Raw genomic sequence first — 72,089 nt, 5'->3', positions numbered from 1 at the left:
GTTAGTGATTTGAGCTGCAGACTGTTTCTCATCTGGGATTCAGAGGAACGCACAGAGAACCAGTTTAGAACATTAGAAATGACTTTTTTAGAGAACGACTTTATTTAGGTCCACGTACTTTTATACTTTGACTTGAGTAAAGGATTTGAAATGATACTTCAACTTCTACCAGAGTATATTTTTATAAGTCTATGTCCAGCTTGCCATTCTTTCCCCTAAATGGCCACTGGCTGTGGCTGTTTATAGTGCGCTTGATTTGCCTTCCTCATTACTGATACACCAATGAAATCTCCTGGACAGTCAAACCATGGTGGATCAAACAATATAAATCCATGGTAGCTTTTCCCACGCTGTGACCCAGGGAGGAAGTTACATGACCACTGAGAGCTCATGTGAGATCAGCTTTCCTTACCCCTTGTTTCTAACCTTTGGGCATCGCCACACTGACCACAAGTCAGCATTTAGGAACATATCAAAAAATTGTGTTGTGCTTGTTCTTTGTTGTTAGAATGTCCCGTTATAATCTATATTCATGTGTTTTGTTCTTTGTTTAGACTGAATGCAACACATAGACTAAACCAGTTTTCTTGGAGGTTTAATTGGAGGGTGATATAATCAGATCCAAATTCTGCCAGTGGTTAAAATGAGCATCCTGGGTTAGTTGGAGATGCAGCTGTGTTCAAGGGCAATTGTCCTAAGATACATCATTTGGTAAAGATTTGTACTCAAATTTCAGCTTTTGTGGTTGTGCACGAGTTTCATGTTGCTATGATTTCAGTTACAAAGATTTAATACTAATAACTTCACTTTGTAAGCTTGCAACTTTGCTTTGTACTCAAAGTTCAGGTTGCGTGTACGTGTTGTACACACTTGCAATGGGAAGATCTCAAGCTGTAATTCCAGTTTGCATATTTGTGAATGTTTAAGTTCAAGCATGCAAACTACATTTATGAATATACAAACTGGAATGATCCTCATACTTTTTACTCTTACAACCGTGCAAAACTTACAGTATGCCCATAAGTGACCTTAAATGATGACTACAAAACCGTTTCCGCAAGTTTGCAGAACTTTTGTCATGAGTATGCAAACTGGAATTCCATCTACAGATCTTCACATTGCAAATGCACAAAACTTGAGAACAACCAGGGAACCTGAAATTAGAGTACAAAGCAAAGCTGCAGGTTAATTAAATGAAACAAGCAAATAGTAAACATGTTGTCCCCCACCAGTGATGTAGTTCCACCCTTGGGTCAGTCAGTGATTGCTGAGTGTACTTGAAATATGAGTGAAATTGTATAAGCATTTTCATATGGGACAATGAAAGGACAGATTGACCATATATTTCTGTTGCCTACTCTCCTCAGAATTAGGCTTACAAGTTATATCTTGACACACTACTCACAGTAGGTAAGTGGTAATATGATATAAGTAGTCATCACTGACGGCACAGTGGTAGTGCAGTGATGATGCAATAACAATACAACAGTCCAACAACTGTACAATAACTACAGTGTCTTGTGGTTAGAGGTTTGCCCAAAAATTCTCCATTGACTCTCACTTCAACACATCAACCCAGTCTGATGTCTCCAAGTGTGTAGCGTGTGTATACTATTATGTTACCTATGATAACTTTAACTGTATTGCTTTACCACTGAGTCCCCATTCATTGTCAATGCCGCCCCCTAGTGGCACAAAGTCAACGTTACAGTGTGACTAACTAACGAACGAATGAACTAACGGACGGAGACCGATCCATAGTCCCCCCTTTGGTGGTGGACAATGAAGATGTCTGATGTATGATGTCTTGTGTCTTTAATTAGCTCCATTTACGTGGCTCTATAATGTTCATTAAGATTGTGTGCCATGCTTTGGTTATGTTGTTAAATTCTGGTGTTTGGATGGCAACAGTTAAACTGGTCCCAGTGCTGATACTAGGGCTGCTGAATGGAACTGTAGGCAAGGAAACGTGATTTTTTTTTTTACCATAATTAAAATGTAGCCCTTGGGTCTAGGCCAGGGGGAACAGAGTGGGGTCTTAAAGTAATAATCAGCAACATTTTCATGTAAATGTATTTTTTTACTACTCTCTACCACTGATTGCTATAACACAATAGTGATTCAACCTATATCTATTTCATTAAAGCTTTTCCATTTGCATACTTCGTGTCTGGTAGGTCTTTCCAGATGAGGACACCGTGCATCCTATCAGTCTGGATGGATCTCCCCACTTCCCTCTTTGTCACATTTCTGTGTCCTGGTCATGTGATGCACTGTTCGAGTATACTGCAATCTGAACAGTCTGCTGGTAATAGTATACTGAATCATCACTTGAGTGTACATTATGTGGTACATAATTATTATGTAGTATGTGGTAGGTTGGTATCTGGTTCCGAACACAGGGACGGGGTAGTTAGCATGAGCAGCGATAGCCACCATGGCTGAAAAGAAAAAGAAAAAAGTGCAATATGTCACATACGCCAGTGATTCTCAACCTTTTTCATCCCAAGGACCACAATATTTTTGTTGTTAGATATGCTTTCGTCCAGAATTCCATGACTATCTGTATTGTAGGTAGAGAGATAACACTGAAACTATGATCAAAACAGCCATTCTTCTACATTCTATAACTGTGTTAACTTCCTGTAAATTAAATAATGGTGAAGTTTAACAGTTCATCCATTTTCTGGGGATCCCCTGGAACCTCCTCAAGGACCCCTGGTGGTCCCCGGACCCCATGTTGAGAACCACTGACATACGCAATGACGTCACAATACTGGCTACATTGTTTGATTGACCTGGTATAATACTGACTGGTATACTGGTATAATAATAGAAAAAAGGGACCCATACAGTACACCTTTAAAATATTTTTCTCAAATTAAGTACAATGGATCTGTATCGGAATCAGGTGAAATTATCTCACCTGATTGTTCTTAATAACAAGACTGAATCTGAGTCTTAGCAGCCCACATTGAATTTTGTGGAAGCGTCCCGGCTGGGAATTGAACACGGGTCTCCCGATTGGCAGTCTGCAACATAACTGCTATGGCAGTCCTGAGGCACACTTTCACCCACATGACCAAAAGTGGTGAACAGAGTGACTGACCGACATTGTGATCCATAGAGACTTCAACCCTTGATATAAGTTGACATTACTATTTTTGATGGAAACTTTTTCCAGTGTGAAAGAGAGAGGTACCACACACGTACACACACACACTACAAACCCCATATATACAGTATACCTTATCAGCTATGGCTACACATAGCTCACAACTTCTGGTGTTCATCTTCAGTCTATCCCTCTGTCTCTCTATCTCTTTCGCCCACTCTCTCTGTCTGTTTGTTTGTGTCTCTCTATCATTCTCTCTCTCTCCATAGAAGGTTAGTATGCATACTGTCGCTGACACACACCAGACCTGCTCAGATAGGGAACAGTTACTGTGTGTGTGTGTGTGTGTGTGTGTGTCAGACATCATAACTTTCACTAACGCATTATTCCAGTTAATGATAGCCACAGTAGATAATTCGCCTACCTTACATTCCCGTCTGTGTGTGTGTGTGTGTGTGCTTTGTATGTGCCAGACATAACTGTCATTAAGACATTATTCCAGTTTCCAACAAGCCTTACATGGCTGTGTGTGTGTGTGTGTGTGTGTGTGTGTGTGTGTGTGCTATCATTATAAGCCACCGATGGTGCAGTTGCCTTTTAGGAGAAATAAGATATAAAAAGGTAGCTGGAGATCAAGGTATGGATATGGAGGGATGAGATGGAGGGATGGAGGGATGGAGATGGAGGGATGGTGATTGAGAGAAGGATTCAGATGGAGGGAAAACATGCAGTGTGTATGTGGCCTTCAAGGCGGCACTGGGATCCTGCAGCAGAGAAGTGTTTAATAATTAATAATTAATAGGCGCCTTCTTCCTCCTTAAATAATGACTGCTAGTCTCAACAGCTCCGCAGTCCATCCACTGTCTCTCTATCGCTCTCTCTCTCTCTCTTTCTCTCTCTCTCTCTCCATCTATCTGCCGCTTCTGCCCTTGTTTTTGACTGTGATGGTTTACTGTTGACTAGTTTATGGCACAGAGCTCAGCCAAAGTTTTTTGGAGAAGCACGCTTGTTTTTCCCCTCCTGTCTGTTTCTGTCTGTATGTAACTCCTCTCAATAAGGGGATAGAGATGTGTGTGTGTGTGTGTGTGTGTGTGTGTGTGTGTGTGCGTGTGTGTGTGTGTGTGTGTGTGTGTGTGTGTGTTAACTGTCGCCAAGGCAGAATCTCTTCTTTGTCTTCCAAGGAATCAGCATCTGGTGCTTCCAGTGAAACACAAACACGTGTGTGCGTGTGTGTTCGTGTGTGTGTGCGTGTGTGTGTGTGTGTGTGTGTGTGTGTGTGTGTGTGTGTGTGTGTGTGTGTGCGCGTGTGTGTGTGTGCGCGTGTGTGTGTGTGTGTGTGTATGTATGTGTGTGTATTGCAAGAAGCTGTGTTTGTTTGTTAATGGGCTGTGGATGATTCAGCAGGCATCACACAAGCATCTCTCTCTTTCTCACCTTTTTCATTCTCTCTCTCTCTCTCTCTATCTCTCTCTCTCTCTCTCTCTCTCTCTCTCTCTCTCTCTCTCTTTCCTCTGACCCCTCTTGCTTACGTCTGTGTCTATCCGCTGAACTTTCTCTCCCTCTGCCTCTCCATGTCCTTCTCATTATTCACCCCCCCCCCCCCCCTCTCAGGAAACCCAACACTCTACACTGCCGCACTCTTCCATCATCATAAATTGTGATATTTTATTCAGAGGAACTTTGATTATGGCATTATGACAAAAAACCCAGGGAGGACAGGGAATACCACACTCCTCTTCCCTCTCTTCCACTTCTCTCTTTTCCATTTCATTGGTCTCTACATCTCTTGACTGCATCGTTCTTGCTGTCCTGTCTTTTACAACCGAGCAATTTGAACACATCGGATTCTATAGGATTGTCCAGAAATTTGAGTATGGACACAAATTTGTAGTAATATTATATATCATTCAACTTTTACAGCTGATTGCCCTGTATCCCCACAATCTTCTTTCACCAAAATACACCATGGAGGGCGCGTAGGGAGCAGTGTCACCCATAGGCGCACTGGCCATCTGGACCCTAGAGGGGTTACATCCATGTATGTCTACCTAAAAATCCTTCACATCTGTCAGCCTCTCTCTCCTGCCTGGCCAACTGCTTTGGTCTAGTCCAGTCCATCAGGACCTGTGGCCCCGCCCCCTCCCTTCACCTCCTACAGCATCAAGCATCAACAGAACTTTCAAATATCTTCTAAGCGGTCATGGATGTGGTTTATGGCAGTGGTTCTCAACGTAGGGTCCGTGGACCACCAGGGGTCCTTGAGGGGGTTCCAGGGGGTCCCCGGTCAAATTGATTGAATGGTTAAACTTCAGCATTATTTCATTTACAAGAAGTGAACATAAGAGAGAATGTTGGAGAATGTAGAAGAATGACTGTTTTGATCATAGTTTCAGTGTTATCTCTACCTACAATACAGATAGTCATGGGATTCTGGACAAAATCATATCTGACATTAAAAATATTCACAGATTTGGGTGCAAAAGACAAAATCTCATCAAATAGGGGTCTGTGGCCCCGATGTGGACTAAATTATGGGGTCCTTGATGTGAAAAAGGTTGAGAATCACTGGTTTATGGATAGTCATGGTCTTTCAGTCATGGATACACAACCAAACAGGAAAAAAATGATGACAGTTTTAACGTGTATGAGGCCGGACTTTGTGCTTGGACCCCTAATAAAACAAGCAGACTAGAATAAAGCAGAGTAAAAACAATAAATAGAATACATCAAATAGAAAATCAAATTTAAGGAGAAAAGACATCCGACTCAGTATTAATTCTCAAAAATGACTGATGATGTAATGATAATATTGACTAATAATGTAATAAGTAAATTATTACCCATTATTCTTACAAGTCAATTACATTATCAATTAAAAATATGTTACACCCCTTTAACTAATAAATACTGGTTAATGTAATAATGTAATGTTATTACTTCATCCAGCAATTTATTAAAAATACTTTTTTATTACATTTTGTTATTACACTATCCAGCAGTTATTACATTGTTAGTTGCTACAAGGGTTCTTTACAATCTCTAGTCCTTTACTTGATTTAGTATTAGGCCTAGAACTGTCTACACTGTATGGGGAGATAACAGTGGTGAGAGTGAAGCCTAGGATTACAATTGTCATTCTTATATATTCTCTAATTGGGAAAATTTCTAGTGAATGAAATCTTGCTGGGGACCCAAGTTAAGAAGAACCACAGGCCTAGAGAAACCATTTGTCAACCTGAAGGTTACAGGTTGGATCCCCACAACAGGTGATGTGTCCATCAGCAGCCATGCGCAGTATTTCCCATATAATGTTAATATTTGGGCAGCCCACCCTGGTAAATCAACAGCTGCCTAAGTTAAATTTTCTTTTCTTTTTTTCTGTGATGCACTCAGCTGGCATTCAAACCTGAGAGGTGACTGTATCATCTCATGTAAAAGAGGTTTCAATCTCAATGTGACTTCCTAGTTAAATAAAGGTTATAATAATAATAATTCCATTCAGAAAAAAAGCTCTTTTGGTCAGTCAGCTTTCTCAGAGAGCTGCACATCTTAGAATGTCCTGCCACTACAAATACTCAATAGTAAAACCTACAACATATTTAAACGTAGTCTAAATAAATGGTTAATTTCTAATCAAGTTTGTCAACATGAATCCTTTATCTTTATATGTAATTTTACCTATAGTTTCTGGCTAATAACATCTGACCACAGGGAATTGAGGGAGTTGAACATTAGCTAATGACTGACTAGCACTGGCACATTTACCCTACAAATAAATGAAATGAAAATGGTGGAAAATGGTGGAAAATAGTGCTAATCAGATGGGAGCATAATAGCTATCTAATGTCGCAGGATCAAGTTAGCCAATGCTAACTCCGGTACCCTTGGGCAAGACACTGAACCCCTACCAGCCCACTCACTGCAAGTCGCTAAATGACTGCAATGTAAAAGTGGAATGTTCAGGTGAACCCCAGGCCTGCTAGCAGCTGCTGGAGGGCAATGGAGCATTCACAACCACCCATCAGCTCCCTCATTAGGCTGTTGGAGAACACACATACACACACACTCACATGCACATTATGCACAAAGACACACAGACTGACTCAAACCTCTATTTTACATCGGGTTCTTTGCTATATTTCAGCCATCCCTCTTCCCCCCTTTCTCTTTCTCTGTCTCTCTATCAATCTTTCATTCTCCATCTCTGTCTATCTTTCTCTCTGTTCTGAGGCGTATTTCACAAGCGAGCGGCCTTGCTCGCCCACTCACTGCAGTGCCGTCATGCCATGAAAAAAATAAGTGGTGTGTGTGTGTGTATCTGTGTTTGTGTGTGTGTTTGAGAGAAATAGCAATAGCAACCTGTGTGTTTTTGCTGTGCGTGCATGCAATGTGTTCATGTGTTGACTTTTCATAGTGAAATTTCTGGTCTGGTTTGTATTCATGCTCAGATAAATAGATAAATAGAGAAAAAAAGAAAGCTAAATTTTCCTAAACGTTTCAGAGGGTTATACTAGATGCTGCTAATATCAGCAGCATGTAATATAGCCTTTTGCTTTATGTGCTTATTTGCGCTCATAAGCTTTATTAAAAGCACCTTTTGCTTTCAAGGTGCCTCCTACTGTTTCTTTTTTCTTTCTTTTTTTACATATTGTAATGAAATAGTGCAGGCTAACCTCTAGTAGAATGAAGACTATTTTCTATATCCATTATATATAAACTTTGCAATGTTGCAAAACATATCGAGGCCTATTTAATATTCATCAATTCATTCATTTTAGCTTAATAATGCTGTTTAGACAAAAGCGCAAACTAAGAGATATGGTCATACAGCAGGTGGAGCCTGCAGGAAAAGTCAGCCCATATCGTCTTATATGGACATAAAAAGGGGGAAACTGCTGCAAAAGCCAGCCCATATTACCTTATATGGTCATAAAGCAGGTGGATGCTGTAGGAAAAGCCAGTCCATATTGCCTTGTATGGGCATAAAACAGGTGGAAACTGTTGGACTGTGGAAAAGCCTGGATAAGAGTTGATCTCTATTGGAATCATTAGTAAACAATCAACTTAAGACATACATATCTCTCTGTTAATTCAATGTTGAGCTCTTCCCAGTCTGGTTTCAGGTCTGTGAGCACAGCACCATCTCTACAATTACCTTGGTATGGAACAATATTGTTTCTGCGGTCGACAGAAGTAATCATTGTGCTGCACAGAGTCTATGTAATATTGGGTTTGATCTAGACGCCCTCGCTTGGTTTCAAAACTAGCTTTCAAATAGGCACCAATCTGTAACTGTCGGAAATATCCATTCTGAGTTTTTACCAGTGACTAAAGGTGTTCCTCAGGGTTCAGTTTCAGGTCCAGTTTTGTTTACAATTTATATAAATAGTATGATTTCGTCTCTTACAACCTGCCATGTCCATCCTTATGCAGACGATACAGTTCTATATTGTTTTGCTGACTCTGTTCAGTTAGCCATTGAAAACTTACTGCACTCTTTCAATATTCTACAAGGCGCACTTATTAACCTCAAATTGGTTCTCAATGCACATAAAACAAAGTTCATGCTGTTTTCCAAAGCCAAAGACATTCATTATAATATTGTACGTATATCCATTCTGAACGGATCTCCCATTGAACGAGTCTCGGAATATAAATATCTTGGTATCTGGTTAGATGAGAAATTCACTTTTAAGCATCACATTAACAACCTTGTTAGCAAATTATGGCAATAAATAGGCTTAGGAAAGGATTATTGAAGCATTCTTCATGTCTGTCTTAAATTAAAGTGATATTATTTATAGACACGCCTCCAATTCCACCCTTAAACAACTAGACTCTGTATGTCATTCCGCACTGGGGTTCATCACTGGTGATAATTACAATACCCATCAGTGCATTCTGTATAAGAAGGTCCGGTGGCCATCTCTGTGGGGGAGGCGTGACAAACATTGGTATCTGTACATTTATAAAGCAATCATCGTAAAGTTACCATCTTACATCACGTGTACAACATGTTTGTAAGGTTGGCCGATTGGTTGAGGCACAAAAGAGATGGTTCTGTTCTTTCAGTCCAGGTGTTTTATTTACAGCAGTGCGTTCCCATGCAGCTTATTTACAGTGCAAACAAATTTGGCCAAAATGCAGAAAAAAGGAAAAAATACAACTTGCAAAAATAAAGAAGAGAAAATATACAAGGCAAAAAATAGATATACTTATGAACAAAATCTGCACTATAAGGCAATGCCCCTTTAGATAGGGCCCTCCGCAGGTGACAGTGTCCTGACCTGCCTCAGCAAGGTCTGCTATGCTCTCCTCCAAGGAGCTCCAGCCTCCACCTTTATATAGTAGCTGGCTCCTACTAAGAGACATTCAATTATTAACCGATAATCAATTATCTCCTAGCCATATTCCCCTGGTTCAAATTATCACACCATATTATAAACAATAATAATAAAGGTCATTAGACATTTCCAATCACAATTGAACAACTCCAAAAGCATTAAAATAACATTTCAAGAAACACCATTAAACACCCCTGCCACTTTACCACACTTGGTCCGATCCCCCGGAAACCCCCCTCTAGAAAAGGAAGTGGAACGCTCCGTCTCGGGTTTTCCGGGTCTAAAAGAGAGGATCGTCCAGTGCAGCACAGAAACAGGTGACAAACAATTCATTTGTGAAAAGTACATAAATAAATACTCATTTAATTACAAAGACTATATGTCTCTTGTCTTTTCATTTTTACATTGCAATGTTTTATGTAAATGAGTTACACTACAACTGGGTCGCTATGTATTAACGCTATATTGGTGACCTCCGACATCACAAACAGAGAGAGGGAGAGCGAGAGAGAGAGCGCAAACGCAACGATTTCACAGCAACACAGACACCTCTATGCCGGCAAGATGTAGTTAGAAGTGGCTATGCAGCGTTGTGTGTGTGTTTGCACCTTACTTTCTATAGGGCACGGGATATCCCCGTGACAATGTTGAATTGGCCCTCTACATCCCGCCACACACGCTCCAATGACCGGCTTTTATTTAAAATTCCATGTGTAAATACTGAACTTGGGAAAACTGCCTTTTGCTTTAATGCCCCATGTACTTGGAAGAAGCTACAGAACATTTTAAAGATTGACACTTATTATTTACTACCTAGTTACTTATTAGTTATTACAGTAACGTTATCATTATCAGGTGCTACAACCTTTGATTGAAAATCCTCTCAGGCCAATAGGGAAAGCATGTTGGCACAGTGAAAGCTCCACTAGAATAGTTTTCTGGGGTTTGACGCCATATTTAAAGGATATAGCGATTTTGGACATATATTTCATTTGTCTCTTACATATCAATAGTACTTGGATCCGCAGAGAATATTGACTCCCGAGTCAGCTGTTGGTTTAAATGGCGAGCTCCCGCTGCTTCTTGCTGCTAACAAACGGGGTATGCCAAAATAGCTGAAAAAGTGTTACGAAATTTTTGCCAAATAATACAAAAAGAAAGTTGCCTACCCCAGCTTCAAGGACACACAAATAGCACTGTATTGTTCACTCTTATAGACTCTGCCAGTGCACTGTTCTGAAATGTAACACTCAAATTGTGTCAAATTGTGTGTGATTAAACATTTTCATCAGAGAGATCTGGTGGTACTGTATGTAAAAGTGGTAATCCTCACGATCCTTTTTTTTTTTTGTCTCCATCTTTGGTGCTAAGCAGTCGTTGCAGTGATTTAAAAAAAAATGTGTTTCCATCTTTGGTGCTAAGGACTCACCGCTATGGTGGTTTTGCACTGCACTTCCCAGAGATCACCTGTCAGTCAAACTTTTTTTTCTTTTTCCTTGGATTTTCTGTTGATGCAGTTTGAGTGTCTGTAGGTGGTGCTCTTTTTCCCATGGCGCAGCTGAGGGCATCACACAGCAAATTCAGGTCAGTCAGTCAGTCAGTCAGTCAGGTAACGCTTAGTGAGATGTCACTTAGTGAGATGGCCTCTAGAGGGCGTCTTTGACTAAAAGATGGCCTCTCGCCTATGGGGTATTGCTCTTGTCAGCAGCATCGGGCTACTGGGGCTTTAGCTGGGAATGTTTTTTTGACTAGCCTCGAGTCTCTTGGCTGAGGAAACAAATCTAGACTATATTCAGGGCGTCATTGGACCGGGGGTCACTGGGCCGGAACGCCATTCCGGGAATTAATTTGACAACACAACGCGCGAAAATAAATACAGAGCAGTACCGATGGTTGTACCTGTTTTAGGAGCTTAAACTACTGGCTTGGTTCGTTTTATGACCAAAGTTTTCATTCTGTACTTGTTTTCTGTTCAGCCATGGTGGCTATTGCGGCTCATGCTAACTACCCAATTCTTCCTCTTATTTATTCCAAACAATTCGGAAACATAAAACACTTCCCTTTCTGTATGGTAGAGGTTTTTACCCAGGAAAGACCTACCAGACACCAGGTGTTGAGAACTGCAGGTAAAAGCTATAGTTTGAATCACTATGTGTTATATCAATCCACCATAGATAGTAGCAAAATGGACATTTATGTAAATTGAAATGTTGTGGATTATTACTTTAAATGAAATTAATGGAAACAGCCAATCAGAACTGAGTAGTGGCTACGGTAACAGTGTGATAACACACACACTTAGCTTCTCCGGGGATTTTACTGCACATGCTTATGGATAGACAGACAGACAGGCAGAGAGGTGTATGGTGTTCAGAGCCACAGGATTAGCTGCTATGATATGTGAGCAGACAGACAGATTGTTAATTAGCTGTAATACTGTGGTGCAGGACATATAGCACTGATACTGTCGACTGACCACTAAGGAGCTTAGCATGGCTACACATGATAGCTTAGGGCACCCTGTGTGTCAGTGTGAGCGTGTGTGTGTGAGAGAGAGAGAGAGTGAGTTAGAGAGAGAGCAAGAGAGAGAAAGAGCATGCGTTGCTACTTTTTGTTGTAAGACCTCTGTGTGCTTGTCTCCTTCAATCTAAATCCTGATTAAAAGACATTGGAGCGTCGGAGTGAATGGGAAATGATATCTGTGTCATCTAGACTGAACACACTTGGTCGCTATATCACTCATATATAACAACTGGATGGTAATGACATGGCAAGGAAAAAGAAAGCTAAAGCCAAAAGTGTATGCAAACGCTGATTTGCATACATCCCATTTTGTCATTCAATAGAGGTGCAACACGACAGCAAGAAAATTGCTGTAGAAAATTACTATAGAAAATTGCTGTAGAAAAAAGTTTATATTTTAATATAATGTGAATTAATTTCAAATTTCCCTCATGTTTGGAATTGAGGTTCTTATTATGATATTGTATCAAAAGAACACTGCTGCATTAAAGTACAGAGATTTGATTTGATAATATATTGTGTTATAAAACTCAGCTATACAGCAGCAGGTGCTGCTGTATAGCAGGTATGCTTCATCAGTGTAGAGTTGAAAAGCACTGAGTCATACATGTATGAGCTGGCCAAGCTCTGGTTCATGACCAGGACAGCAGGCTCCTTCTGATGAGATTACACTGCTATCCATTACTACACCACACACACACACACACACACACACACACACATGGTTGTGCCCAACTGTTGAATGGGGATCAAGGTGATGATATAATATATAAAATAGATATTTATCCTTGATGCATGTATACAGATATACAGTATGTACACAAAGACATACAAATGTACATATCTTTGTCCATGTACATAACTGCATGGACAATACAGGTACAATACACACTCATGTACACATGCACGGCATATGCGATGGTATGTTCGGTATACGTGCACATACTCACACTCTGTTGCTTTCTCTCATGCAAAACAAGGTTACAGGATTTAATAGGATTAGGTGTCATAGTAACTCACTACTGTCACTCTTTGTCAGAGAGATTATCACACACACACACACACACACACACACACACACACACACACACACAAACAAGTTCTTTGCTGTGTGCTACAACAACCCAATTTCCCCACAGGGATCAACAAAGTTTCACTGGATCTAAACGTACATGTGAAAAAAGGCAAAGTTGCTTTCTTTTGATTTCTCTCATGTTGGATACTAGTATTAAGGAAAAACCACAGATGGCCTGTGTGAGGCTGGTATCAGCTCCAATCCAATAGTATGGTTCAAGCTCCATGAAGAAGCTCCACAGATGGCTGTTATTTACATACTGTATATGTGGCTCTTTTTTCTTAAAATATAGAATCTGGTCCAGTCAGTTTGCTCCACCTCTGATATGAGGGATATGATGCAGTTTGATTGATTACATATTAATAGTAGAATTGATCAATACTACACTGGTTGTCTATGGGAAGCCCTTAACGTGAACTGATTCTAATGAGATCAAATTCCAAACGATAATGCATGTTTATTATTATTAGCAGCAATAGGAGTAGTAGTCGGTTTCATTACTGTTGACAAAATGCACTTATTGTGAGTCGCTTAGGACAAAAGCATCTGCTAAATGATGTAATGTAATGTAGTTGTAGTAGTAGTAGTAGTAGTAGTAGTAATAGTAGTAGTAAAAGCAGCAGAGTAGTAGTAGTATCCTGGGTTTCAGTACTCATACTCTCAGGGACATACACCTGCTGCTTGTATTGTGTATTTGCTTTTCTTTACATATTTCATCCATTTGCTGCTGTTTGTACTATGTGTTTTTTTTACACTATGTTTTTGCACTATGTCTTTTCTTGTTTTGCACTGTGTAGTCTTGTATGTTTTTTTTGTACCAACATTTTGCATGTGACATTAAAGTTGACCTTAACTCTATTTGTCTTATCTAAAACTTAAAACTCAACAACTACTGTAGAAGACTGCGGTTGTACTGGGCAGCTCCCAGTGTTAATGTGTGGAACTGTATGAAATGTATGTATAAGGGTGTTGCTGGAGAAGAAAACAGAGGTCAGTTGACTCTCCCTGGATGTATAAAGATTAAAATGAATGAAATAACCCATACCTTTTAATCCTAACCTAATCCAAACTCCTAATCCTAAACCCTAAACATGAGCCTCATCCCACAGTTGACCACCTCTATAGGGATTTTTAGACCACACATGGTGATAAAACATAATACACAAACACACACACACACACACACACACACACACACATATCATGGCATATGATATTTCAAAAGCAAATAAGATCATCATCCCATCTACAGTGTATTTCCACTGTGTGTGTCTGTGAAGTCTGTGCGCTGGAGAAAAGGTCCATGAGCACCTTCCAAATCCGTGTCAAATTACAGATGTGTCCTGTCAAAGTGTCCTTGAGTGAGCAGGACCACTGGAGCTAGAGGGAAAATATCCTTTATTGGAAAATTAACTGGCTGACTCGTGATGTTGTGCTTGACATCCAGGAGAGAAGGTCACACTGACCAGCAGCTCTGAGTCACCAAACCTCTTGTTCCTACCTCACTGCAACAAAATTTGTTTTTTAATAGTCTGTCTGTCTGTCTGTCTCTGTCTCTTTCTCTCTCACACACACACACACACACTTCAATCACTCTCCTGTTCATATCATTATTCTCTTCCATGTATAAAATTGTCGCAGATACTCTTTCATTTGTCCCTCTCTCTCTTCATGGAAAATGTTCAGTTTTCACTTTCTTCTTCAAAAGTGCGTAGCTCCTTACTTTCCCCATGGAAAGTATTTAGATCTAGAAGACTCACTTTCTCATTGGGAACTAATTGGTACATTTTCCATGTTTTTATTTGGTTCCATGTTTTTTGAAATTGAGTTGCAAAACAACTAAACAACTGGTTAAGGTCAGGCAACTAAAACAATTTGGTTCAGGTTAGGGGGAGGTTAGGCAACTACAATAATTTGATGAAGGTTAGGGTAAAGTTTTGGTCAAATAAGAAAAACCTTGCAATAAAGTTTGTTGCCTTTACTCCAGTATACTTTGGACCATATCTCTGAAGTCCCTCCTGATACAAGAAAAACCTTCACTGAAAATGAAAACTCACACTAGAAAACCTCTCGGCATGAGTTAGGAATTGAACCCAGGTTGCCGGAGCTGAAGGTAAATGTATACTCCCATCCAGAGGTGGTAGAAGTACTCAAATTCCCTACTCAAGTAAAAGTACAAATACTCATCTAAAAATATACTCTGGTAGAAGTTGAAGTACCATTTCAAATCCTTTACTCAAGTCAAAGTATAAAAGTACGTGGTCTTAAATTTACTTCAAGTATAAAAGTAAAAGTCGTTCTCTAAAAAAGTCATTTCTAATGTTCTAAACTGGTTTTCTGTTGAGCGTTCCTCTGAATCCCAGATGAGAAAGAGTCTGCAGCTCAAATCACAAACGTTAATTAATAATTAACGTTAATAATTCTAGCAGCTGAATTCACTAACGTTAATTCTCTCTCTTGTTGCTTCTCTCTTCTTCATGTTGCTTCTCTCTCTCTCCCTTTCCTTCCTTTTTGGTGCCGCTTTGCTGAACAAGCAGCCAATCACATCTGGCTCTTGATCAGCTGCTTCGGGGATGGAAGCCGTCTGATGCTGAAAATATTTTTTTTTTTTAGAAAATCAGTTGATGATTTCCCAAGAGTAACGAGTCTGTTTTGAAAGTGTAGTGAGTAGAAAGTACAGATTTTTCTTTTGAAATGTAGTGAGTAGAAGTAAAAAGTCTTCAGTGAAAGAAAAACTTGAGTAAAGTACAGATACTTGAAAATCTTACTTAAGTACAGTAATGAAGTACTTTGTTACATCCCACCTCTGCCCCCCATCCACCCCCTGACCTCCACGCCCTTACTTTCCACCATGCCAGTTCAAGGTCAGACCACTACCTGTTTCTAGTCTAGTCCTTGTAGAAAAACCTATTTCTGTTTTGCGCATTTCGGTCAATTTCAGGCGACCAGGCTCCCTTTCTGTGAGGCATGTAGTTACTTCCCAGCCTTGCTTTTCCGCTCACACCGCTGTTTACGACCTCATGTAAATGTATCGTCAATCCAGCCTGTTAATCCGCTGCATCTTAAACTTTTATCTCCAGCCTTATGGCAGATTATAACAGCCTCCTTAACCATGACTGATCTGCTCTCTCACTGAATACTGATGTTAGAAGCTGGAAGGAATCGAATCATTACAGTTCTAAAAAAATTCAGTTTCCATTGTCCTGAATGGCTTTCACCGATAACTAGGGTTGTCTGCTCTTCTTACTGACATTCATATGAGAAAACATTATACATTTGTGGCAGACGCTTTCTGGGCTTTCATGGTTTGTGTATGGTTTTGTGTGTACTCTGCATTTATAGGCCTGTGTGCTGTAGTAGCTAAGCAGAACTCAACCTTGTTTTACTCTTATGACTTCTCTTTTATATCTGTCTATAGACCCAGCCATTATGATCAGTGGTTTTGGTTGACATTTCTTCTTCTTTCTATCTGATTTTAATCCTTTAGTGCCAGGCTTGGCAGCAACACTACCAATGTCTTCTTTGGGAAATCTAGCTTTTATTAACTTTTTGGTCAGATGGCATTCATTGGTCAGTGTTCTTGGTCACAAATACCCAGTGGACATTTTTTTGCCATTGTAAATACTAGGCGGGAGGAGAAATTTATGGCCACCTGGACAGAGTTTTGCTTGAAGCTGATTGGCTTTCGCTTATACTGTGTTAGGACAATTCCTTTCTCGTGCTGAAAGGGCAGAATTTGGTCCATCTTGTTCAGTTTGCCTCCGTCTATTCGTACCAACTCAACACTGTTTTAGCATTGTGTCTGAACGGCTGGCGAAGGATGACATATTTGAGTATCTGTAATCCAAAAACACGTGTTGTGTGTGTGTGTGTGTGTGTGTGTGTGTGTTCAAAACAATATTTTTTACATTTTTACATATGTGTCTGTGTGTTAATAAGTCTCTGTGGAGTCATTCCTATGTTCCCAGGGTCCTATGTTCCCAGGGTTCTATGTTCTCAGGGTCCTATGTTACCAGGGTCCTATGTTCCCCAGCTCTATATAGCACATAATCGGAACCTGAAAAAGATGTTCCCCAGCTCTGTATTCGTTTAATATGGTTAGTTAGGGTTAGGGTTAGGGTTAGGGTTAGGGTTTTAGGGTTAGGGTTAGGGTTAAACATAGGACCCTGGGAACATAGGACCCTGGGAGAGCACATATGTAGAACTGGGGAACATAGGACCCTGGGAACATAGGACCCTTTGTCATGTTCCCATTATGTGCCATATAAATCTGGGGAACATAGATACGCTCCCGTGTCTGTATGTGTCTAGGAAAATGAGGTTGCTCTCCAGTGTTCGGCCACAACCCATAATGAGCAACAGAAACTCAGGTTAATGGGTGTGTTGGGTCCTAATAGTATACATTTCCGTGTGTGTGTGTCTTTTAGGACGATGAGGTGGTCCTACAGTGTACGGCCACGGTCCATAAGGAGCAACAGAAACTCTGTCTGGCGGCCGAAGGCTTTGGAAACAGGCTCTGCTTCCTGGAATCCACCTCCAACTCCAAGGTACTGACACAACCTTTCACAATGCTCCTTCACACCTTACCAACAACAGAAGTAGTTCTGCACACATCCTCTCTCAGCGGCTGAAATGCAGTGAAATGGACGACACCTGAAGCATGTCATTTTCAGTTGTAATAGGCCTATTGTTGTGACAAACAAGATGACGTGGTAGAGCCGTAGATTTCCCCAATGCTGTCTGGATAATCGAAAATAAGTACTTCTGTCATGTAAACTGGATTATTATGTGGAGGTGTCTGATTATGCCATCTTGTAAAAACAGGGTTCTTCCAGCAAAATCCGGCTGAATCAGGTGCTTCTCTGCTCGAGGACAGCAAGCTCCCAGAAAACAAAAGGGACTGGAGCACACCGATTGATTCACAGCCTTTAATTGTGCAAACAGACTAACGCTTCGACACTACTGTGCCTTCATCAGAGTCAAAGTGGGCAAAGACATGAGGCAAACAACATATATAGTCAACCTAGACCAGGTGTACAACTGTCATTGGATAATTGGTTGAACAGGGTTTCAAATCTATTGGATAATGAATCCAAGGGTGGGAGTTGCCATAGTCAGTGTCCAAGTGCCACACCCCTAACAACATGTCAGAAACAAAAGAACATAGACCTCTCTTAAAGTCACAAAGATAAAAGTACAAAAAGTACAAGTACAAATATCCGTCAAATATGACAAATTAGAGGAAACATGACACATTCAGGTCTTCATTTATGCCAAAAGGCTAACACCATGTCAGAAACAAAAGAACACAAACCTCTTTTGAAGTTACAAAGATTAAAGTACAAAAAGTACAAGAATAGAAACAATTTCACCCTCTCCTAGAGGTGGTGACATCATCAACTCACTGCTCTGCAGAGAGGCATATTGGATTCACACTCTGAATACAGTGGAGCCCTTTGGCATAAATGAAGAACTGAATATGTCATCGAACTACATTTTTCACACGTGGCCCTAATCCTCTTGCGTACGACTCTGCGCCACCCAGACAAGGACATTATTTTTTCTACACAACAGTATACTGTTGTGTGGGGGTGACACACCGTGAAGCCTTTCGAATCTCTAATCGGGGGTGTCTCCAATCCTTGAAAAAAAGAGTTTGAATCTCTGAAATGTGTTTCAAACCACTTATCTCACTGGTGTATCCATGCTCCATATCAGGTTTGAAAACTCTGTGACCTGAGTGGTTCAAAGCAACATTTTCTGATCTCAAAACAGTCACCAGAGGGTGTTTGGTAACATTAAATGTTGTCTTGAAACGCCAGTGTAAACAGGGTTTTAACTCCACTATAATGGTGGCAGCAGAGTTGCCACCACTTTTTGGGTTTCAAAACACTTTCTTCTAACAGTGTAGAACAGTGATTCTCAACCTTTTTCATATCAAGGACCCTAATTTAGTCCACATTAGGGCCACGGACCCCCATTTATCAAATCTGAGAATATTTTTATTGTTAGATATGATTTTGTCCAGAATTCCAAGACTGTATGTATTGTAGGTAGAGAGATAACAGATAATAATAAACTAATACACTCTCTAATTGCCTTAACTTCTTGTAAATGGAATAATGGTGAAGTTTAACAATTCATCAGTTTGCTGGGGACCCCCTGGAACCCCCTCAAGGTCCTTGAGGGGGTTCCCGGACCCCACATTGAGAAACACTGGTGTAGAAGACTGGTTTACTGGGCAGCTCCCAGTGTGAATGTGTCTTAATATATGAATATGGAACAGGGTGTTGATGGAAAAGAGCAGTCAACTTTCCTACATAAATAAACATTAAAATAAACAATTAATCAAAATGAACCAATAAATGATCTGAGGAGTGTCCATGTCGTTTCAGAATGTGCCTCCAGATCTGTCCATCTGCACTTTTGTGTTGGAGCAGTCTCTGTCGGTGCGAGCCCTGCAGGAGATGCTGGCCAACACCGAGGAGAAGGCCGAGGGGGTGAGCACGCGCACACACACACACACACACACACACACACACACACACACACACACACACACACTCATCCTTGTTGTATTCCCCTTCTGATCCTTGCTCCTTGTTCTTTCCACTTAAGCGATTTCTAGATTTTCTATCCTTGCAGGGATATTTGACCCCACCTGATCTCAAAAAACATAGATCACACACACCCAGCAATACACAAACAAAGCATACAAATTCAAGCTAGTCTTTGAGCTTGTATTGACATACTGTATAGCCATATTTTCTACCATACAAAAGCCCTTTATAATAACATCCTATGCCCATCTGAGAAGACAATTTCGAAAAGCGGTCATGATTACAGTCATTACGCACACTGAATATAATATGTAGAGTTATATAATTATGCACAATTATATGTCTGACACGCCTTTGATTTTGAGAAACCAAGTATACCACAATTCTTTTTTTTTTTTTTTGTCATATGGTTTTTATGTCATATGGTATGGTACAATTCAATTAAATAAGTCTGAATAATTCAAGTGAGTAGTTTCAGTCCTGTGTAATGGTTTTACACACACTTTTATTAATTTTAACACGGAGCCACACTGCAGATGTGCCGGTGCTGGATTAGGACTTAATAGAGATGTGAGCCGTGTCATATTTCATCATGACTTGCAGTTTTTCTAATCGCTCTTTTTTTTTCTTTTTTTTTTAAAGAAATAAGTGGAGGGTGATTAATTTCTCCTCTCTCACTGCCAGCAGGCCAGTCAAGCCCAGACCCATGAGACCCAGAGACACACACACACGCACACGCACACACACACACACACACACACATCCGGGCACACATATGCACACACCCACGCAGACACAAACCCTTGCATGCTCTTGCATAGAAAAGCACATAAACACACACAAAAACACACATTAGCCACACAAATGAATGCACACATTGAGACACTGAAGCACACACACACACACACACACACACACACACACACACACAAACAGATGTGCTTTCAAGGACAGTGACTACAGTGTGTTATTTAACTGCAGTCATGGTTAGGGAATGATGGGAAAGATAAGACCTGATGATTAGAGCACACATGAATATGCGTGTGTGTGTGTGTGTGTGTGTGTGTCTATTATAATAGAGCGGGCTAGTCTTTGTAGTCTTGCTGAGTAAAGGGCTAACAGAGTGCTGAAGCCTGGGGGCGAGTCTGTTAGTACTGCATCAGTGTGTGTGTGTGTGTGTGTGTGAGAGAGAGAGAGAGAGAGAGAGAGAGAAAGATGAGATAGACCGACAGTGTGGAAGAAATGCAATCAGAGAGAAGCGAGAGAAAAATAACGAGAACAAGAGACAGACTGAGACGGTTCTAAGGTTCCGGTGCATGTGTGTTTGAGAGAAATGTGTGTGTGTGTGTGTGTGTGTGTGTGTGTTGCTCATTGGTAAGTCAGGCACATTGCAGACAAGCTGAAGTGTGAGGCAAGGCTCCAGCAGCTATTTCACATCACTAGTGACTGTATAGACTATACAGCAGTTAACCAGGCAGCTGTACACACAATTATTATTATTTTTGTTTTTTCCACTGCGATGCAAATTGCTGTGAGATGATACATGCTAGAGACATGCTGGTGCAATGACAGATATTGGTGTACAAATGCTTCACAGTGAATTCATAGTGCTATAATGATCAAAAAAAAAAAATATTGAAAGACCATAACTCTGTGCACTCTACAAATTTAAAAAAGCTATCATAGACATTCCCCAAAAAGACATTTTTACTGTGTTATGTACTGGAAACAGTCAATTGGACCATCAAAGTCTGTTGATAATTTGCATAATTTGAAAAGCATTTTTTTCCCTAAGGCTTTTTCAATTTTTGACCAATCAACACCAAATTTGGCACGCAGACTAATCGGATCAACCTACACAAATATTGCATAAACCGGCCATATCCGATGAAAAACTGGCAGCCCTGTGAACCAATTAACTTGTATGGGGGCGTGGCCTAACACTGACCATAAGTCAGGAACGCTTTGTCCAATCATCATAAAGCTTTGTGGATATGGTCAATACAGGTCATAGAGCATGTGGGCAAAAGCAGGTCAAGATAAATCAATATGGGACCAAATATTTATATCTCTAATCTGGGTTGACCAATTGTGATGAAATTTGGTACATATGGTCTAGGGCCGGGTAGTAGACAAAAAAATCATGTTTGGTTGAGTTTCGTGCATGAGAGTGTGGCCTGTTACATGATGGCTTATAGCTCAAAGACAATTTGAGCTAAGGATTATGTGTGAACCTCCATGTGGAACTTGCATATCAATTTCATGCAAATCCAATGAAATTTGGCCATACAGCAACATTTTTATTGTTTAGCCAATTAAAAAAAAGGCCATTACTTAATGATGGTTTGCTCGATTGCTATGAAACTTGGTAAAGATGTTACAACTTTCTAAATAAGTAGTTCCATTTACAATTAGTATAACTTTTTTTACTATTAATGCCAATTGCTCAAGTTGGTCCTTAATGCCATTAGTGCTTGAACCACAGAATCGCCGCTTGTGGCAATATTTTAAATACATTTTGCAGTATATTGGTGGTAGCTCATTTACAGCCTAATGTGGACAGTGTTTTTAATAGTTGTACTTTTTTTTGTCATTTTGAGGTGCAGTTAACTACTGCAACTACCAACTATTACTGACGGTAAAAGAAAAAAATTGCATTATTTTAAAATGATTTACTCCTTTAATTGTGAAGGAGTATGCAGTATGATGGACATTCCATCCAGCAGAAAGTTAACCTTCTTTCCACATTTTTTTCTGTGATGAATCCAGAGAGTGCTTGGGTTTTGTGTAAATGTACAAGTGATGGACACTACATCCAACAGCAAGTTCACATTGTGATGAAGGCATTTGGTTATTATTAGTATTTGGTTTGGACTCAGAAACACAGTCAATATTCCTTCACTTTATTTCAAATAAAATACAGTTTTTGCAAACATCCTAATCAATGGTATATTTTGCATTATAGGACATTGCAGATGTAGATATGATCATCTTTACAAAGTAGTTTGAACTACTTTTGGTAAGGTGTATTTGTCTTAGGGTAGCTGGTAACACTTTACAATAAGGGTACATTAATTAAGGGTTAGTTAATGCTTAATAAGCATTAACTAACCCTTAATTAACAGTTAACTAATGTGTCTGGTAATCATTTACTAATGGTGTTCATGTTAACTAAGGTATTAATTTATACATTATTAAATAGTCATCTTTATAAACTATTAAATAATGTATAAATTAATACCTTAGTTAACATGAACACCATTAGTAAATTACACATTAGTTAACTGGTTAGTTAATGCTTATTATTAAGCATTAACTAACCCTTAACTTAGTGTACTCTTATTGTAAAGTGTTACCAACAAAACTTTAACGTTAACTTCACCAACATTAATGGAGGAACAGATGACTGCTGCATAGGTGGTCAAATGACATTTAATAGAAAGACAATGGAGGGGAGTATGACAAGAGAAAGATCCACACAGGGCTTCAAGTGAGGATGGATGAGAGGTTGAAAAAGAGAAAGAGGGAGTGAGTGAGTGAGTATTGGAGGTAAATTTGGCTGACCGGGTGACTTTGGTTTTAAAGTGGTCATCCTTGAGTTCCTTACACAACAGCGCATGCTACCAGGTAAAAGGCAAACCTAAAATACTATTGGTCAGGTGTGATCAAAATAGGACACACTTATCATACAACACAGTCATCTGAACTCACCCTCACTCACACTCAAATATCACCCACACATTCATGGATGCGCACACACACACACACACACACACACACACACACACACACAGCCATTTTGCAGCATCTATTTTTGCCTCTTTCAATCTAACTCCTTTGGGGATATGAAATGGCACTAGTGAAAACAAATCTATAATAGATCTCTTAAACACTTCAACTCCACCAGTACCCGCACAGGTAGGCCTATATTTATTATTACAGTTTATTACTTGCATTAGAATTCATTGTCATTCTGCGAAAAAAGCGATATGTGGTAATCATGGTGTAATAATAAGGCAAGCACTGCAATGGCAGATGAATACAAGTGAAAATAGAAAATTAATGGGTACACTGGGAAAAAAAAAGCCTTGATTTTCTGAATTAAACATTATGTTAGAAACATGTTAGTCTGAGCCTCAGGCAGTTTTGTGTTGGAGGCTGGTAAAAAATTTACACAAATATGAAACAAAAACACCCTTTTCTCATTGGCCCGGCCATTTTCCTCAGTGGCTCAAAGAGTGGAGCAGGTCAGAAGACACAGAAGACAAATTCCATATGGGTGCAGAATGAGTGTCTCTAACTACGTCCAGTGTTAATGTTGCTTTACAGAGTTCCTCTAATATACATTTCTCTATTGACCATGGTGGATTCTGTCAGCGTAGGTTGACCGTATTGCAGAAATAAGAAATTAGATGGCTCAAATTTCCTCCATATTATGCTAATGATGAAAGGTTGCATGACTTAGTTATGGATAGAGATTCATTTCTGGACATCCAAGCAGACTTAGACTCTAAGATCACCTTCCTAAATTGACTAAAAGCAAAATATAGCTATTGCCTGGTTTCGGCCTAATTATTACATAATTTATGCAAATTATGCTAATGAAGAAAGGTTGCATGACTGCACCATGGTAATAGATGCATTTCTGGACATCACAACATAGACTTAGACTAAGATAATCTTTCTAAGTTGACTAAAAGCGAAAAATATAGCCATTTCCTGATTTTGACCTAATTTTTACATAATTTATGCAAATTATGCTAATGAGGAAAGGTTGCATGACTGCACCATGGTAATAGATGAATTTCTGGACATCACAAACATGGACTTAGACTCTTAGATCACCTTTCTAAGTTAACTAGAGGCAAAATTATAGCCATTTCCAGTTTTTGGCAATTAATTAGCTCATTATGCTAATTACTCAAATTGCCCAACATGCAACTCTGCAACCAAGCTTAATCTGATCTGCTAAGCCTCTAATTACATTTTTTTTTTATTGTTTTACTCTGGCCACTGTTTTTATTGTTTTATCTTTTTGTAAAGCACTTTGTAAACTCCACTTTCAAAGTGCTATACAATAAACTTTTATCATTATCATTTTTATTATTATTACTCAAAATCTAACATGTATTGCAGCTGCAATGCATTATGGACTATTGAGGCTACTATCAGTGGAGAAATGTATATCTCTAAACAAATATCTTTAAATAAATAAATATCTTTAGCATGGAGCACCCATGATACAGCCAACGAGAGAGAACCTAATGTTAGAATATAGTGAATATAGTTTCAGAATCCAAAAACACCTCTTCTAATACTTCCATCTTAGGAAGTATGGCCATTTCCTAATGACAAGTTCAGAACAACATAATTATAATGATGATTCTAATATAATTGTTTGAAAATATAATAGCAATCAAATATATAATCCATCAAGCGAGCTGCACCACAATTATGTTGATGGCTTCCATAGCTGTATGATTTGATGGCTACACCTAACTGATGGCTATAAGTGAATATGTTGATCACTAAATCCATAATCATATTACAGTGGAGTGTTCTGTCATTATAGATTGCTCTCCATTTTATTTACAACTGTCAGAACCATAAATGTATGCCAAGCCTGCTGCACTAGAGCCATAGATATAAAGAGTGAGACCATCCTGCTCTAGAACAGTGGTTCTCAACGTGGGGTCCGGGGACCACCAGGGGTACTTGAGAGTGTTCCAGGGGGTCTCCAGCAAATTGATGAATTGTTAAACTTCATCATTATTTCAGTTACTAGAAGTAGAGAATGTAGAAGAATGACTGTTTTGATCATAGTTTCACTGTTATTTCTCTACCTACAATACAGATAGTCATGGAATTCTGGACAAAATCATATCTAACAATAAAAATATTCTCAGATTTGGGTCAGAGAGACAAAATCTCATCAAATGTGGGTCCGTGGCTCTAATGTGTAGTAAATTAGGAGTCCTTGATATGAAAAAGGTTGAGAATGACTGCTCTAGAAGGAAGACATTCTTGTGGTAAATAGATAACGATCCTCTCATAACATTGCCATGGTGAAATAATGACATTCTAAAAATCAGTTAGCAGAAAATGTCAAACTGATGAGGGGAAGTTGGATATTGTCAATAAGGTATTGTCAGTTACACATGACCCTGAAAGCATGTAAATAGACATGCAGTTGTGGTCTAACAAAGCCAGTGTAGCCAGTTAACTAAATATCATTCACTATTACTGTAAATACTCACTACCGGTTTCAAGATGGGTGTCCCGAGTCCCGACAAATATCTGTAAAACACTAAAATGTCCCGGTTTTCAACATTCACTACCAGTGGTGGAAAGTAACTCAGTACATTTACTCAAGTACTGTACTTAAGTACAATTTTGAGGTACTTGTACTTTACTTGAGTATTTCCATTTTATGCTACTTTGTACTTATACTCCACTACATTTTAGAGGGAAATATTGTACTTTTTACTCAATTACATTTATTTCACAGCGATAGTTACTAGTTACTTTTCAGATCAATATTTTATATTTAAAACATTTGATCATCTTTATAAAATAACTATAAAATAGCATTGTTATAGATTAGACTACCCAAAAGTATAGCTAAATTGTTAAGATTAGCTTCACGTTGACAACTTTAAAATGCTGCTTACATGTACATGTATGTCAATAAATCAGTATTAATATTCCAATAATTTATGAAAAATATAACTCTCTAAATGGGGACAGTTTGCATAGTGAGTATTACTTTGATACTCTAAGTACATTTTGCTGCCAATACTTATGTACTTTTACTTAAGTAAGATTTTTCATGCAGGACTTTTACTTGTAATGGAGTATCTTTACATTGTTGTATTGCTACTTTTACTGAAGTAAAAGATCTCAGTACTTCTTCCACCACTGTTCACTACCAAATTGTCCCGGTTTTCACCACAATTAAAATAATAATAATAGTATTATACTTGTTTTCAGCACTTACATAGACGTTTATCATGTTCTGTCCCGCTCATTATTACCTAACCCAACCAAAAAACATAATCAGTGCACCACACGTCTGAATTCAGCACTGATTTGTCTGTATCTGTGTCAATCAATCAATGTGTCTTTGTCAAGGCTGTTGCTCACCTATGACGCTTGTGGCTACGCTAGCGGTTAGCTGTCACACCGAAGAGAAAGTCGATCTTTTCTAAAGAACTCCAGAAGGCTTACTCTTTTCTTCGTGAAGTAGCTGGCAACCACCCCGACCCCTAAGAAAGGGGTCGGGGTAGAGGGATTTGAGAACTGGAACAAACAGGGATGGGCACAAAAATACCGCCCAATATCTTAACAAGCTGCCACTGAAGACTGTGGTGGCCAAGCTCTGTGTATGTATGGCTCTGGCCAGTAGAAGCTGTTTGGACCTGGCCCTGTGACAGATCTGCTACATGGCCTGGGAGCATTATTAAATAATGATACAGCCATATTGTGTTTGCCAGACACTTGAGAGAAATTACAGAGCGGCAAACCTGCCCTCCTGTTACTAACTAGCATTGATGGCTACAAATACATATTATGGACTTGGACTACAGTGGCATTTCAGTGCATGCACACACACACACACACACACACACACACACATAGGCAGCCAGATATGGGGATGTGGTAGGATAATGGGATGTTAAAGCTTAGGGTTTGCTTCCTTTAAATAGAATTGTATGACTTTGTTAAACTTGATAAGATAAGATTAGCCTTTATTGATGATTTATTGATTGATTTATTGATGATATTGATGATTTATTGATTGATTTATTGATTGATGTGATTCTGCACAACAGCACCTTGTTTAGATGGTTGCACTGTAAAATCTTGACCTCTGATACGGAACTGAACTGTCTTGAGATTTGAAACTGCAGTAGTAAAAACTGTGCTTTTGTTTTTTTTTGGTTTTTTTTTAATTTATTTTTAAGTTAATTGTGCAGTCCTGAATCATACACACTGAGATCATGTATTGATATACATGCATCAGCGTTCATCCACTCAAGGTTCCCGGGCCATAGGAATGGAATTACAGACTGGGGGTTGGGCTCTCCAAGTCGGCTGACATCATTATTTTGTCCATAGACTTAAAATGGATCAATGATGATGTTTGCACTCAGACAGTGTTTCCACCCCTCATTCCTCTGAGGCAGGTTTTCATTCCTTTGAGGCAGGTTTTCATTCAAACACACCAATCATTCCAACCCAACACTCATTTTCTCCTTTCTGGTTAAAGGTGTGCGAATCAGTGAAATCAGCTGCTGTTCAGCGGGAATGGAAACTTGACTCATGATGGCACATGATTGCCGCTCCCCAATTTAGATAAGGAGACACTACATCTAGCATCAAAAATTAGGAGCATAAATTCTGTTATTTTAGATGGTGTGGCATGGTTGCACACCCTGTATATTCAGTGGGAAGGGAAACATTGCAATAAAATGCTTTTGGTGAACTCATTTTTGCAATGGTTCTAGTGCAACTACAGTATTCAGTATATACTGTAGCACATACTAGCCTCAGAAAGAGCTGGTGTACATTGAAAATGGTTTCAGATATTTGAAAAACTTAGTACAATGTATACAGTACGCATAGGCCTACAGTTTAACTTGCAGTGCATGTAAAAACAGCCGCAAAATAGAAATAAAATCACATGCACCAACTAGTTAACTCTTAAGTTTTTCTTTCAGGTAATATCTGTGACATTTTCATATGTGAATATTGGCCATGTTTGTCTGATAATTCAGTTCCTATGGCTGTGACAGCCTCACCTTCCTCACTTTCCTCTCCAGACTAAACCGGACAAACAGCATCCTTAAAGGAATAGTTCACCCAAAAATGAAAATTCTGTCATCATCTACTCACCCTCATGCTAAATGAAACACAGGTGAAATTTGTTAGTCCATATAACACACAGGGAGGTTGCCAGCACAACTTGGTAGCAGCCTTCTCCAAAACAACTGAAGTCAATGGGGACCTGTTCTTTAGAGTTCCAAAACAAAAACAGCCAAACAATCACACTGTGAATAGAAAGACCTATACACCATTATTTGTTGCAAATCAATCAGCTGTAGTTAAGATTTGCACTAAATGATGGTGTAAATATACTGTAGGTCTTTTTGGAACTCTGAAGAACTGGTCCCCACTGACTTCAGTTGTTTTGGAGAAGGCTGCTATGGAGTTGTGCTGGCAACCTCCCTGTGTGTTATATGGACAAACTTCACCTGTGTTTCAACTGGCATGAGGGTGACTAGATGATTTGGGTGAACTATTCCTTTAAGCCTTTACAATGCTCTGCTAGCATTAAAGGTACAGCATACAGCCACATTTTGAATTTGACACTAATCGTTCTTTACAAGGCAGCTGATTTGGGGAGTCTCTAACTATGCTTGTTAGCATAGTAGCATCCCCCTTTGAAACCAGTGGGTACTGAACAGCTTGACCTAGCTAGCCCTATCAAATGAAGCTAAACAATCTGAACGAAATTTGAAACTATTTCCAAGCTGGTCTAGCCCATAATAAGGAAAATTACAGCTCTAACACAACCACTGAGATTTCATAACTTCCTCATCCTACAGTCTTATCTCTAAAGGGATAGATGTGTGTTTTTGTGTGTGGTTTTTTTTTCGTAGAACGACTAAGGCAACTTACTTTTTCCTCCTCTCTCTCATTTCCACACAGCATGTAGATGTGGAAATATGGGTAGGTCTGCCTTTTTCACTCGCTGACTGTGTCTATCACGGCTGCCGTCAATCTCATCGCATCATACTGTCATTAGCACCCGCATTATTAGCATTAGCGATATCGCCATACGCATCTGTGTCTTTGTTATCTGTTGAGTGCCAACCCATGGGAGTCAATGGAGATTTTAGATAAGGCCTCAGCGTGGTGGGATATCTGTTGTCCTTGAACGATGTGTACTCTTGTTAGTGTGCTCGTCCATTAGAAACACTGTAAGCTTTGCCAGATCCGATAGAAAACAGTCAGTGCTCTAGGTTGATAGTTACGTGATGAAAACTTTATGATTGTGTGAGCAGGAACATCAGGCTGAATGACTGAGGATGACATATTCCACACATGATTAAAATTTAATGTTAACTAAATAGGCTATCATGTTGATCAGTCTATAACAAAGCATATACACGGGTTATTTTCTTTTTGTTCGAGCTACAGTGGCAGCCATTGTAGATTTTTCCCACTCCACATCTGTCTTGTATTAAGTGTTGCAAAATTTTCCAAACAGCTCCTCTTGGGTATGGAGCATCAGTGAGCCTATAGTACGGTGGCCAAGACGTGTCGAACGAACTGCATATCCAAAACGCTTTGCGAATTCGAAAAAACACAAGCGCATTAACGGAAAACACAAATGCAAAAATCACAACACAATTGCAAAAGCCACAACATAACAACGGAAGTGAGCAACAATGGATGTTGACAATGAAACGGGCCGACTATTATTGCCTGGAAAGTTCTTGCCCGTTTGAGAAGTAAGTGAAACGTTGTTCGCTAGCTAACTATGATTATTATCGCTATGTGATTGTCACAAATGAGCAATGTTGTTCAATGTCTTTATATTTTCATATTAATGTACTCTGCCATCTAACGTTAGGCTATTATGAACTTTCCTCTTCCACATGAGCAGGCAATAATAGTCCGCCGGCAATAATAGTCCGCCCGTTTCATTGTCAACATCTGTTGTTGCTCACTTCCGTTGTTATGTTGTGATTTTTGCATTTGTGTTTTCCGTTAAATGCGCTTGTGTTTTTCGAATTTGCAAAGCGTTTCGGATATGCAGTTCGTTCGACACGTCTCGGCCACCGTACTATAGTCTAGCCAAACCAACGCCATCTAGTGTCCCTTGGGGCTACAGTGAGCCAATAGTGCAGCAAGCATGTTAAAAGAGTGACTCCCACCATGGCTGCATCTCTACTCATGTTTGTATTTCAGTTAGATATGACATGCAGTCAAATCAGAACTCGCTGAGGTGCCTTGTGGTAGAGATCGACAAGTCTGAGAACTCATCAGAAGGGTTATTTTTTGAGGCACACTGCAGCAAAATGCTATTCCTGCAATTTACAAGCCTTCAACTTCTACTTTGTAAACTGCAGTGATACAAGGGTTGGTACATGGGAGTTTACCTGAGTGGTAGAAAACATTCAGTCAAGCGCTTAAAACTCTACAGCATCAGCGTATTATGTAAGAATTAGGAAGGACATGAGGGATTCAAAAGATTCATTACACCAGCTTTGAGATTATAGTACTACAGTACATTAAAAAAAAGATCTAGTACCATTTTTTCCCCTTAACCATTCAATCCTTTATGCAATGGTAGACACAAAGGTAGCTGTGAGCTTACATCTTCCATAACGTTGTCCTGTCTTTCCACTAGTAATGTGGACCCTTGGTATGGTATATTTGTGTGGACAGGTTGTTTAAAGCAGGCTGTTTAGAATAGAGATGACTCCAGCACAAATACATACCATATGTGCTACACTGCAGCTACTGTCTGTGTTATGGTAGAGGCTTAACAGAATATAATAATAAGTAGTGTTACCTTTAGTCCTATACATATACACATTCTAGTCACTGACATGCAGTAGCAAATTGACCCCAAAATACTTTTTTTCACTTTTAATATTTTCTCTTTCCAATATTAGTCGGTACAAGGAATGCCACAATGTGAAAGTTAAACATGAGTTGGATATATTTGGAAGCTGTAAGGATTTGGTAACATTGATCTTTATTTTGAGAAGGTGAGAAACTTTTGAATCACCCTTAAAAAAAAATCCAAAATCATTTAAAAAGTAAGTCGTTTCTGTATAAAGAATTCGTAAACTAGAGGCTTTTTTTTTTATAGTGAACTCAACAAAGAGAAGGTCCAAGGCCTTCACCTTGAGGGAAGTGAGTCTTTATCACAGTAGTTTTTCCCCAAAATAGATGAATAGATAGATTTCTTTCATTGCATTGCTTATGTCCTTCCCATTTTCCTTACTAATGCTCCCTATTTCTAAACTATCTGTCCTGGCCTCGTCCCTGGAATCTCTAGTGAGCAAATCAAGGAATTGTACTTGAATGTTATGCTATCAATTTACTAACCAGGCCTCAGCACAATATTGGCAGAGATAAAGGTGATATTACTGCTGAATTAGATAATAACCAGCATTGTGTCCACCAGCTTAAAGATCTCTCCAAGGCTTTTGACATTGTTGGTCATACTGTATCATTCCACACCAAGTAAGATGGCGCAACTCAGGCTGTGAACTTTGTAAGCTTTATCTAAATTCCATGATTCTAATGGAGTCCTTGACATTCTTGTTTGATGGTCTCACTACACTCATACAATCAATTCTCTTGTGATGGGGATGCAGGTCATTTAGTAGCTATACTGATTCCGTGTGTGTGCGTGCGCGTGCGTGTGTGTGTGTGTGTGTGTACACTATGTTCAGTTTCATGTGATCAGTTGTAGCGTGCTCTGTTGTTCATGTGTCAGCTCTCTATTGTTATTGATCTCCTGTCCCCATCATACGTGTGGATATCGCAGCGTTCCTAAAAATATACGCATCTCTGTTAAATGTGTCAACAGTGCATGGTTAAGGCAAATAGTACATCTTACATATTGTCGCTGTCAGGTGAAAACCTTGTGTCTCCCAAATGTCAATTTTTCAGGGATTAAGAGAAACAGCCTTATATCTTGGTTAACCACCATGAATTTTTTTAGTTTATCCAATGGGTTTTTTATAGGGTTTAAGAAGCCCAATGGGTCATAGAATTTTTTTCAACCCATAGAAGACAATATAAGTTACAAGGTTTTCACACGACAACAGCTTTGTCCTATAGTGTAGCTGTGTCCACAAAATGGTTCTTACCAGTAAAACTAGGCTACTAAACAGGCTGGAGAATCTGAGTGGAGAGAGTGAATTAGTACTCAGGGTGGCATGGTGGCCTAGTAGTTAAAGAAACAAACCTGTAAAGAAAAGCTCATAGGTTAAATCCAAGCCTCAGCCAATGTGTCCATCAGCTGAAGTGTTAGTTTTACATTTCTGAGCTGCTCTGGAGGCAGAAATACTCTCATTGGTTGAGTTGAACCTCAATGGGAGGAGACAAAGAACCACAATAAAGTTAGCTAACTGAAATAAAATTGAATGGCAAAGAGAAGGTCAAAATATAAATACATATAAATGACAATGACTTATTTTTTTCATTCATTCATGACCATGACATTCATGATGCTGGAAGGTCAGCAGCTAGCTAACTAGCTTACCCAGATAGCTATAGGCTAGTATGGCACTTTTTAACTTGGAATGTGAGCTAAACTAACTAGCTAATCTAGATTATTTAGCATGGCCAGATTGCATTTTTTTTTAAAATTAGTAACAAGAGTGCTAGGCTTCATAATATTGACTATCTCCTCTGTTACCTTTTGTTTCTTACTGGGGTTCAGTCCTGTAACAAAGATGGGTGTTGCAATGTGATTGACTTGGCACATGTTGAAGCCGCTGATAGGCTGACATGTTGAAAAATAGGTAACACTTTACAATAAGGGTCACTGAGTTAAGGGTTAGTTAATGCTTAATAAGGGTTAGTTAATGCTTAATAAGGGTTAGTTAATGTTTAATAAGCATTAACTAACCCTTAATTAACAGTTGACTATTGTATAAATTAATACCTTAGTTAACATGAACACCATTAGTAAATGATTACCAGACACATTTTAACTGTTAATTAAGGGTTAGTTAATGCTTATTAAGCATTAGTTATTTGTTATTAGAAATGCTTATTAAGCACTAACTAACCCTTAACTTAGTGACCCTTATTGTAAAGTGTTACCGAAAAATATATAACTTGTGAAACCAGATACTGCATAGTAGCCTACAGCAAAGTGTAGTAGAGCACATACATTAGCTTCTTCACATTGATTGTTACAGGTAGCCAATGTGGGATGCAGCAAAGTAACATTTAAATCTAGTTACTGAAAAAACTGGGGAGAAGAACCCTGTTGGTACAATTTAGACAGACAGAATTTCCCTTCGAAACCTCATATAAACAATGTAGCTAACCACATGCACTTGACTTATCTGTGAATTACTACGAGACATCTACGGAAAAAAGAGCATTTCTCGGACAGGCACAGGAGTTCACTCAGAATAACTGTCAAGCAGCTGTCATCCCATTGACGCACCCTGAGACAATGAGAGAAATGTCCATTTAAAGAGTAACTAAGTCCCACTCAAATCTCTGGTGAAGCCTGACACCTAATGGTTAAAAGTAGGGTACTGAAGTGGTCTTCTGCTATTGGCTGGTCTTTGAGCCAGGTGATGTCACCTTCTATAGAGTACAACAGGTGGTGACATCACCTGGCACAAAGACCAGCCAATAGCAGATGGCCAGTTCAGTACCCTACTTTTCACCATTGGGTGTCAGGCTTCAAATTTGGGTTTGGGGTTTAGTTACTCTTTAAATATCTTAAAATATCCTCTACATAGCACAATCATCCAAGGGAAGTAGCCATTGTGACTGAAAGCTATAGTAAAATATATTGGCTTTGTATTTTGACAGACATTTGGCCTGCGCTCTGTTCAGTGACACTGGTATAGGTGAGGTTTAGAAGTGTACTGAAACCAGCCTGTAGAGATTAACTGTAGTTCTTTGACTCCACCCATTGAGGTTGACTTAACCAATTTCTGCTCCAGAACAGCACAAGTATGTCTGTATGTCTAGTTTGGAACATACATACATGATAATATGCCAATAATATGAAGTTGATTCAATATGTGTTTTTCATAACATACAGTATGTTGTGTTGGTAAGTAATGCAAATGTGTTGAAAATGACACATCCTTTACAAGAGTGTAGTACTTCAGACCATTTTCTGCATCTTTTTCCATCCATGTGATATTTGGGAGCCATTGTGGTGGGTTGGAATGGTGTGCTAACCTCTGAGAAGTTGCTCAACACCTATCAAGGCAAGACTGGCATAAGAAAAGCTGCTGTTGTCCTTTAAAATAGTCAAATTAAATGTTTTTGGAGTAAAACAGAACAGAGGTAGCCAGCTCTACATCCAAAAGTAACCTGTAATAAACTGTATAACCAATGCTGGTCTCCATCCCATTTTGAAAATACCAGTGCAGACAATTACAAGATAGAGAATGATTGAATACAAGTTAATGAAAATGTATTTTTCATTGGAGAATATGTTTGAATCTGCTGCAGAAGTGACTGCAGTGATAGTTTAAATCTGTATTAATTGACTGTCTTCTTGTTTTTATGCTCCTCCAACACAGAAATTCATGATGAAGGTAAGTCCATTCCCACCACTAATCTCAAACCCCTGCATGTCTGTTTGTCTCATTCTCTCTTTATCTAGCTATCACAGGAAAACTCCACCCTAAAACACTATTAAAACAACTGTTGGTGATGCACCTTGCATTTCTGGGTGCATTTTGTTGTTTGGTGGCGAAATTTTCTTAATCCCATGGATAACTGGCCAAACGTAGACAATGTGGGGACCGTGTCTATGTTCCCTGAGCCCTATGTTCCCTCAACCCTATGTTCCCTCAGCCCTATGTTCCCTCAACCCTATGTTCCCTCAGCCCTATATTCCCTCAACTCTATGTTCCCTCAGCCCTATGTTCCCTCAGCCCTATGTTCCCTCAACCCTTTGTTCCCTCAACCCTATGTTCCCTCAGCCCTATGTTCCCTCAACCCTATGTTCCCTCAAACCTGTGTTCCCTCAACCCTATGTTCCCTCAAACCTGTGTTCCCTCAACCCTATGTTCCCTCAGCCCTATGTTCCCTCAACTCTATGTTCCCTCAGCCCTATGTTCCCTCAGCCCTATGTTCCCTCAGCTCTGTTCCCTCAACCCTTTGTTCCCTCAACCCTATGTTCCCTCAGCCCTATGTTCCCTCAGCCCTATGTTCCCTCAGCTCTGTTCCCTCAGCCCTATGTTCCCTCAGCCCTATGTTCCCTCAGCCCTATGTTCCCTCAACCCTATGTTCCCTCAAACCTGTGTTCCCTCAACCCTATGTTCCCTCAACCCTATGTTCCTTCAAACCTGCGTTCCCTGAGATCAGTACCTCCGCCAATGAGGTAATGTTTTCGCCCCTTTCGCCCCCTAACCCTAAACCCTAAACCCTAACCCGCCCTCTAACCCTCTGATGCTGAGGGAACATAGGGCTAAGGGAACATAGGGCCTAATTTGGATGGGGAAAAATGGGGGGATGGGGACATCAATGTGAATCAAGATATTTCCAGTGCAGCTACAAAGGACTTTGATAGCAAAAATGTCTTCAGCTGTCTAAAACATCAACGGTAAACGTCATGTTTTGGTGTCAGTCCCTCAGAATCAAGTAAGCGCTTCTTTCTAGATTTTGCACCAACATTTAACAATCATGCAGGGAGAAATCCATCATAGAAGAGGAAGAGATACCAATTTCTCTACTGGCAGTAGCCTCAATAGACCAGAATGCAATATAGCCACAAGATATGTTGTGTTTTGAGTAAAGGGTGCGACTCGCTTTTTCTTGACTGGAGAAACTCGCAATGCAGCTTTATTTGTATATCACATTTCATACACTGAGGCAATTCAAAGTGCTTTACAGAGTAATAAAAAATACAGTAAAGGTAAAAAATGTACAATTAAAAAGTGCAAAAGTACAGACAAGAGATCCACAAGATAAAAGACTTAAAAAGTAAACTAGTGCAGTTCAGATCAAGTGAAATAGAAAGATAAAAGAAAAGACAGTGCAAGAGGATTAGAAAAGTGAAAAGTGCATTAGAATCACATTTAAAAGAAAATAAAAAAGATATAAATAAATAAATATTACAGTGCAGATGAGTGTTGCCCTAGATTTCTTAAAAAGCCCTGGCGAACAGAGACATTTTAAGCCCTGATTTAAAAGATTGTAAAGTGGAGGCAGACCGCAGATGTTCTGGGAGTTTGTTCCAGACATGAGGAGCATAAAAAACGAAAAGCTGCTTCTCCATGCTTTGTTCTGATCCTGGAACAGTAAGCAGACCAGCACCTGAAGACCTGAGGCGTCTGGCGGGTTCATAACATTGTTAGCACTCCACTATCACTCTCACCACCTACACCTAATACTGACAGCTGAAAGCAACAAGTTTACACCCCTTCTATGGGGGTTGTCGAAAGGCATTCTGGGAAACGTAGTACTGAAGTAGAAGCATACGAGGCAGGTTGAGGGAAAGCGAGTACACCAAAAACATAAAATACAACACATCACAAAATAAGTCTTAGAATGCACTGATCACAAATTGTTGAGATCTAACAGTGTAAGAATATTCGAGCATGGTTTTTTCAATTAAAAACCAAGTTGCCTACCCACTAATCACAACACACATTTTACATAATTATATGTTTATATATTTAAATAATAATAATTGTAATTAGAATTATGCAATTCATACCACATATTCTTTTGTTTTTTGTCTCAGTAAGTTCCTCTGCGCTACTACTGCTGCTCAAGTATTTTTCATATCCTCTTTATACTGTAATCCATAGTGTTTTCACAATTCCATTCATTCCTTTCTACTTATGTTACTTCACTACGTATGTTTATATAACTCATTTTGCATTTATATTCTATTTTTTTCTGTTTCTGTATCCTATCACTATTTGCTGCTGCAACAGCCCCATTTACCCACAGGGATCAATAAAGTTTAATCTAATCTAATCTTCTTTTCTCGTCATTGCATGACAGTGAGGTGTTTGGCTTACTTTTCCCTACATGTGTTTGATCTTATTATTTATTTATGGTTTATTTGATAGGGACAGATACAATATCCATAGACAAACTGAGAACAGCTATCCGATGAAAGTATCATAGTGTTTATAGCGGATGCTAATTTGCAACACCCGTCCCTAGAAGGGCTTTTGTGAAAATAAGAGATTAAAACAGTGAGGTAAAAAGAAGGTAAGTACAGCAAGATACAATAGAGCACAAAAATTTAAAAAAAAAAAAAAAAAGGTAAACTGAGTACAACATTGTCTTTCTGTCTGATCTCATGTGCTTGCAGAGAAAAAGGTTATAGAAACACATGGTCTCTTTTCTTTAGCATTACAAAAAACTTCAATCTTACCATTCTGAAGTCTGTTGACAGTGGAGGCAGACAAATACGTGCTCGTCCCATGGCTAACAAATGATAAGCTATAAAATGCAAAACATATCATCTGATTTGGTCTAAAAATCTAACAATACATGGTTTGGTTAGGCATGTCTGGAGATTAGTCTGTACTCATGTATTACTGTACTGTAGCCTGTAAAGATCCCCTTAGGGAAGTTAGGCTAGACAGTAGGTTACATTTAAAACTTTACTTTAATAATAATAATAATAACTAGAAGGGCACTTGGAGAGCGCAGACCTCCGCCAAGGTTCGTGCTATTATTGCTTGTTCGTGAGTCGGATCCGGATCCGCTCCAAAATGTAATGGGTTCTTCCTTGGCCCATGCTACACCCTTCCACCAAGTTTCATGAAAATCGGGCCAGTAGTTTTTCCGTAATCCTGCTAACAGACAAATAAATACAGCAATATAAAAATACTCCATTACAAGTAAAAGTCCTGCATGAAAAATCCTTCTTAAGTAAAAGTACATAAGTATTAGCAGCAAAATGTAGTTAAAGTATTAAAGTAAAAGTAGTGGTTTGGTCCCTCTGACTGATATTTTATTATATATGACATCATTAGATTATTAATACTGAAGCATCAGTGTGTAAGCAGCATGTTACTGTTGTAGCTGCTGGAGGTGGAGCTAGTTTGAACTACTTTATATACAGTTAGCTAGTTTAGTCCAGTGGTTCCCAACCTAGGGGACGGGCCCCTCCAAAGGGTCACCAGATAAATCTGAGGGGTCGTGAGATGATTGATGGGAGAGGAAAGAAGAAAAAACAAAGTTCTGATACACAAATCTGTTCTTTGATTTCATCTCCTTTCCTCTAATTCCATCACCTCTCTGATTTCATCTCCTCCCATCATTTCATTTAATCTCCTCTCTCCTCTTCTCACCTTTTTTCTCATCTCCTCTGATTTCATCTCCCCTCTCATTTCATCTAATCTCCTCTGATTTCATTTCATCTCTTTTCTCCTCTTCCCTCTTTGCCCTTTTTTCTCCTCTCTTCTGATTTCACCTCTCCTACTCTGATTCCATCTCCTCTACTAACTTTCAAGTCATTAGCTAGCTATGTGAAGCCAAACTAAAGTTGCGTTCAGAAGCTCTAGTGATGTTAAATTCATCACATGGAGATCACATAGTCTGGTTTGAATATTGCATGATGTTACATAACCTACAAGAATGTGAAGAATACAGTGGAATAGATCAGAAACGCTGGTATTTAGACAGAGCACTCAAATAGTTTAATGTAAGTTAATGTAAATTAACTACTAATTAACCACTTAGCTCAGAACATAATACAATAGATGAAAATAAAATTGATCAGAATAGTTGTTAATAGAATAGCACATAACAGAATAGAATAACACAGAACAGAATATGACAGCAACAAAATAGAATAGATTAGCACAGAAGAGGAGGAGAATAGGAGTGAGGACAAGCAGAGCTGAATAGAATAGAATAGAGCAAAATAGAATAGCACAGAGCAGAATATAATGGCATAACATAGAACAGTGATTCTCAACCTTTTTCATATCAAGGGCCCCTAATTTAGTCCACATTAGAGCCACAGACCCCCATTTGATGAGATATTTTGTCTTGGACCCAATTCTGAGAATATGTTTATTGTTAGATATGATTTTGTCCAGAATTCCATTAATATCTGTGTTGTAGGTAGAGAGATGACAGTGAAACTATGATCAAAACAGTCATTCTTCTACATTCTCTAATTGTGTTAAGTTCTTGTAAGTGAAATAATGGTGAATTTAACAACTCATCAATTTGCTGGGGACCCCCTGGAACTCCCTCAAGGACCCCTGGTGGTCCCCGGACCCCACGTTGAGAACCACTGACATAGAATGCAGTAGCACAGAAGAGAATAGAATAGAATAGAAGATAACAGAATGGACCAGAGCTGACTAGAATGGATCTGAATAGAATAGAACTGTCCTTGTTGTGAGCCTGGCTGAATGAATGTAGATGTGCTGCTAATTGAAGAAGCTAATGCAAATGAAGCCCTGAGCTCAGAGCAGAACGGAGTTAGCCAGGCTAACTGATCTAGATGCAGTGTTAATTGATGAGGCTAATGTGGATGAATAGGCCTGCCTGCAGACTGCAGTGTGTTTGTTAGACCTCAGTAAAGGTCCCAGTCTGCCTGTCACATCGCATTACTCTATCCATTTAACATTGAATATACTGTACTGCACCTGAGGCAGGCGGCTAGGACAGCACACTGGACCCATTCATTCACAATGGTGGAATGTTGGGTGTTTTTATAAAGCATCCATCCTCTCATCTTGCATCCATCCCGCTAATGCTATTCCTCTTGGGGGCGGAGCAGCAGAGCAGGAAGCATGTGCACAACTCCACTCCGTCTGTGTTGGCTGACTCGGAGGGAAATCCCTTTAAATTGAAGCAAGTATAGGGGAGGGCGGGGTGAGATGAGCCGGTTTTAACTCAAAATGTTATCTTGGCAAACCAAAAATGAGACTAAAACAAATGCTTCAACCCATATTTCAGGATGTTGACTTTCAAATTAACTGGTAGGAATACAGCTAAACGAAAGAAGAATGAGGGAAAGAAAAAGGGAACATTTATTGTATATGATTTTCTTTTATTTTCGTGTCATGCACACAAAGTGCCCAAGACACCAAAGTTACAGTTGCAGTGGTCACACATTTCATTTCTGCTACAAAAAAGATTCCCTTCTGAAGCACAATTCAAGTTTTTCATAATCATCCAGCCCAAAGAAATCAACATAAATAGAGGACATTTTATTAAAAAGTACATCCCTTGTGTCCTCATAGACAGGACAGTAAAACAAGAAATGAACCTCATTCTCAATTTCACCTAACTCACACAACAAACAGAGTCTGTCCTCCTCCCGCATTAAACCTGCTGGTCTCTAGGGCTAATGGTAATGTTCCTGAAATAGGGATCTTTGTCTTTTGTTTAAATTATACTTTACATAAGGTTCTACACTGTAGAATGAGACAATAAGTTCGTAATTTTTGTTTATACCATATATCAACAGACCATTTTTCTTTATACATGAGAAACTCCTAATCTCCTGAATATCACAAAGTAACCTGTTCTGGAAAATGAATGACAAATGGTTCAAATAAAATAACGATTTCAACTCATTGGCCCAGGGATGACCATTCGAAATGTCCCAATGAAATATCTTTTTAGTGAGTCTCTGATCAGACATCTTCACAAGTCTATTCCAAAGCCGAAGCATTTGACCTATATGTCTGATCTTTGGAGATTCCCATCCCATATCTCCACTAATGGCCAAAACTGAAGTAAATTTATGGACTCCCAAAAAAAGATTGAATAGCTCTGTGATGCACAGTGATGCTCAGTATATGCTCAGTACATAATGCTAGGATACAGGGGGGTGGCTCAACTTACCCACTGGCTCACCTTACCCCGCTCTCCCCTAATGTATTCAACACAACCGTATTTAAAGATGAATTGTATTGATCCTCGAGGGAAAATGGGATCATTGCAGCAGCAGGGAAGCAGATATAGACAGCAATATAAAAGATAAAAATAGATGGTATGACTCGCAGTGCATTGTGATGCATTATAAGCAGAATATAAATCCCATAAAAGCAAGGGTGAATTTGTAATTAATCATCAGACAGACATCAGGAAATTACATTCAGTTTGACATTCATTGATTTGGCATTCATTCATTGATGAAAGTGGATGGCTGCTTTGAATGTATGCCTACTTTTTCTCCAATTATTAATAGAATAAAGAAAGCTATATTTTAAAGATACAGTCCAAAATTTGTTTTATTATATCATACTCTGATTATAATAATTATCAAGCACTCACAAAGTGCTGATTATTCACTATTCACTTGATTAAAACTCAGTATTTGAAACATACTCATTAGCTTATTAGCTATTTCAAGAGCTTTGCCAAATATTTTTTAAATATCAAGTGTTGAATTTCAGGTAACAGGTTTTGCTAGAGTTGGATAGTTATTGTCATGTTTTGGAATGAAACCCTTCAGCTGCCTCTCTCTTTACATCCTTTATCATAGACTGATATTTCTGTCTTTACTGTCGACTTTACTTTGATATTCCTGTTTTGCTGTTTTTCACTGTTATTTCTCTCATTCACTTTCTATCTGCTTCTCTCTCCACTCTGCTCATTATCTTTCTCTCTGTCTCTCGCCCTCTCTCGCCCTCTTTCTCTGTTTATGTCTCTCTCTCAGACGGCCCAGGGCGGGGGTCATCGCACCTTACTGTACGGCCATGCTGTCCTGCTAAGACACTCCTACAGTGGAATGGTCAGTACACGGACAAATACCCATACACACACTGAGACACTTACTGAGAATTGTTTATAAGGTAGTTGAAATTTTTGATTTTTTTTTTCCCATTATGGGGGAAATATCGTGAAAAGTCAAAATGAACAAAAGAACATGGAGCTCAGCCAACTTTCCCTGGAAAAATAAATGTAGGTTTCCTAGTTGATCAGATGTATTGATTGTATTGCCTATGTGTTTCCCTCTGCAGTACCTGTGCTGTCTGTCCACTTCCCGCTCATCCACAGACAAACTGGCCTTTGATGTGGGACTACAGGAAGACACCACAGGTAAGGCTCAAAACAGACTTCCTGTCAATCATTTTGTATTATTATTAAACCTTTAGGTAACACTTTATAATAACCATCATTAATAAATGGTAAATTGATAGTTAATTCAACTTTAGTTAATAGTTATTTTACTGTTAACAAACAATGAAATGATCATTAATAATGTTTACTAATTATTAGTAATGCTATAATTTATGTTATTTTATCATTCGTTTGTGTAATATAAAATCATTTGTTTATAAATTATATATTGTATCATAGCTGATAAGAGACGGTAAAAAGGGTAAAAAGCTATGATACAATATATAATTTATAAACAAATGATTTTATATTACACAAACGAATGATAAAATAACATAAATTATATTGACATTGAGATTACAAGATCTCTTTTTCGAGGGAGCCCTGGCCAAGATAGCAATACAGAGTTTTTAAAAGCACATAAAACAAAAACATACAGTAGCAACTCACAGAATCATTATGCCTAAAAGACAGACAGGAGGAAACGGGTCTAGCTAAGGAAGCAATTACAAATTCCAATTGAATTTGCCTCCAAACCCTTCGCTACATTTTTGAATGCCCTAATCAGGATCAGCTCATTTAGCTGCAAATCTGTCTGCAAGTGGTTCCAGGCTGCAGGGGCGGAGAACATAAAGGCCCGTTTGCCAAATTCAGTGCGACAGTAAGAGGGTGTCATTTGAGCGCAAACAATAATTACTAGTTTTGAGTGAGATATACCCACAAAGGTAAGAGGGGAGCAGACAAAGAATGGACTTGTAAATAAATATGTACCAATGAGTGAGTCTGCGCAAGGCCAATGAAGGCCACTGAACTCTGGCATATAGGGTGCAATGGTGAGTGAGAGCTTTGCAGCCTGTGACAAACCTCAGAGCGCTGTGGTACACAGTATCCAGCCAATGCAAGCACTGGGCAGAGGTGTGCATATACAACAGATCGCCATAGTCAAGCAAGGGAAGGAACGTAGCCTCAACCATGTTTTTCCTGGCAACATAGGAAAAGCAGGATTTGTTTCCAAAATAAAAACCTAGCTTAAGCTTCAGTTTCTTTACTAAGTTTTCAGTGTGGAGTTTAAAAGTTTAACGATCATCAATTAAAATACCTAGATACTTATACAGCTTTAGAATCAAAATAAAACTTTAAGGAATAAGAAACATTTGACATGGTGCCAATTTTGCCAACAATTATGACCACTGGTATTTTGTCAAATGTAAATCTGAGTCCCTGTTAAGGCCATTATCACCCATCTTTTTTGCTGCAAAAAGTTGCCCATGCCAAATTGCCATAGTTTATTGCCATTGCCATGATTTATGGCAATGGTTTTCAATCATGTGCTATTGTGACACCCCCCCCCCCCCCATAAGTCCATTTGACTTTTGTTTACAAGCCCTGGTTCACTTGTAATTGGGCATTGTGAACCTAAAGAAACCAAATACAAAAATGCAACAAAGTCAACTTTTCCACTATGGTTACAGTGTTTTTACTGTGTCAGTTTACTGTCAACAGTGTGTTTTTTTTTCAATCCTGGACCTGCCGTTTCTTCACTGTTGTTCTCTGTTTGGTAAAAACACAAACCAAGCCAAAGAGACTAATGTGCCAGCATGAAGTACACTGTCTCCCCTGTCCTTGTCCATGGCCTGCTTCTATAAAGATGAGATGTAAATTAAAATATAAACAGAAGAGCTGAATGAATAATGTAGGCTACCAAGGCGGTTCACACTAGCGATAGTCCCAAGCACGGAGGGAACATAGTCTAATAAGGTGATGGTTATTAACACAGCAGTTTGTTATGTTGCTATGTGAGTCTGTGAGTCTTGGAGACTCTGGCCACATTTCTATTAATTTACTACTGCTCCGCTGTTTGCTTTGTGTGTGTGAGTGTGTGTGTGTGTGTGTGTGCGTGCATGCATGTTGCTGAATTTCTGCTTCTTTCTCCTCCCCAAAGAGGAATTTTTTGGAAAATCCTGCAACACTAAAAGGGTCTGGATGCAGTGTGGGGGGCCTGCTATAATGTTACACTACCTGATTACATGTAACTGCCAGGATTGAGGAACAAATGGCACTATTTCAATCCCTTGTAGTAATCTGATTGGTTGTATGTGTGTGTGTGTGTGTGTGTGTGTGTGTGTGTGTGTGTGTGTGTGTGTGTTTGTAGGTGAGGCGTGCTGGTGGACCATCCATCCAGCGTCAAAGCAGCGTTCGGAGGGAGAGAAGGTCAGAGTGGGAGATGACCTCATCCTGGTCAGCGTCTCCTCTGAAAGATATCTGGTCAGTATTGACTGTTTGTGTGTGTGTGTGTGTGTGTGTGTGTGTGTGTCACTGTGCTTAATGTTGTGATATTTATCATCATCTGGTGTTATGCTGGAGGTACACGATGTTTCCCTCAACTAGAAGTACTCCTAGTTATAGAATTATAAATTGTGGTGTCAGTTTTTGAAGTTTTGGTCTTGATGTTTCTCTCTCTATATCTCTCTTTCTCTATGTCTCTCTCTCTCTCTCTGTCTCTCTCTCTCTCTCTCTCTCTCAGCATCTATCCTATGGTAATGGCAGTCTCCATGTAGATGCAGCATTCCAGCAGACTCTATGGAGTGTGGCTCCCATCTGTTCTGGCAGTGAAGTGGCACAAGGTACACGTTCTTTATTGCTTTATTTCTTGCTTTCACTTTTGCTTTCTTTGTTTCTTCCTTTCTTTGTTTTCTTCAGCAGTATTATATTCCTCATGCATGTAAACATGGCCATGGTCACTTCAGCAAACATACAGGAAAAGCCATCTGCTGCCAAAGGCAGAAAGAAAAATGGCCGCCATTGCTGATTGCCGATTTAAAAAATCAAACTGTACATGTATACCAATTCTGATTTAATTTGATTTGATTTTATTAGGAATTTAAAAGCACGACAACTCAAAAGAGTATCATGACACAAAATCCCAGAGAATAGCACTTAAAAGCATTACTAAAAACACTTATTTCCAAAGTGGTCCTCGATGGAAACAAACAAACACAATACATAAAAAACGATGAAAAAAAAAGTCGATGGAAACAAACAAATTACAAGATACACCTACTAGCCCCCCTTGCAACCCCATGCCCATGGTTCAAACTCCCTCCCTTAACAGTGAACCATCAACACTCCCCACAAAGCTGCCTTAACTTTTGTTTTAAAAAACTGCACTAAGTGTACATGTATATGTGAAATTTATGTAGTGTAGTGTTCTGGAGCAAAATGACTACGGAGAAACAAATTGGGATTATTTTGGTTTCCATAAAAATCAAAGTGAGAATAGGACCTGAGGCAATTAAGTGCTGCTGCTAGCCTAGTTTGCTGAAGAGGCAGATTCACATTGGAATGGGGGAAGACTAGCAGCTATCATGTTTGTGGAAGACACTTTTTCACTAGTAACTTCATCATTTACTAATTTTTCTCACAGATTGTAGCTAAGAGGAATTTAGCTTCACTAATGTCTGCTTTAGCTATTTTATCAGTGTTAACAAACTAACATGGACATTTTTGTGCTTAGACAAGTTAGCAAAATTACTTACCACTCTGGTAACACTTTACAATAAGGGTACATCATTGTTTACAGTCCGAATAGCAACTTGAGACGTGAGAATGGAGTTGGAGTTGAGAGACGTCTCATATGCAGATATCTGTTTACAGAGATTGGCCAAAATGCCTAGACCTAAAACACCTACAAAAAGTATCGTTTTTTGTGTATTGTACTGAACTCCAACTCCATTCTCGCGTCTCAAGTTGCTAATCGGACTGTAAACAATGACCGGCGCACGGAAGAGGAAGTCTTGGCCCGGATGTCCGCTGGCTCCACTGGAAACCCCGAAATATTGGCCATCGCCCCCAGAGTCTAATCGTCATCAGACCGATAGACGATGGGTTCCGAGATTGTCTCAATTGAGACTTTGGGGCTCTGAAGGACTTTGCTCACTCTGTTAATCTGGAACTTAATATGTCATACCATACAATGGTACTCAATATGAAAGGCCGTGTTTGTATCTCTTCGGAGACACCTCCAGATGCTGACACTACCTCTGCATTCCTTTTTTTTCTGCAGCGTACTCCTTCAGGGACGTTAAAGCATTCATCATTTCTGGCACCTGGTAGCGCACAGCTTTAACGTTATCAACCCTACATTACATACTTGATAAGAATGGCACAGCGGTGTACTGAGGAGCTAAACAGGGTGTAAAGTCATTGCAACAGCCCAAAGAAGCTGTTACAGATGACTTGGCTGCATCACCGACAACAAGGTTAAGTGTGTGACTTCCACAAGGAATACACAATGCCTTGTGGTTAACTTCTAGCACTCTCCTTTGGACCCCTTCCTTTTTACCTTGCATATTACTTATTTATCATACAACTGACCACGGCAGTTGGAAATATCCAAACCTAGTGTTTCAAAGTGACCTAAAAATGACTCGTAACAGCCCTGCCCTGTGGTGTCAAGAACACAAAGTGCTTGTGAATGGTAACACCTTTTGAGGTGTCACAATTTACAATTTGTAGCACCACTGACCCGGTGACTCACGTCCATTATCACAGGGCAATATTTGGCTTTCCTCACTCTCTCTACGATGGCATCAGTTGTACTCTTTGCCACAAGGCATACAAGTTTGTTTTGAAAATGCTTACTGAGGTAGCTGAGCAAAAGATGTGATTTCAATGTCACGTCTATGCTTTAGCTCTCATATAGCCCAGGATAATATTGTCTATGTATAGACATGTAATAAACTTTCACTTTTCAACCCCATTTAAACTTAATTTAGCCTAGACGGCTATGGCCATTTAGACGTGTTTTAAATGTCTAATCAACGTAAAATTGCTCAGTGGGTTCCTATGTCCAGTTTAACAGTCCAATTATCCGGGCTAGCCTCACTGCTAATTCCCCTAGAAAATAGAAAATAGAATAGAGGACATTGGACATTGTCCAATGTCCAATGTCCTCTGTCATCTCTCTCACTGCCTTTGTGTGGCACACACGTTCCCAGTGTCCCCTCTTATGACACTTGTTACACATGCTTTTCAATACAGGGCATTGGCTCTTCCCCCACCTTCCGCGGTTCTCTATTTTGTGGCTTGCATTGGTGCTGCCAGTGTCTTGATGCACGCCCTTTTTATGCCTCTGCGCCGACGAGAGCCGTGGCTGGAGGCATTATGTTTTCAGGTTGTCCGTCCATCCGTACGTACGTACGTCCGTCCCATTATCGTGAACGCGATATCTTAGGAATGCCTTGAGGGAATTTCTTCAAATTTGGCACAAATGTCCACTTGGACTCAAGGATGAACTGATTCGTATTTGGTGGTCAAAGGTCAAGGTCACTGTGACCTCACAAAAGACGTTTTGGCCATAACTCAAGAATTCATGCGCTAATTATGACAAAATTTCACACAAATGTCTAATATGATAAAATGATGAAGTGATGACATTTTATATCAAAAAGTTCAAAGGTCAACTTCACTGTGACATCATAATGTTTTGTTTACCACTGTAGCTGAGAAAACGATCTTGGGTCATTCTACAAAAATGGACAATGAAAAATGGATGCAGACACCAAAATCGTTGACCTAATAATAAATCAATAAATAAAGACTGACCTTGCGATGATAAAACAAAGTTTATTAGCGGAGGCATACAACCGCAAGGCGGTTATTTCTAGTCTTTTGTTGTCCCTCATGCCTCTGAGCTTAGCTAACATTAGCCATTCGGAGCCTCGGCTGGCTGGCTGCTTGGCCACCTCCTCTGACTGCCGCGCTTGTATAACTTGTGATAGCATCAGATCTGCGGTGAGCTGGAATTTCTAGTTTGAAAAGTTCCATTTCAGTCAGCTTGTACAATGCCCTGATGTACACATCTGCCTTTTCTCCTGGCTGTTGGCTCTGTTGGTAAAAGCATGCCGGCTAGGGTTGCCAGATTTACATCTTGGTAAAACCGAACACTGTGTGTGCGTGCACGTTCCTGTGTGTCTGTGCGCGAATGTGCGCGTATAGAGCTCAAACCTGGGTAACCTAAATGCCTGTTCATTATTACATTCCATATTGAATTTATTGATAACCTTTGGAAACAGTCCGCTTATACACTCATCCTCAGTTGGAACGCTTACAGTCATATTAATGCTGTGTGGAGCACAGTAAGCACTGTCAGTAAACTAAGATGAACAAACATTACTAAGTCAACTAAATATTGTGAGAATAGAAATCACAAAAAAGGAAGAAAAAGTGTAATCAAATATTTGATTTTTCTTATGGTGATTTTATTGAGCTGTGAGTGTCTTCTACAAAGCTGTATGCAGAGCTGACATTTTTCTAAATGACTTATGAGCACATATGTTGGCCATATGTGTTAACAGAGTTTAAATGCAGATTATACCGATCAAACAAAGCGTTTTTGATTGACAGGTGTCAATCAGTGTTTATTATTTGCTCTTTTTTATTGAGACGACTGAGTTTATACTCTACAAGCATAAACATCATTTTGTCTCCTGGCTTCTGCAGCTAGACTACTTACAGACAGACAGACAGACAGACCCTTAATCTAGTCATGAGCCTATCAAAACGCTTTTAAATTGTTGTAAAATATACTCAGGCAGGGAAATATCGGCAGGGCTAGAATTAGTGGAATATTATTCACAGAATGATTTGGACCGGACATTCAAACATCCGGTCGACCCTTCTGAGTGGACCCAGACAATACATCTGAAAACCGGACAGTCCAGTTACCATCTGGCAACCCTAATGCCTTCTCATGTATAAGTTTCCACTGAGGAATAAAATATTTGTCAAATTTCTTCAATACACATTCCTTTTTCTGCATTTCCTCTGTGAATTCAGGAACTTAATATTTTTTCAGTTTTGATTCCCATTGCAAAGATGAGCGCACTGACCTGGATCTCCTGGATCTCCACCCTTATCTAGCTTTGTAGCTATCCTGAAGTGCGAAAACTTCTGTTTCCACTACAGCCAATCTGCATGGCTGCTGAACTTGAATTCCACTGGCAGGCTAAACTTTTGTTCTCGTTCAGTACTCGTTCAGTACTCCAACTTAGTTGTCCCGATACACAAAGACTACTCTGACACAATGTAATGTCTGAAAATAATACACACCAACAGTTTGGGTTCTTTCACTGTGTATGGGTTTATTGTTAATAACATGCAACACCACATGCAACTTTCTAATCTCGCGCTATTTGATGTGCAGTTAACGTCAAACTCATCTTATGAATTTCCATTCATTAAGGCACTAACTGTACATGTAAACTAATTTTAACTGTCCAAATTGTACATGTAGGCTATACCAATTTTAAACCAACATGAAAATGCTGTAGGATGCTGTAATCGTTTATTTGATTCGATTGGTATTGGGAGTGCCATGAAATTCCAGTGGTTGGGGAGTTTTTTTTCCAAAACAGAGTAGGCTACAAGACATGTTAGCACCTGGCCAAGTGATCGCTGATTCATTGGTATTGATCAACCCTATCTAATCCCCACAGATACATTATGGCCATTTTGTGCTATAGGACAGTAAAAACCTTACTTATTGCCCCTTTAGTGTTAACATGCAGCTAGTAGCCACTACTAATGATAGATTCTACTAGATACGTTAGCTAGTGCCTAAATCTGATGTGTTCACATTGACAGTGATGGTTAGCTGACCAGGTTAGCTAGGTAACAAGCTAACATTATCTAAACACAAAATTAATCAGATGTGTCACTTCCAAGTCAGAAACAGCACAGGAATTAGCCATGTCTATTGACGGCCAAGCCATTGTTACCATAAGGACCTCCAATATGGCCACCTTATTGGACGAGACCAATTGACTGTACTAACTGTACAGGTCAACAAGTTCTCCAACCCATACGACCACATAGGTCGTTTGTTCCTACCCTCTAATACAGGGGTTCGCAAAGTTTTGATGACTGAGGGCCAATTTAGGGACCCAACATTGGATTGTGGGCCGCCCAAGAAAAAACGGAACACAAAATAATTCCAAAACAAATCTTTTCTTTAATAGCCTATTCTAGACTAAAAGTCATGCCAATTGTGAATCATGTGAGAAATGTATGTTGTGTTTTCTGGAGGAGAAAAAAATCCCATTTGTCCATTTGTAGATGTTTTAATGACAAAGGTGCAAGTGGGAAATGACACAATCCTGTGTGCAGTCATTTCAGTATATTAGTTCATGTCATTTGATTCATGTCAGTTCATTCAGTTGTCTCAAAAGTGTCTTGCAAACACACACACAGAGAGAGCCTTGTGCTGGAGTGAGTGATATGCTGTTGATTTCCTGTCTTATCAGCAGGGACCTGATTGAGAACCAATTCCAGTTGGCCAAGCACCACAGGAAAACCTGCAGAGAGAGAGAGAGAGAGAGAGAGAGATAGACTTTTAAAATAGAAGCTTACCAAATACCACAACATTCATCATCATCATTATTATTGTTGTTGTTATTATTATTATTAGGCTATTATTGCCTGTCATTAATAGGCTATTCATTAAGTCACACTGATTATGAATTTGTTACTACATCAACATACCTTTTCTTACTTCGAATGGGATTTATGGTGCTGTCTTTGGTTGGCCACAATTCCTTTGATGTCCGGTTCCATCTCTGTCGTTGCTATACGAAGGACAGCATGTAAATGGGCATCCGTCAGCCTGGATCTCAGCTTGGATTTGTTGATTGCCATGGTGGAGAAGGTTTTCTCACAAATGTAGCCTATGTGCTTCCGAACATAGAGGCCATTCTGATGGCATGTTGGTGGACAGGGCATACAATGTCAGCCACTTTCAAAATGCAGTCTCACACGAATTCTCCGTCACTGAACGGCTTGCTCCTCCTGGCAATTTCTTGAGCTACCACATAATGTTAGCTAGCCTGTGTTACAGCTTCACCGGATTTTGCCAGATTTGTGAAAACTGACTGCTGGGCAGTTAAGCCTCTTTGAAATTGTTCAAGTTTAGTTGTGCGCTCCTCGCCTGTGAACTTGTCGTACATTTTATGATTGGTATCATAATGGTGTTTTATGTTAAACTCCTTGCACATTGCATTCACCTGCTTGCAGATTAGGCACATCACTTTATCCGACCCGTGAGGTACAACGAAGTAAACTTCCTTTTCTACTCACTGACACAACGTTTTTTGCATGATGGCCCCGGCTCCTCCATCTCGCTAACCGGCTAACGTACATAGCTGCAATGAAGACGCAATCTGTCTCGCGAGTAGGCATCTCGCCTAGTTGCCTAGTTGCCATGCAACCATTCCTAACTTGACAGTTTAGCCAGGGGGCGCAGTTTTACCCTTCTTAAAAGCAAAGTACTGTACTGTGTGATGTAGGTTGATTTAAAACTGTATTATTGGAACCGGACCAAATATAACGCATGCATTTCATCATGTCACCTTAACTCATCGCGGGCCACCAGAAGTGTTTCCAAGGGCTGCAATTGGCCCGCGGGCCGCACTTTGGGAACCCATGCTCTAATACGACCCACAGGAGCGTTTCCAACGTGATCTCACAAAAATACGTGAAATGAACACGACCTTGACGAATTTGAAAACGTTCCTCTGCCACAAATTGAATTACGTCCCCGTGCTGTTTCAATGTTGACTTGCCAGTCGCGTGACGTGGACGCAGACCAGCGTAGCACATTCTCGTTATTTACACGACCGCTAGAGGTCCCTTAGCTTTAAAATGTAACTATAGGTCGTAATAAGCTGCTTGTACAAACGACCTATGGGGTCGTTTTTTGGGGGAGGACTGTCTCGTACAGTTTTGGTGCTTTTATGCTGAACTATTGATGTCCATTCGTTTGAGGTATAATTAATGCTTGTTAACCTCCTTCCCTGCCATCTTCCTTCCCCAAGGGGATCAATAATGTGCTATCTTATCTCATCTTATCTCATCTTTATCTCTTTCTCCCCGCCTCCCCATTTCGCTCACCCTCCCATCCTTACCTCCTCTTTTTTCTCTCCTCTACTCCTTTTTCCCTATTTCACTCTCCTTTTCCTCCTTTTCCTCTCTACCTTCAGGTTTCCTGATCGGAGGAGACGTCCTGCGCCTCCTCCATGGTCACATGGACGAGTGTCTGACTGTCCCGTCTGGGGAGCATGGGGAGGAGCAGAGGAGGTAATGTATTGTGATTTACAGACAATAATAATAATAATACACTTTATTTATATAGCACTTATACTAAAGGAATAGTTCACCCAAAAATGAAAATTCTGTCATTATCTACTCACCTTCATGCCAGTTGAAACACAAGTGAAGTTTCTTAGTCTACATAACACACAGGGAGGTTGCCAGCACAACTCAATAGTAGCCTTCTCCAAAGTCTGGGGAGTGGTTCTTTAGGGTTCCAAAAAGAAAATTACTCAGTACCACTCGTGCAGCATAATCCAAGTCTTCTGAAGCCAAATGATCGCAATGTGAGTAGAAAATCCCTACATTTATACCATTATTTAGTGCAAATCTTCAATACAGCCATTGTTTTCGAAAACGCCCATGCTTGTGCACACGCAGACCTGCTCAACGAGAATGCCCAATCCTCAACACTGCTATAGTCTGCTAGGTCTACTTCACGCCAATCTCGGAACCCATCGTCTATCGGTCTGACGACAATTAGACTCTGGGGGTGACAGCCAATATTTCAGGGTTTCCGGTGTATCCAGCGGACAACCAGGCCAAGACTTCCTCTTCCATGCGCCAGTCATTGTTTACAGTCCGATTAGCAACTTGAGACGCGAGAATGGAGTTGGAGTTGAGAGACGACATCTCATATGCAGATATCTTTTTATAGAGATTAGCCGAAATGTTGTCTGGACCTAAAACACCTACAACAAGTATCGATGTTTGTGTATTTTACTCAACTCCAACTCCATTCTCGCGTCTTTATGTTGCTAATCGGACTGTAAACAATGCACGCACACGGAAGAGGAAGTCTTGGCCTGGATGTCCGCTTGCTACACCGGAAACCCCGGAATATTGGCCGTCGCCCCCAGAGTCTAATCGTCGTCAGACTGATAGACGATGGGTTCCGAGATTGACTTCACGCAAACTGAAAATTCCTCACTCTGACCTAACGTTACCTTTTTCGGTCATTGGTCTGTACAACTGTTTGATATTAACTGTTTAAAATTCTGCTTTGGCTGTGATAAACATGATGTACAATAGTAGAACGCTGTATATGCCTTCCACCTCATGGCTATAGACTAACGGGCAAAAATGTTCGGTCCTGGTTGTGTGAGGGGGGTAGAGGGGGCGGAGGTGCTTATCCACATGCAAGGCTGATCCATGAATCTTCACCATTTGAAAAAAAGCGATCTACTCAGACAGAATGGTTGACGGTAAAACATTAACTAAAATGATGACAGTTTTAAAAGGCTTGTAAGTTCTTGGGTGGCTAAATGAGAACACTTTTCCAGACTAGCTTGTCCATATTTTAAAAATCTTGAATGACAAACTTGAGGTAGTGTTTTTTCCCCCCAAAAAAAGTTACATAGCAGTTTTTCATATATCTGCAATTGTTTACATTACATTTTTCAACCTATAATCATATCCAACAATCTGTTAGGTTAACAGCACCATTGGCCTGTTGGCTACAGTAGAATCAGAATCAGATTTTGTTGCTGACCAGTTACTGTGTATTTACAAAAAAATGGACTAGAATCTAAAATACCACTATTTCACAGTTTTGCCCTGCCATCTTTGGAGGAAATTATGTATTTGGTCAATGTACTGTTACATCACAAGAAGATTTATCCTCTATTGGTTGTGTGTGCACAATGCTGCTTCTGAGTCAATGCAACGCTACAATACATGGCCAAAAGTATGTGGACGCCTGCTCGCGGAACATTTCATTCCAAAATCATGGGCATTAATATGGGGTTGGTCCCCTCTTTGCTGCTATAACAGCCTCCACTCTTCTGGGAAGGCTCTCCACTAGATGTTGGAACATTACTGCGGGAATTTGCTCCCATTCAGCCACAAGAGCATTAGTGAGGTTGGGCACTGATGTTTGATGATTAGGCCTGGCTTGCAGTCGGTGTCCCAATTCATCCCAAAGGTGTTCGATGGCATTGAGGTCAGGGCTCTGTGCAGGCCAGTCAAGTTTTTCCACACCGATCTCGACAAACCATTTCTGCATGGACCTCGCTTTGTGCACAAGGGCATCACATGCTGAAACAGGAAAGGGTCTTCCCCAAACCTTTGCCACAAAGTTGGAAGCACACAGTTGTCGAGAATATCATTGTAAGCTGTAGCGTTAAGACCATTATTCCTCCTCCGCCTAACTGTACAGTTGCACTATGCATTCGGGCAGGTAGCGTTCTCCTGGCATCCGCCAAACAGATTTGTCTGTCGGATTGCCAGATGGAGAAGTGTGATTCATCACTCCAGAGAACGCGTTTCCACGGCTCCAGAGTCCAATGGCGGCAAGCTTTACACCACTGCAGCTGACACTTGGCATTGCACATGGTGATCGTAGGCTTGTGTGCGGCACCTCAGCCATAGAAACCCATTTCATGAAGCTCCAGACGAACAGTTCCAGAGGCAGTCTGGAACTAGGTAGTAAGTGTTGCAACGGAAGACAGACAATTGTATGTGCTACACGCTTTAACACTCGGCGTTTACGTTCTGTGAGATTGTGTGGCCTACCAATTTGCACCTGAGCTGTTGTTGCATGTAGACATTTCCACTTCACAATAACAGCGCTTACAGTTGACCAGAGCAGTTCTACCAGGGCAGAAATTTGACAAACTGACTTGTTTTTCAGTATGGCCCATACTGCTGATGTTTGTCTATGACGACTGCATGCCTGTGTGCTTGATTTTATATACCTCTCAGCAATGGGTGTAGCTGAAATAGACAAATCCATGAATTAGAAGGGTTGTTTGAATACTTTTGGCCATGTGGTGTAGCCTGTGCTGTAACATACGCAGTGTCCTGGTGCATCGCAGTAGTCCTGTGTATCTCTACAGGTAGAGCAAGGTACCAAAACTGCCAGGTTGTTGAGTTAGGGATTCAAATTTTTTTTTTTTTATACCTTTATTTAACCAGATAAGTCAATTGAGAACCAATTCTCATTTACAATGACGACCTGGCCAAGAGGCAGAAATAGAAGGCAAGTCGGTGCAAGACATTAACACATAAATAAAGCAAGTACATAACAACATTAGTCAAAATTGAAGACATCACAATATATACAGTATATACAACAACAAAAATCTATGTACTATGGACCAGAAAAAGCAAATTCAAAAGCAGCTGCAGTGCAGGTGCAGAAACTATCGCTTGTAATGAGTTATTAAAGGAGGGTAACGGAATGAAGGTGTGGAGTTTTAGCATCTTTTGCAACTCATTCCAGTCACTAGGAGCAGCAAACTGGAATGAGTGACGGCCAAAGGAGGTGCGGACTTTAAGAATGACCATAATAATGAATTTGCCAGAACGTAAATTGCGGTTACTGATGGAGATACTGAGTAGTGAGCGGAAGTACGGGGGGGTTTTGCCAGTGATAGTTTTATAAATGAACTGATATCAGTGGATTTGTCGCCTGGTATGGAGTGATGGCCAGTTGACTAGAGAATACAGGTTACAGTGATGACTGTTGAAAGGGGCACCGGTGACAAAGCGGATGGCAGTGTGGTAGATGACGTCCAGTTTATTGAGAAGGTTTTTGGGGGCAATCCTGTAGATTAAGTCGCCATAATCCAGGACTGGGAGAATGGTCGTTTTAACCAGGGTGTGCTTTGCAGAATGGGTGAAAGATGCTTTATTACGGTACAGGAAACCAATTCTTGCTCTGACTTTGGAGAGCAGCGTGTTGATGTGAGTTTGAAAGGAGCCACTCGAGCCACCTTGGCTGAAAATGTCTGCACTCATGGTACTGTAAGGCTCTTCGGAAAAAGGCCTCCACTAAATGTCATTTATGAAGGAAATAGATACTGGACACACAGTATCATCAAATGCCAGCAATTAAACAGTCAGTTGATCAAAGAGCTTACTTGCCAACTTGTCGTTGTATTCCTTTAAAGCTGCACCAGGCAATTTTGCACATTGGCCTCCAAATGGCAGTAACTGTTTGAACTGCAATACCCAGAAATCCTGTAAAGTGATGTCAGTAAACATCACACAGCTTCGGCTGGTCTGTGATACTTTATACCACAGGTTACCAAAGGGATGAGAGAGGCAAACGATCTAACATTGGTTAGTCCAGCTTCCTCCAGATGGAGTGCTTGCTTATTGCTGTTTAAATTTCTTAAGTTTCTAATCGTCACTTCCTGTGTGGAGAAGATTTCCCACTAGTGTCCATACCAACGCCAGAATTTAATTTGAGCAAATAGGGTGAATCTACAGCATCTCAATTAGTGGGATGGGACGCACTTCTCTGTTGTATCCTCACTTACTGAATTAGGCTGTTAAGATGTGGTGGTGCTGCTTTAACTAACTTTCTCCAACCATGCAAAATATTCAAAACATCTCGTATTCAAATCCACTCTCCCTCAAGCCTTTCTGGCTATTCATTACCAAAGTCACCTTTATGATCAAAGTTTTGCCTGCTGCATTTTCTCCAGCTTGCCTCTTTCTCACCCTCCAATCTAGGCCATTTCTATACAGACCTGTTCTGTTTCTTTTACAAGGAAAGCATGTGCTGTGGCCCGTAGGGATGGAAACTACCAGCTCCCATCGACAGAATGAGCTCTCTGCAGTGAGTTAGATGGGGAGGACTATTAATAATTACAGTTTTCAGCTTCTCTCAGAGGAGACAGCCATGTGGTTAAACAATGTTGATGAGAGGGAGTGTGTCCTCCTTACCTGACTGACCTGCTCTGGTTTGTTACTGTAAGATTACACACAGACACACAGGGAAATTTGGTCATTGCAGCAGCAAACCGTAATAGGATACAGCAAAGAAAAATAGGATATAAATAAGAATTATTTAACAAATGAGAGGTATTAAACATGACACAACTGACAATTACAGCACTAGAACCTGTTCATTAGAAATGTAGGAAAGAAAATATGAAAATACATAAAAATATGAAAAAAACATAATGAGAATGTACAAAGTGGAACTTACTGAGGCAAGCAGGAAAATATGTCCAGTAAGAATGTACCCAAAAAAAGAAGAAATATGTGCAGTAAACAAGAAAACAAGTTGTAAAATGAGCAATATATATGCATACCAGTTGACAGAAAAAAATAAATAAAATCAACATGTGAAATTACAGCACATATATATGTAAAATGTGTGATTTAGTCACAATAGCAGGTCTACAGAAGGCCACACATATGAGCAGAAAATCTCTGGGCATGCACATCTGGCTGTTCTAAAAAACTATTCATGTTATCAAATATATTCAATTTACTAGGGGTGAGACGATACACTGTATACCATGATACAATATGTATATCAAGTTCACAATATAATTTTTCTTATGATACGGTACACCGATACGGTAGATGCAGGGGAATGAATGATGAATGAAGGAATGATGAACAAAAAAAGACAACACATAATTGAACAAATATTTTATATCTCAAAGTAAAGTTCAACTGTAAAAAATAAGCAAACAATTTTGACATGTAATTTTGAATACATTTGAATCATATTTGATTAAAAAAAATGTTCGGCTTTCAGCAGTGGCGCCGCTACTGAATGACTATCTAAACACTATAGAAAACACTATAGAAAATATTTTTAGTATGGCGGGTCATGATTTTACCTTGGTGGCCCAACATACCATATATAGGGGAAACACTGGTTAGCCCGCCACAGCTACGCTATGCATACATAAATATCTGTCAAGCAATATGCTCACAAACAACCTGTTGCTAGTAACTGTCTAAAGGGTACTGGGTAAAGTTGGTTAGTATTAGCTACAGTTTGAGCTGTTAGACCTCTGGTTTAACCGATAGCATAGCATCGCTAGCTATTGATTCCATCTTTTTTTTTTTTTTATATTTTTATTGATTTTCCAAGTTTTTATCCCACAGGAGGAGTAAAAGATACAAAATATGTATATTTGACTTCAGTTCACCTACTCATCCCCCAAATACAAAGAAGCACTATTCATCAAATATGTTGACAAATTGAAGTCCCCATTCCCATCCCTACCACCCTGCCCACCCTTCCACCCACCCATAGGATTACAGGTTCCAGAGTACATTTAGGCAAAGGATGGAAAAATATACTAAGATAATCAAATAATTGTATCTCAGACCTTTTTAAAGGGGAAAAGGCTAGAAGGAAGGGCATCTGCTTCAGAAATTAAAGGGAAACGTTTGTTTTTTTTGTAAATTTAACTTATACCCCAATATTTTTCCAAATTGATTCAGGATATCTGGAATGCAGGGGAATGATAAAGCTGGGTCAGAAACATACAGAAGCAGATCGTCTGCGTACAGAGAATTGATTCCATCTTTTACATGTTACTCCTTCACTTGACATATCTGCACTGTAACGCTACTTGGCTAGGTGGTGTCTGTTGTGTAAATGCTGGTTTTCACACTTTCTGTCAAATTCGCGCCACAATAGCTCATGTGGACAGGAGGGGTGAGAGGGGTTGGGGTGGAGCTGGGGACTTATATTACTGATTGTTCCTTTAACAAGTTGAGTGCAGTGATGATGTTTCAATAGGAGAGACAGGATGTTCTCAGTTATGCAAGATACCTTTGTGCAATCATAGCTGCATTTGGAGCTATTCATGTGTTCAGCCAGCCCTCTTTAACATGGCCTTCAGGCAGACAGAAAATATACAGTATAAAGGGCAGTAGAAAGAGAGTTTACTGCAGTAGACTTGTTTCACTGTCTTGTTTTTCGTGAACTCAATAATCTTCTATTCAGAAACGGTAATATTGTATTCATTCAAACACCTTCAATTTTTTCTTGAATTAAAGCCGTAATAAGCAATTTCACACACTGGCGACCCCAAATGGCAGCAAGAGGTAACTGTTAGAATTTTGAAGACTTCATTACCTAGAAAATCGTAGGTGTCTAAGGGCACTTTCACACCACAAAGTCCGCTTGAAGTCCGGACCAGAGTTCACTAGGTTGTTACATTGTATTGGCCCGGTTCGTTTCACACCGGCTATAATATCAAGGGGACCTATTGGACAGATATCTTGGTGGGAGTGAAAACAATGTCTGTCATTTGATTGTGCGTTTGTTTAATGTTGCCCGGCGTCCCGGTTGAGCGGAGTCTTCCGTTTTTAAGCACTGTGATTGGCCCGAAGGTCCAAACACCGCCCAGTCGGAAAACTTTGGTTATAAAATGAACTGAGCCAGTACTTCAAGCTCCTAAAACAGGTTCAACCACCAGTACTGCTTTGTTTCGGACTTTATCAAAGTTGCTTTCACACCAAAATGATCCGCACCACGGTCCGAATGGAAGAGGACCGAGACCGCCGATTTTTGGCGAACTTTTTGCAAGATTTTGGTCCACACCCGAGTCTGCATGGCACATTCACACCAGTCGAAATGATCCGAACTTAGCAAAAAGGTCCTAAAATCCGGACCAAACGATGCTTGTGTGAAAGCCACCTAAGTATGTCTTCTTTAGCCTTGTCCTAATGAGGTTAGTATTGTAGACCAGCATTGGTCATGTCATCATACTATAAAGCAAGGAATCTCTGTCTGTATGTGTGTCCGTCGCATATCTTGAGAACCGTTCGTCCGATCGACTCCACACTTGGCGGGTGTATTGCTGGGGACCCAAGGAAGTGCAGTGTCGGATTTGGTGCAAATTGGACACGCAACACGTTCGATATCAATAAACTTTGAATAAACAGGCGAACAGCACTCTGTGCAGCAGTGGCGCGAACGGGCACTGCACTAGTTTACAACAAATTTGTAAATGATTTTAATGAATGATCTGGACGCATTATGTATTACTTTATTACTCCTGTAAATTACTGTCAGATTCAGTCATTTACTGTGCAAAGTTTTTTTGTAATTTTTTTGTAATCACATATCTTTAAAATATAATTCTATATAGTTATATATAGTACAATATAGTTCTGATAGAGAGAAAGCCTTTCTTTGCCTTTCTGACATATCTAGTTTGCGATCCATTGCGCTTGCGCATGGGCGTGGATGATCAGGGGGTGTTTAATATGGAATACTTCATTTACATATTGATTTTCATTGGCTTTCACCTGGGCTGCCCTGGACAATAACGCCATGGTAAAGTGTCGCTGTAGCAACACTGTTACTGCTGAGTTTTATGAATATGGGCCTACTGTATATGTCTATTTTGAAAAAAAGATCCAGCCTCCTGAAATGCTAGTATTTTGTCAACCAAGGACATAGCACCTCCTCTCCACCAAAAGTATTTGTTAAAAGTTGAATGTGTCATTTTGGAATAAAAACTCCTCAGTTCCTCTCAGAAGTATAATTTGTTCCAAGGCATGATGGTGTCATTTCCTGCCCCAGGACGGTGCACTACGAGGGGGGAGCAGTGTCCATCCATGCCAGGTCCCTGTGGAGGCTGGAGACACTACGGGTCGCGTAAGTACAACACACACACATAGATTCATAAATATGCACTTACACTAACACATATACTCAGACACATCATGTATACATCCATACAAATGCAGATACACCAAAGAACAACACCTGTTAATCTGAATATGTTGCATATTTTGCACATCATGCATATTTGCTGCAATTTCACATATGCATTTTCTTCATATCTCATTTCATTCTCATTTTTATATATTGATATTTTTAGAATGTTTCCACCTATTTCATACTGAATATGTTTCATATTTTTACCTATATTTCATATGTGTTATTTGTGTTAGATTTTCATGTCATACATATTCTGTATTCATTCTTTCTGTGTCTCATTTTGCATCCCCTAATTATGCTGTAACCCATACTGTAGTTTGTGATTTTCATTCATACATTCTATGTACTTTGTTCTAGTGTTGGAATAGTCAGTTGTATGTGTTGATATACCCCCTATTTGCTCTATTCTTATTTACATTTTTGTATTGTATTGTATTTTTCTGCGCAATACAGTTTAATCTTATGTTAAAACATGCACCTCTTAACAACAGTATTAGACAGTTAGACAGGGATCTTCTCATATCGGAACCAAAGATCCCCATGGTTTATAAAATATATGTTAGTGGCCCTATGGTTTATTAAAGACAGGTTTGGTGATCATATAGTGGCCTTATTTCTATAAAGACTGTTGCTTTACAGTAAAAATATCCTGCTGTGGCCTATGTGGCCTGCAGTGCTCAGTCAAATTGACAGTATGAGGCTATAGCAGAACTCTATGGAAATACTAGGACATATAGCAGCCACAGTTTACTGTAACTGGACCAAAAGAGAGACAAGTTCTATTGCTCTAATAATCAAACATACTTGTTATAGAACTTATATAGTTGTACTTGCTTTTGGGCGGTGTCCACTGCTAACCTCTCTGCAGCACCGTTGTGGATTCCTCTGATAACCTAGCATGGGTTTTAAGCACTAAGACTGCTGAGTGCCAGACACACACACACACACACACACACACACACACACTGTAATGCAATCATAACCTTGTTCCACCTCTATGATATATCACCTGGTCTAAAATACCTTTAAGTTCCACTTAACTCAGGCTCAGTGGAAATGTCTTGATCAATAAATGTGAAGTGAGACACAGGACACTCAGGTAGTGAAAACCTTTTTCCTCTCCTCATGCTGCGTCATTCTGTCACTTCATTTAAACTACACTCACTGAGCTTCAGCAACATAAAATGCAATAACACAGTGATGCAACAACACAAAAAAAGTCATTTCAAGATTTGCACTGTGTTTTTATTGTTTGTTTGACTATGAAAGACATAAAAAATCAGGATGTTTATGCTGTACAGATCTAGAGGGTTGTCAATTTCATCTGGTTGAAACAACCCAATTCCTCTATTCCTGCCTAAGTAACTCACTCTCACATCTCCAACTTGTATTTTTCAGTTTTTCACAACTGCTTACACATATTTTCTGAAATGGTACTCTATTTTCCCACCTGTGGGTAACCTGTGACCCTTATATTCACCCCAAGATTCTGTTTGGTGTTTGATCAATTATGCTCGTTAGGGTTTGCACCTTGAGGACTGTGTGTTAAGTTGTAATGCCTGGAGTTTTGTATATTGAATGACAGTGCTTTCTAGATGAAAACATGGGTTTACCTGTGCTTAATGAAGAGACGTGTGTAGGGTTTGGCAAAAAAAATGTAAACAAATCTGCAATTTGTGTGAAAACAGGCAAATAGTGCTTTGTTTGTTGGGATGTTTTGTTCATAGAAGCAGTGTCAGAGTATAAGTGATTGTGAAAACTGTAACTGGGCAATGTTTTTTGCCGTTATTAGAGAGTTGAAAGTGGAGAAAGACAGCAAAGGGTTAGACTGGGGTAGGGAGAGGGGAGGATGACATAAGCGAAAAAGGTCCTTGGCCCAGATTCAAACCAAGGATGTTGCAGTGACATGGCACACACCCCAGACCACTGAGCCACCAGGACACCCTTACTGATCGTGTTTAAAGCACATCTAGCTCTTAGGGTGTGTTTACATGAAGCACGTTTCGACTCTGTAAGGAGATGGATGTTGACATTTGATAGCCAGCAGTTCCTCATGTTTGGAAAGCATAATATAACAAAATGAATCAAGGGCAAACCACAGTCTGAACTGATGTTCAGCTATTTCTTCATGTGTTGTTAATTGTTATGAATGGTATCACCAGAGAAGGTCAGTTATAGCAAAGTTCAGAAGAGTTCATCATGCTTAGCTAAAATTACAGGGACTGGGATTTGATTTTCTACAAACCAAGACTTGTAAACAAAAGACAGATGACTCACAAGTAGCTAATTTATTGGACGTACTTTTGATAACCTGTCATCAGTGTGGCATGATGTGTGGGGTGTTGAGAGTTAAAGTAACAAAAGAAAGGTCCTCTAGAGAGAGCCTATGGTGCACACAAGGTGTGTGTAGGCCAGGCCTGCCATCTTATATACACTTGGGCCAACCTCCCCAGGTGCAAATCATCAAACTTCCTTCCCACTCTGCCCACTGGCCTTCTGCAAAACACACATTGGATTGTGTCAGTCAGATTTAATGGTAGACACTCGGGTTGGACCTCTCAGGGACCAAGCCCATAAATCCCATATCTCAGGATACGGGTGGCACACTTCCCCCCCACGCCTGGAGGGAAGGACTCTGTAGGGGGAGCTGCTGTGGTTCCCTGCACAGGACTACCTCTGGAAACCATGGCTTCTTGTGCCAGCGAGGAACTACAAGAATTAAGAACAAGCCCCCCTCTAACTCACCTCTCCACTGTGAGCAAAATCAGATCCACAGGAGGAAATGCATACAGTCGGGTGTATGACCATGGATGGGCCAGGGCATCTATCCCCACTGGTGCCCATTTTTCCTTATCAGTGGAACAGTGGGCAGTGTGTATTTTCTCGCGATGCAAAGACATCGATTTCTGGGCAGCCGCCCTGGGTTGAGGCGCCATTTCCTCGTTTGAGGACCACCCCTGGATGCTCACATGAAAATATGTGTCCTGTAAATCTATGTGTTTGTGCGTCAACAGTTTGAATTTGCAAACTGTGAGCTGTTTGTTCAAAAACCGAAGATTGAGTATAGCACAAAGCCCTCATCCTTTTTTGGAAGGAAAGAGTGGCTATAATAGCACTTGTGCATTCTGTTATATGGGACAACTCAAATAGCAGAGGAGAGATGCAATCTCTTCCTTAAGAATGAAACTACAGGCTTTCATTACCATATCTGATTTTAAAGCTCAAATTACGGACATTTTAAAGAATGAGATGGGAGAATGTCGATGCTTCACTGTATAATGTACTTTGTAATACACTCCTATTTCTTACCCTACCTTTTTTTTACCCTACCCTCCAATCTTCCCCCCCAATCCCATTGAATCTTGTCCGCTCCAGCTCAAATTTATCCCCTTGCGCCACTTTGCCTTTTATGTTCTTGTCTGTGTTTGTGTCTTGTATGTTTGTTTTTTAAATGCTGCCATTTTGGCCAGGTCTTGCTCGAAAAAGAGATCATTGATCTCAAGTGACTACCTGGTAAAATAAAGGTAAAATAAATTAAAAAAAATAAAAACGGGAGCAGAGGCTCGTCATCACGCTGGTAAAACATGGGGGACACGCAGGGAATTGCAACCTGTACCCCATCTGCACTGTTCTCCCGACCCAGGGAGCACCACCTGTGAGGTTACCCCACTCGGATAGATTAATTGCCAACATACCAAACAGAGCCAGAGAGTGAGAGCTTGTGACAGACTCTACTCCCCAGAGGCAAAAGTTGGGGAGGGGCGCCCTCTTGCGAACAAGAAGGGCTCATTGTTTAGCAGAAACACCTTTACTCTCCCCGGGAACTTGGTAGCTAGCCAGGGCAGACGAAACCAGCTTCCTCTCAGCCTTACAGCTGAAAGAAAGCTTGAAATCACACTCAGGGATATAGGTATCCACAGGCCTTTTCCACCTCGATTCAAGCTCCTCCATAAAGTCAGGAAATATAGGCAGGCGGTCAGGTTCTGGGCAACACTTGGCTTGGCTATGTTAAACCAGTTTTGGGGGTGTTTCCTGTAGTTGGTATAATTAGATTCTCACTCTTAACAAAGTGCACTGCAGACCCACATGTTCAGGCCTCTCAGTGTGGTTATGTGATGCCATCTGAGTTTGAATGGCAGTTCTCACCTGGCCAAACGGGCCAAGCTAAAAGAGTTTGCTTGGTGATTGATTCTGGTCTAGATTGTCCTCAATCTAGACTCTTGACTAAGGGTGATTAACTTTGACTGTTGTCAGTCTAGACTCAAGACTAAAAGTGATTGATTTCAAACTGTTGTCAGACTAGACTCAAGACTAAAATTGTTTTTTACCATCAAGGCTCCTAGACTGTGGAATGTCCTGCCTGAGGAACTGAGGCTGCTAATTCAGCTTCAGCAAAATCTTTTATATGTTTTAAATCAATTCATAGACATCATTTAAATGCACGTAATACTTTTGATTTTCCCCACTTTTTAATCCTGTGTAGTTTCTTATGTTTTCATTTTTAACCATTTTTCAGTCAATTTCATCTTTTTTATGCATTTGACGAATAGTTTTTATGCCTTAATGTAAAGTGTTGTTTATCCATCTGTGTGCTACACTTGAATCCCAGTGTGTTTTTGGGTTTCCCATATGTATGTCCATGTACAGTATGTATGTCCATGTGTGTGTGTGTGCGTCTGTCTATTAGTGTTTGAGTTAATGTGTGCCTTTTGCCATTATGATATGTTTGTATGTATGAATCTTAATATGCATATCTGTGCTATTTGCATCCATGCATCCGATTCTCTCTCACTCTCACTCTCTCTCTAGGTGGAGTGGGAGTCATACCCGCTGGGGCCAGCCGTTTAGACTGAGACATGTGACCACAGGAAAGTATCTGAGTCTGATGGAAGACAGATCTCTGCTACTGATGGACAAAGAGAAGGCCGACGTCAAGTCCACAGCCTTCTGCTTCAGGTCCTCTAAGGTACAAAGTCACCACAATTCCTACTCAAGTACAAATACTGTTACTTTGCTGAAACTTTACTCAAGTAAGTCTACTGCTGCAAAAGTAAAAGTTAATTGTAGCTCATTTAAAACAGTGATTCTCAACCTTTTTCATATCAAGGACCCTAATTTAGTCCACATTAGGGCCACAGATCCCCATTTGATGAGATTTTGTCTCTCGGACCCAAATCTGAGAATATTTTTATTGTTAGATACGATTTTGTCCAGAATTCCATGACTATCTGTATTGTAGGTAGAGAGATAACAGTGAAACTATGACCAAATTAGTCTACATTCTCTAATTGTGTTAACTTCTTGTAAATGAAATAATAATGAAGTTTAACAATTTATCAATTTGCCTGGGACCCCCTGGAACTCCCTCAAGGACCCCTGGCGGTCCCCGGACCCCACGTTGAGAACCACTGATTTAAAATATATAATGTAAAGTGCTACCAAATACAAACCTTTAATATTAAAAACCAATGTGTTTCAACTGCACTAGCCTGCATCAGGGTGCTGCCAAAATGTGTTGGATTATAATATTAAAGCTTTGTCAAGTGTTCTCCAAGAGTAGCTGAATTTTCTCATTCTTTCCGGTTGTTGCACCTTGGACGAACTGGAAGGCTGTGACAGATTTTTTGCAGTATATAGCAGAAATGCCATGAAAATAGTCTTTAAAAAAAGATTTGTGGTGAGACAGAGGTCAGCAATAAAGCGACTGACAGACAGACAACAGTAGTACAAGTCCTGCTATTCTCAGCCTGGGAAGATGAGTCAGCCATCCGTCTTCATCTGGTCCAATGAGACGTAGCATGGCGTGATACTGGCAGCATCCCAACATCTGAACTGAAAGCTGTTGTCCTGGCAGATGCCAGCTCAGACCACTTGGGCGATGTTCTTCCAAGTTCATCGGATGTCTGCCAGGATTTCCGCCAGTGTGTCAGGGAAGAAGTGACGTTGAGTTCAGTTCAATTCATGAAATTCATTTTGTTCAGTTTCAGTTTTTATGTACGTCCGTGCCATTCTCATGAACGCAATATCTCAGGAACGCCTGGAGGGAATTTCATTACATCTGGCACAAACGTCCACTTGGACTCAAGGATGAACTGATTAGAATTTGGTGGTCAAAGGTCAAAGGTCAAGGTCACTGTGACCTCACAGAAGACATTTTTGGCCATAACTCAAGAATTCATACGCTAATGATGACAAAATTTCACACAAATGTCTAATAGGATAAAATGATGAAGTGATGACATTTTATATCCAAAAGTTTAAAAGTCAACTTCACTGTGATATTATAATGTTTTGTTTACCACTGTAGCTGAGAAAACGATCTTGGGTCATTCTACAAAAACGGTGGAAGTGCTGTCACTTACTTTTGCAGACACCAAAATCCTTTAAGTTGACCTAATAATCACATTAATTATATATGTTCAATAAATAAAGACTGTCCTTGCAATGATAAAACAAAGTTTATTGGCAAAGTCAGGCTTATCAATGAGAGGTACTATACAGCTGCAGTCATTTATACTGCTAAATGTATTATGTATTTCACTGTGTTTTAACGCTCAAATTACAACTGAGAAGCAACAGGGCAATCTGTGCCACCATCTTACATCAAGAAAAATGGAACATAAATGAGAATATACACAGACAACTAACAATTTCAACACTCAGACATATTAAATAGGAATGTATGAATGAAAATGAGCAAAAAAGCCTGGATTGCAGCATTAACACAATGTGTAAAATAGTATCGGTAGCAGCAGAAAGACAATGTGAGAATTTTGCGTTATGAAAAATGTGGAGATTTATAAAATTATACAAAAAATATCTATATATGCAATATATGAGAGGAGTGTGAGTATAAGAAAAAAAGTAAAAATGGAAAAATTTAATGTGCTTGTATAAAAATCGTAATATAAATGTGAATGTCCAAAGTTTAGTCTCTAAGCATTTAAAAACGACCTATAAAAATGGCCTCAATGTATTATATAATATTTCAGTTTTATACAACATGGACATAGGAAAATGGACGTGAAAGTATTACTCAGGTGTAATATCAAAGTTACTTTTTTTTTATGTAAACAGAAAGAAAGAAAGGGGGCCCAGATTTTATGAAATTTGTCTGAAAATCCTTTTAGTGTATACCTGATTTTCTCTAGTTTAATATGGTTAAGAATGTCTTTAACCCACGCAGCATGAGAGGGGGGCATAGGAGATTTCCATCTGAATAAAATGCCTAGCAAGTAGAATGACAAAGACAATGATGTCTGATTTTAAAGTGCTGAGTTGAAGTGTGGGTGGGCTCACTCCAAATAGTGCCATAAGGGCATTAGGTTCAATTTGTGTTCCACTTACGTCTGAGAGTGTTTTGAAGATACCTTTCCAATAGTGCTACGAACAAAAGGACAATCCAGGCACTCCAAATATAAAAATAGAACCACGAGGAAGGAAAAATTTAAAAAGCCTTTACTGTAGTGGCTAAATCATTAAAAAAGCCAACATGTTTCGACCACTGTAGGTCTTCTTCAGGGCTTTAAACACAGACAACACGGGTGTGGCCTCACCTATATAATAGCAACAGCCAATGGGAGGCAGTCACATGACCCAGATAATAACATGACAGGTGAAACAAATTGAAAATAATGAAAAAATATAAATAAAAAATGAAATAAAATATATAAATAAAACGAAATAACATGAGATGAGATTACACAGAAATATTACATGTACATCATATATCGGGAAATAGGTACCCATATATAGGTTTTTCATAGGCTGTGAGAAAAAAGGAGAGCCTATACCTATCTTTTTTCCCCGTTTTCCAAGAGCACCCGACATATTTTTGATCCTAGTTTGACAATATAGAGCAACCAGTCATTTCTTTTTTTTCCTTTTTTTTTACCTTTCCAATAGTCTTCAAGACATGGGCAGGACCAGAGCATATGTGAAATATTAGCAGGAGAATGGTTAATCTATCACAGTTAAGGACTTACATCCTTGTAAATTCTGAAGAGCCTCGCTTTGGTCCAGTGAGCCGATGAACTATTTTGCACTGAATAAAAGCTTGTTTAGCACAAATGGGTGAACTATGTACTCTTTTTAAGGCAGCCTTCACAACTTTTCTGGAATTTCCTCTTCCAGCTCTCCCTCCCACAGTGCTTTTATGTCACTAGAGGGTATTAAACATAAGAAGTGTATTCGGTCATATAGAATCGACACTGAACCCTTTAAAGAAGCGAGTGGAGGAAAAAAGTATCCAATGGTGTGTCATTAGGAAGGATGGGGAAGTCGGGATAGTTGCTACAAACATAACTTCGAATTTGTAGGTATCTAAAGTAGTACGGAGCCCCTCTGGGGTCACATGGTAGAAAAAACTTGATGTGTAAATCTGCGAACGGATTTGTAAACAGTTTCACAATCCATTCGCATAAAAACTAAATTACACATAACGCTGTGAAACTCCAAAACACAAAGCTAAATCAATTTAACTAATTTCACTATCGTTAAATCTGCCGTTAAATCTAGATAACATTGAACTGACTTGGGTGGATGGGTCACCGCGGTCCATGCAAGGCAGGTCCATTCGCTGAAGAACAGAAGAGTGCAAGTTTTTCTTTCTACCATGTGAGCCAGAGGGGCTCCGTAATGTAGTGATATCTTGGAAGGGAAATTTTTTCTGATAGCTGTTATCAATGTATAAATCTTAAATTAGATTTTTTAATGCCAAGATCAGACCATGTAGAAAACGCCCCTTCTAAGGATGGGGGAAAGCACAATTGGGGCAGAAGATGAAAGTGTTTGGAGCCCAAAATAGCGCTTGAATTGATTCCAGATCTTAACGAGTTATCTTAACAATCAAGTTCTTGCCATAGAGAGAGTTACTTCAGAGGAAGGTTCTGATGGTATTTGATGTAGTCCTGTGCTTGTCATGGAGGGGTTGCCAGTTTAATCGCTCCAGGTATTCTGTCTTTTCCCCCTCACTGTCTCTCTCCTGCAGGAAAAGCTGGACTCTGGCGTGAAGAAGGAGGTGGATGGGATGGGCGTTCCCGATATTAAATACGGCGACTCGGTGTGTTACATCCAACATGTGGACACCTGTCTGTGGCTGACGTACCAGGCTGTCGATGCAAAGTGTGCCCGCATGGGTGGAGTTCAGAGGAAGGTACAGAAGTTGTTACTATAGGTCACTGTCCTCCCTCCCTAAGCAACTATCGCCCACGTGCTCTTGAGCAAGGCAACTGCACCAGTGGAGGAGTGTGGTTATACTGGGCTCTGTGTGTGTGTGTGTGTGTGTGTGTCTGTGTGTTTGTGTATGTATAACTAAATGAGTGGGAAGCAGGGTGTTGCTGCATAAGATTCTCTGGACAAGTAAATGTTTGTAATGATAATTGGTTTGATATATTATGTGTTTGTTTTATTATTTATTTACTTTATATCTTGATTTTACTTTGGAGATCATTGATTTAAGTTGATGATTCAATGTCTTGTTTTTGTGATCAAATGTTTTCACTCATTTTATATACAGGGTTGTAATCAGTGTATTATTGATTAATGATATAATAACCCCAACCTGTGGCAGTACCCACCTCTCTTACCACACCCAAGTTGTCACTAAAGGAAATGTGGATAATGAATCAGTAGAATAGAAAGGAAACTTAAATAATGTGAAGGTCTTTTTACATTCTTGGCTGCAGTTCACGGCTGTAAGGTTCTCTAGGATCCTGGCAACTGAAAGCTCCATATGTATCTCCATATCCAATTCAGTATCTCAATATCAGTATAGAGTCAGTCATGGTCAGTCAATATAGAGCAGTGGTTCTCAACCTGTTTCATATCAAGGACCCTAATTTAGTTCACATTAGAGCCATTAGGACCCCCATTTGATGAGATTTTGTCTCTCGGACCCAAATCTGAGAATATTTTTATTGTCAGATATGATTTTGTCCAGAATTCCATGACTATCTGTACTGTAGGTAGAGAGATAACAGTGAAACTATGATCATAACAGTCTTGCATAAAGCAGCCCAAAGTTTCCTACTATCCTTTAAAGAGTAACTAAACCCCACCTAAATCTGTGGTGAAGCCTGACACATAATGGTGAAAAGTAGGGTACTGAACTGGTCATCTGCTATTGGCTGGTCTCTGTGCCCTGTGATGTCACCTTCTACAGAGTACAACAGGTGGTGACATCACCTGGCACAAAGACCAGCCAATAGGAGAAGGCCAGTTCAGTACCCTACTTTTCACCATTAGGTGTCAGGGTTCACTAAAGATTTGGGTTTGGGGTTTAGTTACTCTTTAAAAGTACTGTAATTGGGTCGATTTAGTGTCATATTGACAGCAGATGTCAGTGTTTTCAGCATTTTGAAAGAAAACCTCTTAATTTATTTCAGGCCATCATGCACCATGAGGGCCACATGGACGACGGGCTGACCCTGTCCCGGTCGCAGCATGAGGAGAGTCGCACCGCCAGAGTCATCCGCAGTACTGTCTTCCTATTCAACCGCTTCATCAGGTGGATTAGACACACACACACACACATCCAGACACACACTGTAATGCAATCGTAACCTTGTCCCACCTCTTCAGCCGTTTATGATAAATCACCCGGTCTAAAGAAATACCCTTTAAATCCCACTCAGTGGAACTCAATAAATGTAAAGTGAAACACAGGACAGAGATTTCAAATCATTACATAATAATGTTAGCTAGGGCAAGAGACAACATCCCTTTGTCGCTCTGCACCTGTATATACGCTGTAATTTTAATATTGTCTCTCATATTGCCATATTTCTCCCGTTATTATACACCGCATATTCAATTCTCCGCCTTTTGCTTAATGCGCAAATCTCATTTTCTTTCTCCCTCAGTAAGTTTTACTGCTGCTGCTTTGCACGTTCTGTTCATGCTGTGTCGAGGGAATCAGCCCTCAGCTCTAGTTTTGTTTTACAGCTTCTTTATTGCACGCGTGTATGGGTTGGCGTACAGAGTCAGAGCATGTCTAATAAAGCGGGCTTCACACCCTTATGGAGAAGTGCAGCAGAATTTAAACAGTGCTTGTAGCAGGGAGTAAAAGGTAGACTTGTATATACTTGAACAAAGAAAAGATGTG

At 39.8% G+C, this 72,089-nt stretch overlaps 1 protein-coding gene across 1 annotated transcript; it reads left to right on the top strand.

Annotated features, from left to right (window-relative positions):
* Nucleotides 1–17,484: 17,484 nt before the first annotated feature.
* On the top strand, nt 17,485–71,492 carry LOC139651239 (ryanodine receptor 2-like; the record flags this gene model as incomplete). The annotated part of the gene is made up of 12 exons (XM_071528082.1): nt 17,485–17,604; nt 19,453–19,557; nt 34,929–34,943; nt 42,005–42,079; nt 42,309–42,387; nt 44,561–44,673; nt 44,933–45,032; nt 52,443–52,539; nt 60,845–60,919; nt 65,795–65,951; nt 69,975–70,139; nt 71,371–71,492. Coding segments are annotated over 12 exons (1,223 nt in total), but the record flags the coding sequence as incomplete, so codon positions are not given.
* Between the last annotated feature and the right edge of the window lie 597 nt (nt 71,493–72,089).

This window comes from Centroberyx affinis, unplaced genomic scaffold (assembly GCF_046629955.1).
Source record: "Centroberyx affinis isolate AG114_WGS23_722 - 3 ecotype Tasmania unplaced genomic scaffold, CSIRO-AGI_Caff_v1 ptg001611l_1, whole genome shotgun sequence".
NCBI lineage: Eukaryota > Metazoa > Chordata > Actinopteri > Beryciformes > Berycidae > Centroberyx > Centroberyx affinis.
Note: the sequence above shows the minus strand (reverse complement) of the source record. Positions and strands in the feature narration are given on the sequence as shown.